General features: G+C 34.9%; 7 protein-coding genes across 8 annotated transcripts in view; 4 read left to right on the plus strand and 3 right to left on the minus strand.

The window, feature by feature from the left end:
• The window catches only part of LOC112805375 (beta-carotene isomerase D27, chloroplastic-like), a 14,267-nt gene extending 8,518 nt beyond the window's left edge, over positions 1-5,749 (minus strand). The window contains exons 1-4 of the mRNA XM_025847766.2: positions 5,505-5,749; positions 5,292-5,431; positions 4,770-4,859; positions 2,841-2,902 (exon numbers count right to left, since the gene is read on the minus strand). Coding sequence (XP_025703551.1) covers positions 2,841-2,902; positions 4,770-4,859; positions 5,292-5,431; positions 5,505-5,721 — 509 coding nt within the window. The 5' untranslated portion in view covers positions 5,722-5,749. The remainder of the gene's footprint in view (positions 1-2,840; positions 2,903-4,769; positions 4,860-5,291; positions 5,432-5,504) is intronic.
• A 3,478-nt stretch (positions 5,750-9,227) lies between these two features.
• LOC112696258 (uncharacterized) lies at positions 9,228-11,023 on the plus strand. Its single transcript, XM_025748916.3, has 3 exons — positions 9,228-9,815; positions 9,894-10,010; positions 10,825-11,023. Exons 1-3 carry the CDS (start codon positions 9,450-9,452, stop codon positions 10,900-10,902), a joined length of 561 nt encoding a protein of 186 aa, XP_025604701.1. The 5' UTR covers positions 9,228-9,449; the 3' UTR covers positions 10,903-11,023.
• Positions 11,024-24,022: 12,999 nt separating this feature from the next.
• Positions 24,023-24,791, minus strand: LOC140173622 (protein FAR1-RELATED SEQUENCE 5-like). The gene is made up of 2 exons (XM_072198117.1): positions 24,368-24,791; positions 24,023-24,243 (listed from the first exon to the last, which is right to left on the minus strand). Exons 1-2 carry the CDS (start codon positions 24,789-24,791, stop codon positions 24,023-24,025), a joined length of 645 nt encoding a protein of 214 aa, XP_072054218.1.
• A 6,419-nt stretch (positions 24,792-31,210) lies between these two features.
• Positions 31,211-33,633, plus strand: LOC112696259 (uncharacterized). Of its 2 annotated transcripts, XM_025748920.3 has the most exons (4): positions 31,386-31,610; positions 32,005-32,544; positions 32,655-32,850; positions 32,936-33,633. In XM_025748920.3, exons 2-4 carry the CDS (start codon positions 32,128-32,130, stop codon positions 33,409-33,411), a joined length of 1,089 nt encoding a protein of 362 aa, XP_025604705.1. In that variant the 5' UTR covers positions 31,386-31,610; positions 32,005-32,127; the 3' UTR covers positions 33,412-33,633. The 2 variants fall into 2 exon arrangements, with proteins under 2 accessions (XP_025604704.1, XP_025604705.1); XM_025748919.3 differs by having other exon boundaries at positions 31,211-32,544.
• A 4,718-nt stretch (positions 33,634-38,351) lies between these two features.
• On the minus strand, positions 38,352-45,859 carry LOC140173623 (uncharacterized). The gene is made up of 3 exons (XM_072198118.1): positions 45,776-45,859; positions 43,705-43,769; positions 38,352-43,626 (listed from the first exon to the last, which is right to left on the minus strand). Exons 1-3 carry the CDS (start codon positions 45,857-45,859, stop codon positions 38,352-38,354), a joined length of 5,424 nt encoding a protein of 1,807 aa, XP_072054219.1.
• A 1,157-nt stretch (positions 45,860-47,016) lies between these two features.
• LOC112696260 (uncharacterized) lies at positions 47,017-54,977 on the plus strand. The gene is made up of 17 exons (XM_025748921.3): positions 47,017-47,416; positions 48,446-48,548; positions 49,190-49,259; positions 49,364-49,402; positions 49,501-49,618; positions 49,711-49,768; positions 50,009-50,073; positions 50,256-50,262; positions 50,372-50,432; positions 50,639-50,698; positions 50,815-50,834; positions 50,932-50,997; positions 51,865-52,032; positions 52,880-53,137; positions 53,756-53,968; positions 54,059-54,330; positions 54,518-54,977. Exons 1-17 carry the CDS (start codon positions 47,334-47,336, stop codon positions 54,657-54,659), a joined length of 1,803 nt encoding a protein of 600 aa, XP_025604706.1. The 5' UTR covers positions 47,017-47,333; the 3' UTR covers positions 54,660-54,977.
• A 210-nt stretch (positions 54,978-55,187) lies between these two features.
• LOC112696261 (histone acetyltransferase GCN5) lies at positions 55,188-60,738 on the plus strand. Its single transcript, XM_025748923.3, has 13 exons — positions 55,188-56,062; positions 56,429-56,493; positions 56,694-56,774; positions 57,088-57,159; positions 57,455-57,623; positions 57,706-57,749; positions 58,081-58,180; positions 58,609-58,677; positions 58,917-58,971; positions 59,530-59,645; positions 60,066-60,159; positions 60,304-60,445; positions 60,557-60,738. The coding sequence occupies exons 1-13, from the start codon at positions 55,466-55,468 to the stop codon at positions 60,618-60,620; spliced, it is 1,668 nt and encodes a 555-aa protein (XP_025604708.1). The 5' UTR covers positions 55,188-55,465; the 3' UTR covers positions 60,621-60,738.
• Positions 60,739-60,948: the final 210 nt, after the last annotated feature.

A 60,948-nucleotide genomic window follows, 5' to 3' on the forward strand; every position in this document is an offset into this window, starting at 1 on the left:
ATTTCATGCAGAGGTGGGGAGTGGATACCACTGCTCCGAGACGATTAAGGGTAGTTCTGCCGATTAAGGCATTATAAGCTGACCCTTCATCAATGACTATGAAGTCTATACTTAGAATCTTTGATTTTTCCCCTTTTCCAAAAGTGGTGTGAAGGGGCAAAAATCCTAGTGGTTTTATTGGCGTGTCCCCTAATCCGTATAGGGTGTCGGGATAGGCTCTTAACTCTTTCTCGTCTAACCCTAGCTTGTCGAAAGCGGGCTTGAAAAGGATGTCCGCCGAGCTTCCTTGGTCTACTAGGGTTCTGTGGAGATGGGCATTGGCTAGGATCATAGTTATTACCACTGGATCGTCATGCCCAGGGATTATTCCTTGCCCATCTTCTTTTGTGAACGAAATAGTAGGAAGATCGGGTGACTCTTCCCCGACTTGGTAGACTCTTTTGATATGTCTTTTGTGAGAGGATTTAGTAAGCCCCCCTCCCGCAAATCCTCCTGAGATCATATGGATATGCCTCTCTGGAGTCTGCGGTAGTGGGTCTCTTCTATCCATGTCATCTCGCTTTCTCTTTCCATGACTGTCTGACCTTTCTATGAGATATCTATCAAGCCGACCTTCTCTAGCCAACTTTTCTATCACATTCTTGAGGTCGTAGCAGTCGTTTGTGGAGTGACCATATATTTTATGGTACTCGCAGTAATCGCTGCGGCTCCCCCCTTTTTTATTTTTAATGGGTCTAGGGGGTGGCAGTCTTTCAGTGTTGCAGATCTCTCTGTATACATCTACTATAGAAACTTTCAGGGGAGTATAAGAGTGATATTTCCTTGGCCTCTCGAGACCGAGTTCTTCCTTTTTCTTGGCTTCCCTTTCCCTCTCTTTAGTTGAGGGAGGGGGTCCAGGTCGCCAACTCAGGTCTCTTAACTTGGCGTTTTCTTCCATATTGATGTACTTTTCAGCTCTTTCTTGTACATCACTTAGAGAAACGGGGTGCCTTTTAGATATGGACTGTGAGAAGGGACCTTCTCTGAGCCCATTGACTAACCCCATTATGACTGCCTCTGTGGGCAGGTCTTGAATCTCCAAACATGCTTTGTTAAATCTTTTCATATAGGTTCGTAAAGATTCTCCGACCTCCTGTTTTATTCCCAGGAGGCTCGGTGCATGTTTCACCTTGTCTTTCTGGATTGAAAACCTCATCAAAAACTTCCTTGAGAGGTCTTCAAAGCTAGTAACCGACCTCGGGGGGAGGCTATCGAACCACTTCATCGCTGCTTTCGATAAAGTGGTCGGGAAGGCCTTGCATCGCGTGGCGTCGGAAGCATCAGCTAGATACATCCGACTTTTGAAATTGCTCAGATGATGCTTTGGATCCGTAGTTCCATCGTAGAGGTCTATATCAGGGCTTTTGAAGTTCCTCGGAACTTTAGCCCTCATTATGTCCTCGCTAAAGGGATCCTCCCCCCCAACGGTGGCTCTTCCTGTTCGTCACGGGAGTTGCGATTTTTGAGGGAGGATTCTAGCTTTAAGAGTTTTCTTTCTAACTCTTTTCGCCGTTCCATCTCCTCTTTTAGGTACTTTTTAGTTTCCTTTTTTCGCTCCCGCTCTTGTTCTAACTGTTCCAGGCGGCTGTGGACTAACCCCATGAGTTCAGTTACATGGGGTGGTCCTCCTTTTTCTGATTCGCGCCCTTCTGAGGAATTTACCTTCGGGTTCTTTACTCCGGAGGTGCCTTCTCTATGCTGATTGTCAATTTCCTGGTGGAGGGCGAGGTCCACATCGTTATTACCCATGTCCAGATTCTCTTGTTCAGAATCTGTTTCCACATGGCCTTCTTCGTGGGATCTGTCCGCCATCAATGGATGATCTCTCGGGTCCCCGGCAACGGCGCCAATGTTACGGTGGGTAACCGGAGATTGACTGAATGGATGGCGTTGGCTGGCCCAAATGTGTGAAGGAGGAGGTTTCCGTATGAGTATGCAGCTCGGGAGACTCCGTCCGACTTGTGTTCGTGAGTGAATGGGGGGTGGTACCTGCAAAGACACTCCGATGCCTAAGTTAGCAAGAGTGTGAGGAGGTCTAGAGAGTATTGGGCTTAGAGATACCTGAGGGATGTCAGTGTATTTATAGTGGTGAGCCAATAACTACCGTTGGAGTAGTGCCATATCTTTAGGGTGTTTAACCGCCCCATTATCTTAGGGAGGTTAAGATATGGCTTTATGAAGCGGTTAGAGAGATTTTAGGGGCGGTTACTCATTTGAATGAGTGTTTATCTGCCAGCTAATCTCATGTCCGACTTCTTTAGGGTAAGTCGTAGTTGTTACCGACTTCTTATGTGAAGGTCGGTGCTTGGCTAGGCTTAATCCTTCGGACTAGGCCTTTTATTTGAACCTGGGCCTTTGTCATTGGGCCAGGGTATGAACAGTAACTAATCATAATTTTGGTATTAAAAAGAACTTAATTAATGTGGTTATCATAATTATATATAGTAGTTAGAATTTCAATTTAATTTTTAATTTTTTTAAATTATGATTTTAAATGAATTTATCGATTTTATAAAATTTGTACTAAATCTGACGATTTTATAATTTAAATTTTGTTAAAATTTTATCTTTTACATTCTTAATTTACTGTTTCAATTTCATATAAAATTTCGATTTTTTATATCTTGATCATAACAATCACGATAGAAAATTAGAAATAGAGAATGGAACATATGGGAGGAACATAATTGCAACCATAGATTAATGTATCTTAAGTTGGTGGATTAAAGACCATTACCATGCATCTTTTTATTTGTTTATATATTTCTTGTGTTAATTAAAATATGAAAAAGTAAACTAACCTGCATTTTTTGAAGTAGACCACGCTTTTTTCTCTTTTTCCGTTGACCTCCGATTCTCTAACCTTCTCACCGTGAAAATAATGATGATAATGATAATCATTTCATATTCAATTTCTTAATATCATAACTTGAAAAAGTAAAAAGATGCCTCCATATCTATGGGTCAAATAGATTATCTATTTGTAGTTAACTTACTTTCTAAGTCAATATGCTTTATATATATATATATATATATATAAAGAGTGCTATACATTGTGAGGACTGAGGAGTTAAAATATTATTCTTTTTGGTCTAAAAGAAAGTGTTGAATATGCAAGATGGATTAATTTGGAATATGTTAAATAATCATGTAGATGCATGGTTAAAGAACATATATATAGGCAATAACATTAAAGAACATGATGATTTGTAATTTGTAAATTTTGAATATTAATAAGATTGCCAACATACCGAATGGAACATACAACTTGATCAACCTCATGTTGAGATTTTCCTCTATCATCATTGCCTATATATACGTTCTTAAGACATTTGCTATTTAAATTTTCGTAAGTTTTTTACCTTTTTTTTTATATAGAATTAGTATGTAAGAGGCAAAAATTAGAGATAAAATTGTTAAAGTTTCTCATATATATTATTTGTATGAGTATAATTCATAATACACAGAAGAGTATTATAGATTTATCTGTATATTTTGAAAAATTATAAATTTTAATACTTAATTATACTATTTTTATTATTATTATTATCTAAACTTATTTAATTTTGTTTATTTTTATCTAAACATTTTTTTATCTGGTCTTAAACTCATTTTTTCTTAAAATATATATAAAAAAATACTAAAAAATTTTGTAATGCTAAACAAAAAATTTAATATACTTATTTTTGTGTGTACACGTATTATTTTTTTCTAAACTTTTCTGGTTATATTATTTTTCAAACTGCAAAATTGGGTAACGATTTCCATTTTTTTTCATTATTGGAACTATTTCCTATAATGATGTATTCTGTGTCTAGAGTCTATTTAAGGCATTAAGTGGATTCCATTAATTAGGTCACTAAACTCATGAGTCATGGCGAAGATGCAGGGTAATTGTACATTCCATTTCCCAGTCTTTTCACCAGTGAAAGGCATAGTTCAACTGCATGTCTTTTTCTGGGAGCTAGCTGTTGGAAGTTTATTTTAATTTAAATTTTTGTTGTGGCCTTATTGTAAATATTTATAAATTATTAATAACTTAATTTTATCTGTTAATGCTAATATTTGATGAACGCATTAAATTTAAAAATAATAACACATATAAAGATGATCCTCTTTCTATTTTTAAACGTAATATTTTGTTTACAGTTTCTATTTACCAATAAAAAACAGTCATTCTAATGAACATTTAAAAAAAAAAGAAAAAAAAAAGAGAAATTTTAATCAATCTTAAAGTCTAACTTTACTATAACCAAAATTTACTATGATAAGCAATCTAAATATAAAAAATCGCAACTTTTAAGATCCTAACTAATAATGCTTCCGATTAAGTTTAGACTAGTAAACTTTGAGAATGCAGCATCCAATATTCAAATAGTTGAACTTGTAATAACAACCTATATACTAGTATAAGGCTATGTTAGGGTCTTAAAACTGAAAGATCTTTTGTTTGAATGTAACATACAGATATAATTAATTAATGAAAAATGTTAGGTAAATAATGACTAGTTTAAACAATATGAACAACTATCAATCAAATAAAGATACACTACATTTTAATTTAATGCTACTAATTTAAATTTACTCTTTTAATCTTATTAATTCATATTATTCACACATTGTTCAAAAATATTGTTGGTTACCTATACTTTTTCTTAATTAATATTGTTCGAGTTAGAAGAGTCATATTTTTGTTATGGATATCAAATAAAAGAGTATCTCTCATATACCTGAGAGGGGCCAATTAACCAGGCAAAGAACAAGGTGGTAAAAGCTGCAAATACTTGTCTTGTAAATTTCGATGGTGGTAACATTTTCGTCTGCCATTAGTCATAATAATAACAACAAACAATAATTATATATATAGAATTTTTTAAGAAAAGTATAGGGTACCAACATATTATCCGCCAACTTTTGCCAACTCTTATTTATATTTGTGTTTCATGGAAGTGTGTTCGTAGATGTGTCTAGTAATTAATATATTTTAAATACATATATAAAGAGACACATCCAGAAAATATATCTATAAAGACACTTCTATTAAACACAGTTATAAAAAAGACATTTTTATTAGACACATCCACTAACACATTTTCATGAAACACAATTATAAATAAGAGTTGACAGAAGTTGGCAGATAAGTTATTGGTAACGTAGCAGAACCGAATTTTTTAATATACATAAAAGTACTGATCCTTAAACTTTTTGATAGCAATAATATAGATAAGTATTATTAGCAAAGAAGTACTGACGAATGAAAATATGAAGTTTGGTAAGGTTGTGTGAAGAGCTTGAATGACAAGCTGTCGTTGCTGAATCGGATCGAATTTCTGGGAAGCCGCCGTAGCTGCCTCTACCAGGCTCTCATACCCGCTCTTACTGTTCCTCAATCCTGCATGTTTGTATGCCAAGATTATTGAATTATTCAATGAAGCTGTATGCATGTAATTAATTAATAATGTTACCTGTGGCATCTTGAACACATCTTGAAAGATGGTTTATGGCTAAGAGATCAAACCAATTATCTTTGTGGATCAAACTAGATTCATCTGAAGAGGAACGATGATGCCTTGTGTGCATCGCTACTATAACATCTGGTTTACGTTTCATCATCAAGTGTGGTTTTGATGAACACCGTGTACGTAGTAGTGTGTTGTTGTATGGAAAAAACTTTGCTTCCATCGTTTAATTTGTGATGATCACCGATGATGAGTGATAATTACTTAATTTGTTATATGTTTTGAGTTCCGTTTGTATTTATATATCAAACAAATGAAGATTAATTAGGTATGTATTAACAAGATTTACTAATATCCTACCACATAATAATACAGAGTAATTTATTTATGGATATCAAAACTATCAGATTATCCTAAAAATAAAATAGCTCTAATATATACTATAGGATTATGGAATTTTAAAATACTTAGAGTTTGTTTGGGCGTTATTATTAAAAAAAAAATTAATAATATTTTTTTAAAATATCTTTTATAAAAGTAAAAGTGATTTTATATTTGAATATTTTATGTAAAATTTTTTTATTTATTTATTATGTAAAAAATATATTTTTTAAGAAAAAAAATCTTTTAAAAAAATATAAATTATAATTTTTCAAAAAATATATATTTTTTTAGTGTTTTTACTTTTACTATTAGAAATTTGTCAAACATAATAAAAAATAAAAAAATTATCGATTTAATGACACACAAACAAGCACTTATTTCATTTGACAAAATTACCATCTATGTGAGAAAAAAAACTCTATAAAAGTGACAAAAATTATGCAGACTACATAGATAGTAGAAGAGTTATTAGTTTTAGGCCGAAAATTTTTTATAAAATTGCTAGAACTTGAGAAAGGGGGGTTGAATCAACTATCAAGTTGAAATTAGAGATGAACTTCTATAGTTTTGATTTTTGCGGAAATTAATTACGTAGAAGATTTTTTCGTTTTATCTCTAAAACCAGAAAAAAAAAAACAAAAAAGAGAAGAAGAGAATGAGGCCAGCATATATTTTTATTCGATTTTTAAATATTATGAAACTTATATCCAGTCTCCACTACAATTATGGTGGAATTTTCACTATAATCAATTAGATTACATATACCAATACCAATGATTAATTCATCTAATATCAAAGTCTAAGCTTATCCCAAAGCTAGCTACTACCAAGTGTTGTCCCAACTTGGTAAGGAGAATCCACAGATTCAATCTACCACAAAGTGCTATTTCAACTTGGTAAGAGAACTAAATCTTAGTTCAACAAAACTAAATTACACAGGAATATTTTACTCTTTTTCATGCATCTCTCTTACTTCTTCTCTCACAGATTTTTCAACTCATATTCATAAGTCTTTTTCTCAAATACAGAGAGATGACATTAGATAGTCAAAGCAAAGAAAATCTAAAATGAAGCACAAATTGAAGAAAAAAAAATCGTTCAAGTGTTTTGAGATGATATTCTTGTATCACTCTATTTTTCTTATTCTCAAATGATGTTGAGTAGACCACTTTATAGGATGATGCTTGCTCTTCAAATTTTAACACTGCCTCTTCCAATTCCTTTCTTGGTTCTGCCTGTCTTCATTGGTATGCAATGTTTTTTTTTATTTTGCTCCACTAATTCTGCTTGTTTGAAGAGCTACTCTACCATCTCTATTGTCTTTGGATTTGTTGTCTTCTTTAACATGCATAACATTTTCATTTAGAAAATTATAAGTAGACAATAAAATTATTAAACAACGTGAACAATAGGAATATTGGATATTTAATTCACTATGTGTGCGGATGGTTATTCTAATATTAAAATTTAGATGAGTAATTTGAAGTGTAGTGTGTTTTACTTGAATTAGGCCAATTTTAAAATTCTTTGTTTATATTGTTCAAAAAAATCATTGGTTACCTAACATAACTTTTTTCATTTTTGTGCCATTATAACTGCTGCTCATTACTCTTCATTTTTGTTTTGCTCTATCATACTTTGCTAGTAATTTTTTTAATATTATTTTACTGATAGCTTTGGTGTAATGGTATTTTCTTTATGTCTTTGTTATTTTTTAGAATCTAGCCATTCTATGATAATGGCAAATATCTTTTTGTCTTTTTTTTTTCTTTTTTGTTTCAACTATGAGCATTCAGAACTTTCTCTCTTGACTTATAGGTATTGATTTGTTGAGTTAAAATTTTAGAGTTGTGATATTTGAGATTGATGAAACAACATAAACTTAGGCTGAGGAGTGAACAAATGAACCTACATTATTATTATTATTATTATTATTTTGTTAAAATTATGCAATTTCATTGCTGAAAAATTGGTTCAATTTGGACTATAAGCAAGAATTGTAATAAAGAGAATAAGAAGTTCTAACTTTAATAAAAGACAACTATTTCAATGAAGATACCAAAAATATCTTTCAATGATAATCTTTGTTTAAAAAGTGTAACTTATTTATTTGGACACACTTTAAATAAAAATAATATTTTTATAACATATGAAAATCAAACCTTACAATTTATCATTCAATGATCAAAATGAAGTATTTTCATATGATGACAATGATAAAATCTTCATTGGACTAGCCATCTTAATAAAATACTTAAACATAAAAAAACTAAAAAGATAAAGTAAAAACTCAAGGGTCTTATCTTCTCTCATCCACACTTCTCCTGACCTTCTCTACCATAGTTATCGAAGGGGGTGGTTCTATCTTCAAATACCTAGACGTTTCTTGCTAACCAAATTTGCCATAAGAAGTTTGCTGCTGCTCTCTTTTCGTTCGAATTTTCCTTCATTCTCAGTTCTTCTTCCAGCCGAATCCACCACTTCCATGATTCACGAGCTTGAAGCAGCCATGACAGATTTGAACATTTCCAAACTTCAGTCACATCTGAGCACTCTTAGAAATAATGAAAAACACTTTCTTATGACCGATTGCATTTTAGATATCTTCGATGGATTGTATTCGAACGTTCAACCTTTCTTTCACATGGAGTCCTCCATACATAAGTTTTCAGAATAAATTTTTTATTTTCAGTTGACCATTAATTTTTCATATACTCCTCTATAAGTATTTTTTGGATTGTTCTGGCAGCAGGTATTCGGTTGACAATTATTCGACCTATATTATTAACACACACATTAAATCAACTTGAACTTTTAATCCAATAAATATTTGTCATCATTTATATAAATTTAAAATTAATCTTAACTCAACAAATATAAAACAAAAAAATATTTATTTAAAAATGAAATTGAATAAAATATTTATAAGAATTAATTATTAAAGTAGATAATAAAATGGAATACTTACTAATCTAATTTTGTACCTGAAATACTTATTACTTGTTTAGAATACTTAAAATATTTTATATATAGAGTACTTATTTAGTAATTCAATTTTCTCTGATATATTAAAAATATATTATTTTATTAAATGCATATTATTTGCCAAAATTTTTAAAATTTATAGGTTTTATATTTTTTATCCCATAATCCTAGTATATAGGTTTTATATTCTTTTAAAAATTTGTATTATGCTGACGATTTATATTAAAAACAGGAACACAAGATTATAACTATTTTATTTATAGAACAATTTGATAATTTTAGTATCTATATAGTTTAAAGAAATTATTCAATAATACATATATATATATATATATATATCAAATTATTTTTTCCGTTGGCATGGGTATAAATTTGTAGCACATTCTGTAAGTTCTGTGTAAGTTGATTGGGCCTTTTTTTTTATGCAAAAAATCGAATTGGGCTGAAAATTTGAACCTAAAGATAGGATAAGATTTCAGTAAGTAAGGATAGAATTTGGATGGCTGAGACTCTGGATTATTTTCTTGGGACTAAACTTTGCATTGTTCAGTTTTTAGTTCGTTCCGTCTTACAAAAACGAGGATGACCACCACTGCCACCGCTACTGGTACCTTCTTGTCACAGACGGTATGCGCTTTACAGAATCATCATTCATCAAAATACGCTCACTTAGTAGTATCTCCGCATCGCAATACATTTGGATTTCGATTTGGAAACACAAGATCACGGTCAACACCTTCGCATAGGCTTGTGGTGGTTGCGGTGACTCAAGGATCAGCAGAGTCCAACAAATCCGACGAAAATATTCCGTCGTGGGCAAAGCCAGATTCCGATGAGCCTCCGCCATGGGCGCGTGATGACGCTAGCGCATCTTCTTCTTTGCAGCAAGGATTTCAAGTTCCATTCTTCGTTTACTTGCTTGCATCTGCTATCACTGCTATCGCCGCTGTAATTAGCCTCTAATTAAATTCTTCCCCGTTTTAATTTGGAAGTTAGTTTGACAGTGGTTGTTGATTGAATTGACAGATAGGTTCAATTTTTGAGTACGTGAACCAAAGGCCGGTGTTCGGAGTCTTGGGATCAGATAGCGTGTTTTATGCTCCCTTGCTGGGTTTCTTTGCCTTCACTGGCATTCCTTCTTCGGTAACTTCATTTTCATTACAAGTTTATTTATACACTAATTAAGTTAAGTTAATGACTTAGTATGTATTTATTTGGCAACTAAATTTTGATAAAATAAATATTAGAATAAATGTCCTTTCCGGTCCTTAATCATTTGTTCGATGGACTTTTCACCTTTAAAAAATCTAAAAATTCAAATCGGTTCCTATCTACTTTGATATATGTACATTTCAGTTCCTGGTTAGGGATCGGAAAGCACATTACTAAGATCGAAAATGCATTTACTCAAAATTGATAGAGACTGGAATGTACATATTTCAAAGTAGATAGGGACCGATGAGTTTTTAGATTTCTTAGGGAGTGGAAAGTCCATCGGGCAAATGGTTAACGACCGAAAATAGCAATATTATTTGAATAATATTAATTAAAATATATTTAATATAATATTTAAATTATAATATTATTTTCTTAAATATATTTAATTTTGTTGATTTTTATTAATATTTTTTATATAATTTTTTTTAGTATTCTTAGTACTAATTTTAGTACGTTATAATTTATTATTAAGATTACTATTATTATTTAGGATTTTTTGTTTAATTTATTTTATTTAATGAGATTAATAAATTATATTATAAATAATAATAATAAATATAATACACAATTTATAATTATAAAAGTGGTTAAACATTAATTAGTGAACACAAAAATTATAATTTTTTATTTTTTTTACATGTTGAATTTAAGTATAAAATTATATCTATTTTAATATAAAAAAAATAGTCAAACAAAGAATTTTTTTTACTAACAACAACTTAATCTCTTATGGGTGCAGGCATTTCTATGGTACAAGTCTGTTCAAGCTGCTAACAAAGAAGCAGAAGAACAAGACAAGAGGGATGGGTTTTTTTAGCAAAGAAAGATATGCCGATGTTAAATACCAAAGTAAATGCAAGCATAAAACTTAATGCCACCGCCTTTAAACATATAAATTGTTTACATATTATTTGAGTGGTTCTTTGAGTTTGCATGAATGTTTTTTTATTTTTATAAAAGTATTAAGTGTTTAAGTCTTTTTTATAACTAAATTTAATTAAATTGTTTAAAAATAAAAATGCATATTATTTTTTTTCTTATTTAACAATGGTCGCGGCTTTTTCTTCTTATCTTTCTTCTTTTTTTTAATGTCGTTGTCGTTTTTCTCGTGGTTCACCGTGGTTAAGTTCTTCCTTTGGATGTTATTGTTGATATTGTTGTTAAATTTTTTTCTCATCATTCTCTCTTATTATTATTATCATTGTTTTCATTTTCTTTTTTTTTTTCTTTTATAAATGTTCAAAAAACTAGAACACAGAAATTTTGATGCATAATACATAATTTTAGATAAACAAATTTTAGTATATAACACAAAATTTTTTAAGGACTACATGTCCAAAACAATGACACCCAATTAATAAATTATGCATAACACATAAATTTGTGTGAATAACACAAAAATCTTGTTGTATAGTATAAAATTTTTTATATTCAGAATACAAATTTTGGAGGACTACATACTTAAAACATTAACTCATCCAACTAACAAAATACATTAATAACAAAAGTTTGTACTATGTGTAAAGATTTGTGTGTTATGTGCAAAAATATATATACTATACATAAAATATTTGTACTACATCAATAAATTTGTGTTATGTGTAAAATTTTGTGTTATGTTTTAATAATTTGTGTGTTATATCACTAGGTTTTTGTGGTTTTTAATAAAAATTTGTGTGTTGTAAAAAGTGCAAAAAGAGGGAATAGTGATGTATGCACACTTTTTTTTTTGCTGGTCTTTGCACAACTTAATTAAATTTGGTTATAAAAAATCTTGTACACTTAGTATCACTTTGTTTTTTTAATTTTTTTGGTTGGATAACAGGGCCTAAGCCCAGAAAAAAAAATAATATAAGGGTTACACAGGGGCAGATTTCCCCTTTACATCAACTACTAACAGGAGAACTAACTCCATTGGAGGTATATCTAGAAAACAAAAATCTGAATTAGATGCTAGTCTTTTTTGGCTAGATGATCCGCACTTGTATTTTCCCTTTACACAGGGGTAGCATCACTGAATTTTTAATGCTTCTTAGTTCTTCCATCACGTTTGGGTTTTCATCTCATTTTGGGCTTCTTTTGGGTTTTCATTTGTCGGGCTTCCTTTTCCTTATGTACAAAATTATATGGGCCAAATAAAAAATATGTTCCCTGTTTAAATCATGGGTGACTACTCTATTAGGTCTAATGTTGTACCCAAACGACTGGATATTTTTGTCTTTTTAAAATTTTATTAGTGACTAAAGTGAATTATTTTCCAAGTAGGATGAGTAAAGATATGGTTCATTTTTTTAGATATGGAATAAAAATTAGTGTAATTTTTTAATATTAGAAGTTAGAGTGTTTTGCAAAATTATAAGAGCCGTAAAATTCGCAAAAGGCGGATTGTCAGATTAAATTTTTTTTAATTTATAAATATAATATACAGATTGTCTATTGTATTGTTTTAATATTAAATTACAATATAGAGACTACATCTTATCTATGTAATACGTATTTTATTTATTATATTTGTACAGAACAAAAACCTCATTTTTTGTAACATTAAAGTAAACTCTATTCACTCTTTCATATTAAAATAAAAAATTCATGTGGGAGGAAAAGAATAGGAAACAAAAAGTGGAAATACATTGATATTTTGAACGATGGGAAGGCATGCAAATTAATCCTATTATAGCTTAAATAAGGTTTTGGTATCTGTAAATTTTTATCTTGATGTAACACGTCAAAAATTTAATGAAACAAACCAACAGTGGGGACTAAAACTAAAAATCAAATGTTTTATGGGGATAAAAAATTATTTAAACCTAATTTTATCAAGTAGATGCATGGGGCTTATTGCTAAAAAATTGGGGCTTACAATGCGTCGTTTTCTTCTATTTCTCACCTACCTAAGAGTTAAGAGACGAAAAAAGTTGGTCCGATAAGCTTTTTTAACTATATGTGTTTTTAAAATGTTATTTGTATACTAAAATTATTGCTAATGTATTTATGTATAAATACATATTTAATTTTATAAAAATATTATTTATACATTAAAATTAGTCACTAAAATCAATTACCAATATATTTGTGTATAAAATATATGTATGGTTAATTTAGGATAAAGTATATTTTTTGTCTTTAAAATTTGATAAAAATTTAAAAAATATTCCTAAATTTTATTTTATTTTAATTTTATTCTAAAAGTTTTCGATTTGCATCAAATACACTCCTGACGGCTAATTTTTCAAAAAAATTTAAAGTCAATTCAACAACAATTTCATAAGAACAACCCTCAACACAAACAAATCAAGTATAATTTTCATGCATTACTGTTAGATTGGTCTTAAATTTTTTGAAAATTTAGCTGTTGGGGTATATTTGATACAAATCGAAAACTTCTGCGACAAAATTAAAACAAAATAAAATTTAGGAGTATTTTTGAAACTTTTGCTAAACTTTAAGGACAAAAAATATATTTTACCCTTTAATTTATTTTTAATGTGTATTTATATTCCAAGATGTATTTTATACTGATGGCTGATTTTAGTGTACAAATAGCATAGTCGGTGATTTAATTTTTTTTCAATGTATATTTATATTTCAACATATATTTTATATTAGTAGTTGACTTTAATGACTAATTTTAATGTACACATAGTATAATTTATGTTTTTTTTTTTCGGTTTTGCAAGGAAATCAAGTTTTTTTAAAACCAAAATTAGTTAATAAAGTAGTTGATGAATAAAGGACTAAGAGAATAAATGAGAAATTTGAAAGGAAAAAGAATATTTGTTAATAGTTGACAAAAAGAAAAAAAAATTGGTTCCCAATCTTTTCTTTATTTTGTTCATTCTGCTTTGTTAAGTTTATTGTTCTTGCTTGTTCAATCAAACAAAGAAAAATAGTCTCTTCTATATTTCTTTCTTCAAATATCCTTTTTCCCCTCCTCCTCCTTTCAACTTCCACTACCAAACGAAGTCTTAAAGTGTGTGTCATGAGAAGAAAGTTTGTGTTAATCTGAAACTCACTAACATTGCTTTAAAGTCTAAGTAAGTTGTAGGTGATTAAGCATAGTTATTAGAAAAGTTACGTTGGTAAAGTTTCAAAGCACATGAAAGTTTACTCTTCCCGTGATCCATGTTTGGAAGGGTTTCTTTGCAATTTGATGATGAGAATAAAAGGGTTAAAGTCTAAGTAAGATGGAGCCTCCTTTTTTTTCACCCCCTAAAACAAGGAGTAGAGAATTTTCAAACAACCCCAAAAGAAAAAGAAGATAAGAATAATACACTATGATGAATTGAATTGATTGCATGAAAGCACCACGTGAAAAGTAAATTACTCATTAGAGAAAAACCCACAACCGTCATACAGTGGGTGGTTTTGACAATATTTGCATCCAGAAAGTGCGCAAAAATCAAAAGTTGTATGGCACAATAGTGTCTTTGGTTTTAGATCAATAATAAAGAGTCACGTGTAATTAATTTTATATAAAGTTAATAGCTGAAAGTCATTGAATAATAATTTAGTTAAATATATCAAAAAGAAAGTTTAAAAGATCAGCAGTTTTATTAAAATTTAACTAGTATTTAATTAGTAAAAAAATAAATAATTTTATATCATTAGATATAATTTTACACTATTAAAAATACTAATAATAACTAATTAATGATTACAAATTACAAAATTTACTGATCCTTAATACTTCTCTATATCAAATCATTTAAAAAATTTTAGTTATCAACTTTACATCAATTTAACTGTAACTAAATTTTTACCTATATCGATACACACTACAAATACGAAAAAATACAAATAAATAGTATGTTCGGAATATAAATTTTTTAATTTTTCCCCATAAATTTTTAAAAATCAAACGCATCCTTATGAATAGAGCAATGGAATTTTATACATATTATTGTGAAAACATTCGTGGTTTCTCGTTAAAGAAACCATCAAATTATATATGGTTGAAACAAAATGTTTGTTTCATGTCTAAACTCTATAGCATATGGTAAAAACAACATGCATGCTATATATGTTTGTATAGATTTTATTGTGTTGCAAAATGCAGAATAATTAATTAGGTCTAATATGTGGCAAGATGATAGAAGGGTGCACTTGGCTAAGAAGTAATAAGTAATAACACAACAAACACGTTAACGGAGATGTGTGAATGTGAGTGCGAGTGTGACAGTGCAAACTCGCCTAACTCTCTTTACCTAAAGTCATCAATACATGAAACTTGATGTGATGCTTTTTACTTTATTTGCTTTTCGAATTTTATTTCACTTGATCAACATCTTTTAGTTTTTGCTTAATTAACAAAGGCTGGACCTATTTCACTAAATTTAACTCGTGGCAGTTGGGCTACCACTCAATAACTATAACTGATTCGAATCCAATTAGAGAATGAGCTGATTAATTAATTACTTTTACCGATGCAATAATAATAATAATATGGAAAATGCTATGTGACAATGATTTTGTTGAACAATATGAACAACGGGTTCTAGAAATTAGCTCAATTAGATTACTAACATAGGTATACCCGTAAACACCCCTCTTCAGTAAATCCTAGTTTTAATTATCTTAATTACCACCATCATAATTATCCCATCCACTCCTCTCTTTTTTGACCCAACAATCAAAACCTTTTCCCTTTCCTATTTTTCAAACTGCGTTCAGTAAACATTAGCCTTCCCTCACCGCCATTTGAAACGGCATTGACAATGGAGGACCTTCCCACATTAGCTGCTTCTTGTCTACAGCAACCCGGCGTCCATCCTGCCACTCGCCGAACGGAGCATCCCCTGGCGCCTCCATTGTGAAGACGAGCAGCAGCAGGCAAACATCCCTGGCCCCGTCGCATAGAACTTGCCCAGAAATCACCGGCGTTGTCCTTTAAACGCAATCTCCCTAGGTTGTAACCGTTGCATGTTCGCGTCGCTTGGAGTCATCCTCGGATACAACAAGAGAAATCGTGGGGTGTGTTTCCCTTCCCAGATTGAAGGTCAGTAACATGATAACCGTTTATTCAAGGTTTAGATGTTCATAGGAACTTTTATGTTCTGTTTGCATAAAAGGGCTGATTGCAAAAATTTGTGGGCATGTTTGACTTCTCCAAGTGTTTGCAAACATAAAGAAGTTGAAATGAACAATGACCTTTACATGCTTTTGAGCATCCGGTTTTTCGCGTCTTGTTTTTTAATGATTTATTGTATTTGGGTTTGTGTTGCCTCCGGGTATTAGTAAGTCGGCAATTCGTGTGAAGTACGTGCCGTGAATATGTTGCTTTGTGAGTTGTTTAAGGAATCTAAGTCGGATGGTCATTTTTATTCATGAACGGATGGTTGAATTTGCAAGTTAATTGGTCCTTTTGATTTAATTAATACTTGGGCCGCAAAAAATTATACTAGCTGAATGTTTAAAGTTGGGCGTTGTGGCATGATATAAAGCATTTAGAAAGCAATTTTTATTGATACTAATATCTAAATCCTATAAAGCTGATTATATTATGACTTGTGTTGGTGACTTTCATAATCAGAAGTTCAATTTTGACTGCCACGCTTCCAGGGACCTTGTGTTACTTGTTTTTTTATTATCTGCGCACCACTGTTGGTGTTCTGCCGGTGATATTCATTTTTTTTGAAATTACAACAAAAATAGTAAAATCACATGATTAATGGGTGGTTTGACTAAAGCAAACGGGATGAAATTTGATGGAGTTTGGGCTTAATATTTTAGAAGTCTTTTCTTTATATGTTTCTGGTTCATGTGATTGAGTTTTAAATTCAAAGAATTAGGATATTCAATTTTGTAAGAAACAATTGATGAAAAAAAAGGAGGTGACTTTTAGTGGTGGCTTAACTAGATATAAGTTAAATTGGTTGTCAATGCTATACTTGCATAATGTTTGATGTCTACATATTTATGAATTTTTTATTTTCGATCTTGGATGTTGTCATGCTAAATTTTTTAAAATAATTCATAGTTACATAGAATATGAATAGTCCTTTTAACACAGCAAATCGAAATAAATAGTGTGTTGCCTTGACTTTGCAAGTTAATTGGTCCTTTTGATTTTATTAATACTTGCAGCGAAAAAAATTATACTAGATGAATGTTTAAAGTTTAGACTTGTGACATGATATAAAGCATTTAGGAAGCAATTTCTATTGTTACTAATATCTGGAGTCAATCAAGTTGATTATATTATGACTTGTGTTGGTGACGTTCATAATCAAAAGTTCAATTTTGATTGCTACGCTTCCAAGGACCTTGTTTTACTTGATTTTTGTTATCTGTGTACTCATTGCGCACGACTGTGCGTGTTCTACGGTTGATTTTCATATTTTTTTGAAATCACAGTAAAGATAGTAATATCATATGGTTCATGGATGCTTGGATTAAAGCGAAGGTATGAAATTTGATAGAGTTTGAGTTTCATATCTTAGAATTCTTTTCTTTATATGTTTTTTGTTCATGTGATTAACTTTTAATTTCTATGAATTACGGATGTTTAATTTTGTAAGAAACGATGGATGCAAAAAAGATATGGCTTTTAGTGGTGGCTTAACTAGATATGAGTTAAATTGGTTGTAAATACTATAGTTGCATAATGTTTGAGGTCTACATATTTATAACTTTATTATTTTTTATCATGGATGTTGTAAAGACTCGTGTTAAAATTTTAAGAATAATACATAGTTATATAGAAATAGTATTTTTTATGCGTGTAAAATTTTCTTTTCTAAATAATGCGAGCGGACTATTGATGAACCTGTGAGGAAGAACCAGAATAAGAGAAAGCAATAGATGTATCTAGAGCCCATTTGGGAAGTAGCAGCTACTTTTTTTTTTTTACTTTTAAATTATGAAAAGTCAAAATAAAAAAAACTAAAAAACAGCAACAAAATATACATTGACACACATTTTATATTCTTTTTTTATTTTCACCTACCATATCATGCACAATAAAACAACAAGTACTAACTATATAATAATTTCTTTTGCATTACCATCAAGATTATTATGAATTAGAATTTTAATATATATTCTCTTCTGTAAAAAAATTGTATTTTTTTCAGTTATTTATCCAAACACTACAACTTTAAAATAAGTACTTTTATAACTAAAAATCAACACAAAATAACTTATTTATAAGTTGCTATTAATAAAAGTCCTTCTACTTTAAGCTCTTTTTTCAAAAGAGCTTATTTAAGTTGTTAACCCAAATTGGACATTAGTTTTAAGACCACAAATTCCTTTTTCACATTGTTTACGTATTTTCGTGTTAAAATTTTGTTACAACAGAAAGGATAAATTTCCATGGTGAATAACATTTTTAGTTCTCTAACTACTTTGATTCTTTTTCAAGATATTAGCGAAGCGTAAAAGTTATTAGTTAAGAATAACCATCTAGTACCAACAAAAATAACCATCCGCTATCATATGGAATCGAACATCCAGCCTCTACTATTTGTTACTATTTACACACTACACCAAGACTCTTCTAAATAACGATTCGGGTGACAATAGAGATAACCATCTGTTAGCCTATAGAATTAAACATCCAACCTTTATTACTTGTAACTGATCACATACTCTACACCAAGACTATTACGAATAATCATCTGGGTACCAGTAAAAATAACCATCCGCTACCCTATTGAATCGAACATCCATATTAAAATACTTATAACTGATCACACACTACACCCAAATTATTCAAAATAACCATTTGGGTAACAAAAGAAATAACAATTCGCTTTCCTATTAAATTGAACATCCAGTTTATAATACGCAACGGGCAGATTTCAGAAGGTACTTCATCCTCGTGGTGCTAAAAATGTTCTTATGTCCAACGAGTCAACAAACCATCTCTCGGTGGCACATCCCTCCAATTCTAGATGTGACCAACCCCAGCAGATTTAATTGGGCTCATAAAACATTCAAGTGGTTAGGGCTAGCAATTGAGAAATTCCAATCTAAGAACCATGAAACCTGTGGTGGCTGCATGTTCGCCCTTTTGGTATATTGTAATGCTTAGTTCCTTTTTTTACTTGATTAGTTCTAGATGGTAGACCATAACATTTCTAAATTGGTTTTAAGCTATTATACTTCCAGCGATGGCAGCATGGTCTACTTGATCGCTGTCAAGAGCAAGAACCATGGGTCATTGCATGGACTGCTGCAGAACTTGAGAAGAAAGCCGCCAATGTGCTAGCTGAGGTACTATGCTGGTTAATTAATTCCTTCCAATATGCTAACCCAATACTAGGATTGTACATTATTGGTTTCTAAATACCATTGACGTGTCCATAATAGGGTTGCATCGGAGATAGAAAGAGAGGGAGCAAGGAATCAACCTCCACTAAACAAAGCAAACGGAGGGCACCCAAGAATAGCGAGACGGACAAGGTAATGTCTTTCGTGGAATTTTAGTTTAGTATATTGTGTTAATAATACTGGTGGTTATTGTCATGGTGATTTAATCTGTCATCTCAAAAGATATATGACATATACTTTTGTTTTCATTCCATAATGGTGTATCTATTCTATGTTTCAATTACTTACAGAGCTCGTTCACAAACCAGGAGGCCTGAACAGGCACTCGAAAAAAGTTGTCGATCATCACAGGCAGATCCCGCAACAAAAGCACAGCAGCTCATGAAGGCCCAAGTTGCAACAAGAGACATGTTGTACCTTCAAACTCCGACGAAGACGATGATGTGCCCATTGCTCAACGAAGGCGCCAACTTGTTGTTCCTTCAGACTCCGACGATGACGATCATGTACCTATTGCTCAAAGACAGCGCCGACTCTTCCAGTACAACTTAGACCCAAATGGGGAGAATGTAAATGAGCAAAATAGTGCTTTTCCTCCACATAATTCGGATCCAGTTATACCCTCTTCAGCAATTGTAGAAGTTCTTGATTACAATTTTGACAGGCAAGTTGTATACAAATTAAATTATTCGGTGCCCTCACTTATCTCTTTCCATTTCAATGTATTAACTAATCACGTTAAACCGTAGTAGTTAAAATTATATAGTTGTATCAAAATGAAACTAGACACACGTCTTCAGTTAGATGTAACATATTACACATAAATCACATTGATTATTTTCGGTAACCATGTGTTGTTGGTATCAAAATTGCATGTCTTAATTTTACTATGATATCGATGGTTTCTACACGTGTTTTGTAAGTATAGTTGCATTCATTGCAGAGAATTCGACGTGAACTTCATGCAGTGTCCAAAAGTTGAGGAATTATTGGAAAAGTTTGAACAAGGTGGGAACACAAGTCCAATTAACGTGGAACCCCTTCAAGTGGTCGTCGCTAACAAGTCACGCTATCACACCCCGAGTCCCGGAAGGCCTAGCTTTTCCCTTGGCTTGACACACCTAGAGAATCCACCGGCCACACCCCCTCATAATGGTCCACCCGAAGCTTAAGGGTGTGAGGTTAGGTGAGGAGAAGGAGGAAATGGTCCGACGCTGGATTCTGAACTCTCGCCTAGACAAAAACACACCAGTGGCAACCTATGAAGGTAGGTCGTATCTTAAACTAACAAGGTTAGATTTGTGGACTCTGAAAGCACGCGGTTGGGTCAATATCAATGTAAGTTATTGAAAAACATGCTGTATTTTCAATTAATTTGTTTCTTGTACACTGATTTTCATGCATAATTACCTTTTCTATGCAGATTATTCAATGGATGTGCAACACATTTAATGATGCTCCAGCGGCGCGCTTCAAACGTGACTTCTATTGCGTGTCTCCAGGAATATTGGTATGAATATTGTAATTTTTTTGAATTCTCCTAATAGCTATAGCATCACTGGACACTTCTTTGGCAAAAAGAAATGGTGATAACACAGCATAAGTTGGATGCATTCCAGAACGGGCCAGTTCCGGTGTATGATGGATTTGGTCCGAGTTTCGGAGACGACAAAAGATTTTTAGACAAAGTGGAGGCATCTAAAAGAAATTTGGTTAGACATTATTCTTTTTTTATGTAGCAGCTGGTTACCCTTTTTAGGATAATAACTTATTTGTCCGGTTCACTTATTCTTCGTAAATTGATGGAAGTTCTGAGAATTTTTAAAGCTTCTCTCATTTGTATTCTGCATGCACCTATTCATGCGTGCGTCCTATATGTGAAAGTTAAATTGCTAAGTCATTTAACCAATAATGGTAAAGAATGAACCAACCTGTGAAGTTTATGATATGTTAATCGTGCATCTTACTCCATGGATTTCATATTTGCATGATTTGTTATTTGTGCTTTCTTCTTGCAGTGGTTTATTCTATTGTGTTGGAAAGTACACTGGTGGCTGTATGTTTTTAATGTGGCGGGAAAACGGGTGTTGGTACTTGATAGTCTGAAACGTAAGGAAGCCACTGATAAGAGGAAGAAACTAGATGTATATGTGGTAAGTTAGGACCCCAATTGTGCGATTTTGTCAAATTCAACAATAAATAACTACAACAATTAACATAATATTTTTGAGTTTTTTACAGGGTTGATTGCTTGAAGACATGTCCAAAGTGGCTATCCCAACTTACGAGCATACGTTGAATGGCCCAACTATTGAATATGCGTCAGTCCCAGTGCAACCCAACGGGTAAGTATTAGTAATTACCACATCTAGCATCTTTATGCTTTAGCAATTGCTTCCACATTAATATCACACTGAATGTACCTTCGTTATTTACATAACTGGGATTGTGGTATATTTGTAATTAAATTCATGGAGTTATAGACTGAAGATTGTAGACTACATGAATGGGATGATGTAAGTTATTCTATCTATTATTCTCAGATTTTAAATTCCAGTTCATCTTTGTTGCAAAATTCAATCACCATCCTCATCATGTAAATACCCACAGGATATGCTTCTAGCTTTGAGAGGTCAGTTAATGCTGGACATTGTGATGGGAGCGCACAATGAGAGAATAGGACAGGTGCGAACCTTGTTGGAGGAAAATGAGAAATGTGCCCGCCGAAACCCTGGAAGAAACAAGAAAAAGGAGGTCAAATCACCATTCACAGCACCAAGTACAAGGACACTGATGAAACGGGTCGGGGAACAACCTATGAAAAAAAAACGGCAAACGGAGATCGCAATAGTTGAACTTATTCTTAAGAACATAGAAACCTTTATTACCTTATTCTCTTTTTGGCTTAGGTGTATATTGTCTTTTGCTGTTAGACTCTTGATATAAGATATGTGATGTACATGATTGGTTCTCTAAGTACTCTGAAAATAACCATTCAGTTAACAATACGGTTGAACATCCACTCTCATATTAAAATAAACATCCAGGTGAAAATTGCTCTGTGTAGAAATGTTAGTTCTAAAAAATAACCATTCAATTAACAGAAGGGTTGACCATCCGCGTTCCTATGAAAATGAACATCCAGAGCAAAAAACTGGTAAAACATTACACAATACGCCATGGAAATCTTATACTATTGTCTGCGTATAAGAAGTAACCATTCGCTGTCTTACATGTTCGAACATCCGGATAATGAATAACACTAAGATAACAACCAAAAATCACCCAACTAATACAGACTAACCATCCGGGAATACTAAAAATTATAAACATCTGAAATCCTATTGAATCGAACATCCAACGAAAAATGCCTGAAACTGATCTCACACGGGCACGTTACCTATTCCAAAACAAGTATATGCGGAAAGCCTAGAATAAACATGCGATTTCTGTATTAATTGGTACATCTAAGTTAACACACTAATTAAAAGTCATACAGAATACATGTTAAATTGGATTATTTGCAGCAATTGTGAATAGTATATTGCAATAAATCATGAATAGATTTTTGGAACAACTTCATTCAACCCTGTTAAATCGATATTCATAACATAATACCACCCACCTCATCTATTACCCATGCCACATGAATGCCATTCGAAATAATATGTACATCAAGATGAAAAATAAACACACGCACACCCATGTCTCGCATATTCTAACTTTTGTCAAAGGAGCTTAGCAAAGACATGAAGCTCCCCACTTGTTCGGGCACAGTCCGGGCAATAAGATCACCAGTACTTGTATCCTGATATGTATTTGAACGAACCACCTGCTAAACAACCCAAAAATTACAACATTGAACTCATGGCATAGTCTAATATCAAATTAATAATTCAAGTCATATTGACACAAGGATTGTACTGAGGAAGCGTTCTTGTTTTTTCTCTGACTAGATTTCTTGAAGGACTTCTCAAGGTTTGATCCGAGCCTCTTACTCTTTGGCCGGCCCTTTGTAGTGACCAACGATGGTGCTTGGATGTCGACAACATCAAGAACATTCGAATGTTGTGAGCCAATGCTGGTGTGGTTCTCCGCCACGCTCTCGGACCTCTTCTTAGCACGGTGCTCGCTCAACTTGGCCCTTGTTTCTTCTAAAGGAGCATGCAGCAAATTAGTTTCATCCTCGTCATTTATGAACTCTTGCGCAATGTTGTAAAAGTGTGCACATAATCCCTTGAATGCATTATGACTCAAATCTGACCGACTGACGTTGTGACTGCTCTTGATATAACTATGCTTGCGCTTTATATTCTTGCTCCAACGAGGGAGAACATAGCAGGAAGGTACTTTATACACTTTAAACAAATGAAAAACTTCAAGACAGTGACAACACAACACACCTGAACTCTCAAAAAGGTTGCACTCACAACGAACCTCTTGTGTGGAGCGGTCAAAGTGGACAACATACGAAACACAGATCATAGTATCATCTACTAATTTTTCCTCTTCCACCTTCATGCGTACCACTGGCCAGTCTTCAGTAACTACTGATGCTCTGCAATCATCCTTTTTCACAAACTCCACTTGAACATCCCTAAACATGCTAGTAGTGTACTCCTGCTGAGATTGTTTCTCCATAGGCGAGCTCGTTGCACAAGGTATTACCCCCTGGAGTCTACTGCATCATCCTCCAATTCCCTCTGCTCCTTGGCTCCAAGCACATTGTCATATTCGTGAACAAATTGGACCAAGCTAGTCTTGCTGTGTAAGATTCCACCATAAAATGCGTGCATGCTCTCACTCTTTTGTGTACTCCTCATGGCAGCCCAAAATTCCCCCTTGAAGAATAGAGGAACCCACATGCGTCGGTCATCATAAAGATCTATAGATAACACACAGTTTCTATATCAGAAACCTTTCACTGAACTCTTTATTTCAAAACCGATAAAGCCAGCTACCGCAGTATTATGAATTGGAAAGCATAACGTAATTGAACAACTACAAACCTGACAGCCATGTGTTGTCATGTAAATTGTACTCCTCCATAAATTCAAACCATTTTCTCTCAAATGCCTCCTCCGTTCGAGAGTTAAAAACAATGTTCCTGAGGTCGGGATACAACTCTCCGTACTGACGATAACCTCCAAGCTTCTGAGGAAACTTCTTCATGATGCGCCATATGCACCAACGGTGACGTGTATTGGGTAATGCCTTTCTAATTGCACCATACATGGATCTGCATTGATCAGTAATGATGCACTGTGGAGTTGTTCCCATGCACGTCAACCATTGTGTAAAAACCCACTCATAACTCGGAATTTTCTCGTTTCCCAACAGCGTACATCCAAGGAGGGTTGACTTACCATGGTGGTTGACACCGACGAACGACGCAAACGGTAACCCATGCCTACACACATAACCATATGCCATTATGAATACTCAGGCACAACCACATGGGAAAAAAATTACGTAAACCAAAAAAACCAACTACACCACCTGTTATCTGTTTGTACTGTAAGTGCTATCGAGTGACACAACGCCTCCGTAGTATTCATAGGAAGCCATGCACCTTGCATCAACCCAAACTGCACTCCTAAATCTACACTCATCGTCCAATTTCACTGCATAGAAAAAGTTTGGATTGATGTCTTTCATTCTCATGAAATAGTTCATCATCTCCCTAACATCCGCATTTGCATTGCTCGTTTGGAGTCTTGCTGTAATATAGTTTCTTAAATCCTTTTCTGAGAATCCTAGATTCGACGGGCCCCCAGCTTCATTGGCCAAAGATAGGAAGGTCTTGTTTGGTCGAATCCCAGCCTCGTCATTATTCTAAATCACATAATTCGCATGCATGCTCAGCTGCCTATACTCACGGTAGTGCACTACCTTCTTTGCCGAACATGGGTGCGTGTGCCTCAACTCAACCTTAAAGAAAGTCACTCTTGCTTCTCCTTATCAAATTTCACATATATTCTTGCCTTGCACCCTGCGGCTGAAATCGGATTTTTGCGCGTTGGTGCTTTGACACGAGACCCGTGGATGGGATCCTGATTACAGTGGATAGCCTGGTTAACGGGTTCCTTCGTGATCTTGTCAAATGTTGTCGTCCTTATCTTAGTTGCAAACCCAACTTTCTTGACGTAGCTAACATAAAAATCATGCGCTAGTTGCAACTTCGCAAACCGCATCCCAACACTTGGTATTTCATCTTCCTCCAGGGTACCATGATCAGGCAGCTACGTATCAAATAAAAAAAAAGCCATTAATTATGACATAAAAAATGCGAATCCAGACTGCACAAATTTAAACTAAAATCCAAACATCGTCACAAATATCCATCTCATCACTTCCATCATCAGTAACATCCAACATTTGCGTGGCCTGTACTTTTAACATAAACACACAAATTACAACAATAAAAAAAATAATTTTTATTCAACATCATGTACATGAAACCTCACTTACTAGCACAAAAAAATGCGAACTAAATTTATAGATCAACTCATCCACCCAAACAGTATAAGCTTTACACCAAAGACATCTAAATGCTACTCATGGTAATTGAATCAATGAATTCATTTGAAATATTATACAATTATTGTGACTACAACCTACTTTATTTCACGTTAACACTGCATAGCATACAACTGAACATGCATTAGGTACAAATCCTAAACACAGTTCCTTCCTCGATTTTTCAGTTATTGGTGCACATTTTTACTTTAAAGAGATGCTTTCTTTATGCATACATTGAGCATCATGGATAACTGTATACATATACTCATCTTCTAATACTAACATGCAGGAAGCAAATACATGAAAAGCATTAATATATAACTCCTGCATTCCTCCTTTTCATTTTCAACATATATTCCCGATCTTATTATACCATTGAGTACAACTCTAGTTCAATTAATATCTCTTTCACTAACATTGCCTACATGCCCCTGTATTTTATTTTTAAGTAATAGTATATTATTTTAATGGGTTTTCATATAAACTTCTTCAACATATAAATATTTTCTTCCAGAAACACATTTCACATACATAGAATAATACAATGATATGTAAAAAATTTCCTAAGTTTCGTTTAGTAAATCATGTTCTCGCATCTGAATACCAATTAACAACATACACTTAAACAAGCCACTTGCATTGACTCTAAACTATCCAGTCAAATAAAAATGACCATCCATTAAAAAGCGTTTCGTACGTAACGATGCTCATCTTAGTCATTTGCACAGGATCGACGACGAGAGGTTCAACTATATTTTCATTTGGATTGGATGAAATCTCATTTCCACCGAGAGATGGAACATAATCCACTGGTTCACCCACAACGCACTCCATTAATGAACTCCGGCAGGGTGACGGGGGTGGAAGAGCAACCACACTTGAAACCTCTTCTACTTGCGACGTCGACATCAACCACAAGAAACACACGCTCTCTCTTGCTGTGCACGTTGGATGTCCGCGTGGTTGCCGTTCCAACGCAAATCGAACAACAAACGTGCTGGTGTTGCTGGAAGAAGGCCTTTCCGGCCTATGACAGTGGTGGTAGTCGAATCCGACGGTGGTAAGTGACGCGTGGGAGAGTAGTTCTCGTTGAGACCTGCAGATGATGGAGACGATACGGTATTCATAAACTGCCGTTTACGTTGTGCTCCTATAACTTCTCCTATTCCTATTTTTTTCAAAATTTAAATTTGAATTAATTCAAAATTATTTAATTATCCATTAATTTAATTTTAATTTAAAATTAACCCCATTGTATGCATTGTACATCAAGCATATTGGCTCCCTAGACTTTTCCAAAAAGAAAAGGGTCCACTAAGAGAGGGAAGAGATAAAGTGTAAAAGGATAGGAAACGTGTAACTGTTTCCTACTAAAAAATCTGATATTTTAAATTTTGAAAAATGGTTATTATTATAATTAAATTAATTACATCATTAATTGAATTTACGAGTAATTTACGTTTATAACCCTATTGTTCATATTGTTCATTAAGATTATTCTTCACCTATACTTTTCCTAATAATATTATTTTCATAAAATCTCAGTAAACAAATTTGTGTATCACCATATTTTCGTACGAGAAATATTAGACTACCAATAAAATTTATTATGTTTTGGTCAGTAGGTTATTTAAAAGTGAGGATTAAAAATATATTATTAAATTATTAGATAAAAATATAAAAAAATTAAACTAAAATAATTGAAATAATAAATGTATAGTACCGAGAGATCTCGACCCAAATCGAGTCATATCTCGGCGTAACAGTTACTACAAAACAGTTCACACACCAAAATCTCAGAACCGGCTCACTCGCCAGAATATTGGGCCAATTTACTCATCAAAATCTCGGAAAATATTGACTGTTAAGCTACATACTGAATCTATAAAACCGAGTAAAAGAGTTGGGAGAAGATACAGGACGAACACATTTTTGCTTAAGAAAATTACTTCATCCCTAAGTTTACTCTGAAGTTATTTCTCTCCAAATCTTATACACCCTTTATTTGCTTATTTTATTCTCTTATTGACTTGAGCGTCGAAGTCTCTTTTATAAATATCACGTTCGAATTCGAATTCACAAGGACATTATCGACTCGGACGAATCTGCTGGACAGCCAGATCGACGTAGAGCCGACACATAGATCAGACGCAGTATCCTTGCAAGAACAATAACTAAAAGTACTAATTAAAAATACTAAATTATATTAAGTCCTTACTTTTGTTTTTCTTTTCCTATTCCAACCCAATCATATGGATTATACAAATACTAGGGATGGAGAAAATGCATACCGAGCTTGACGAAGCTATTAACTTGTTTACTGCTACTTGTTTTTTTTCATATGAAAAAAGGAAAAAAGTTTGTCTTTTTTTTCTGTTTAGAAAATAAAAATACAAATTAAATAGTTCTCAATTTAAAAATAATGTCTATAATAACTCAAGTTTTTTTGTTGTTTTGCTTTTTCTTTTTGGTAACATGGGATAGCTAGAATTCATCAACAGTTAAATGAGAATTCATGTTTGAAATGAATACTCTAGAGAAATCGAATAAGATAAAAAGCTTAATTAACAATGATATGTATATTTATATAAGTTTAACAGTAATGCAAGGGGACAAATGGACAATATCCAGACATAAATTTGAACAAGAAAAGTTGTGTCATTTTAGTTAGCAATTTAAAAGAAAAATGATCCTTTAGTATCTTTTCCTTTTCTCTTCTTTTTTATTCCTTTTCCATTGGTAATTAATATATCCCATCATCATAATAGATTATATTCCTAACATCTATATGTGGACTATCATTATAAAATCAAATTTGATGTAGACAACATAGTTGAAGTCATGACTAATGGCCCAACACTCTATCTTTGATAAAGTGGGGAAGAATAGGCTCCTAAGTCTTCTTGCTTTTGTTGCTATTGATGGGGTACAAAAAACGCGTCTCATATAATATTCTTCTGTTGCAATGACACGGGTAAAGCAAGTAGAAAATTGGTGCTACTAACAATTCACTGTCTATTCATGAATAGTAGTTTTTGGGTGGAATAAAGCTCTAGAGCCATTGAGGAGGAAGAGGAGAAGGGGAACAAAAAAGAAGTCACACTATTCATGATATTGCATCTTTGCTTATAGACTCATTCATTTGCCATTTCCCTATTCATTATACACTAAAAATATAATTTTTTTTATACGAATAATAATTTTAAAATGGTTCAAAACATAATTTAAAAAAAAAGTAAATTTTTTTTATAGGTATTGACTTATTTCATATGTTTTGTAGTAGTTAATAATTATATAAGAAAACAATTGGTCATCCATGATCATGAATAATATAGCCAACAGAATTACAAAACAAGGGTTTGTGAGTTATTATTGCCCGCTGAAAAGGAAACTTTTTTTTGTACCTTTGATAATGGCTTAAATAGAAACATTCATACCTACATGCACGTTGGAAAATGGAAAAATGAATGAACTCAAATATGTGATTTAAAAATAAAAAATACAGTGTATGATGAGTTCTATAATTTGACATATAGGAAATTCGGGCGAACCAGACATGCCGTCACCATGTTTCAATCAATGTTTCTTCTGTCTTTCAATCAATTTATGAGTGCATAAAAGTGCTAACTTATATTTTTAAGATACAAATGGTAGAAATTGAGGCGCTTTTTATTTTCTATACGTTGCATGCATTCATGAGTGAAATATGTGGGGAAAATGTTACTTATCTTTTAAATTTCAGTATTTAGTCAAATTTTTTATGAATTTATTATTATTTAATTAATTTAAATATTTATTTTTATGTATCAATTATTTAAAAAATTAAAAAATTAAAAAATTATTTATTTATTTTTCTTTTCTAAAAATTGAGTAAAGAACAATATTTAAAAGACACTTAATTATACTGTAATAATGCAATGGGGTGTTTTATGGAGATGTAACTGCACTCGAGAATTATCAATTTGTTTTTTTTTCTTTCAAATTAATACTTTTCAAAATTAATTTTCTCTTAGCGTATTTACTTTTCCAATTTATTCCGATGATTTGATTTTCTTTAAAATACCATTTGATATAAACGCATTTCATTTTTGAAAAATTTAAAATAAAATAAAATTACAACTATCTATTATTATTTATTGGATTTAGATTCTCTAAAAGTTTGAATTTTACTTTAGAGAGTAAAGTGTGATCTTTCACCATTGATTTCATAGGTGGGACTAATAATAAATATAAAAGATAAACTATTTAAAAATACAATATTACACTTTATTCTTTAAAGTAAAATTCACAACTTTAGAGGATCTAAATCCTTATTTATTAATGGAGTTCAGTTGTTTTTTTGTTTGGTAGGGAATGGACTTCAGTTATGATTTTAAGCTAAGTTGCACCAACCTAAAGTTCAATAGATTGGGTTAAATGTCACAGCCCAATAAGGACAAAAATTAAGGTTTGTGTGGATCAAATAATTGGGCCTTACTTTCCACTAGTTACAACTTACAACCTTGATAATCCAACGGCTGACAGAATATAATTGACACGTGACATAATCACATCCCTTAGTACTACTTAACATCCCCTGTCAACGTCAGATACAATTACACAAACCTTATCCGCTAAACTGCTCCGTTATTTACCAGTCACTTTTTCTTATTTTCATTTGTTTATTTATTTTTTTATTTTCTTTTATAAATGCTACCGTTGCTTTCCTGCAACAGTCCTCCATCTAATTATCACCCGTTTTCACCTCAACCATTCTTTTAATGTTCATCAAAATAATAAATAGCTACATGATTTAAAAATTTAACATTATTCACATATCTAGTTAGACACTTAATTAACATAAATTAATTCTTCTGGGTCAAGGATGATTTTAACTTTTTTTTAATTAAGTTTTCTTATTATATACTTATTTATATTTGTATTTTTTTACTATTTTGGCGACCCCCTCCCCTTTTTTATTTTTTGGGCGTAACACTTTTTGTGAACTTACAACTGTGACTGTACACTTTTCTGTGGTTCTGTTTATTTGTTCAATGCTCAACCTCACGCGACAAATCACAGGAACGGTAAGGAATTGTCAATGCAACTGCACAAAGCTTCATAAACACGATATTGACATCGAACCAACCCATATTAACTCTCTTGACACACGGGGGGTAATTCCGTCAATTTAACTAACACCTAACAACCGTTTCGAAATTTTCAGTTACACCTTTCTATCCTGCCATCTTCACCGTCACAGGATACGTCCTAGAATGACAAAACAACCCTCGTGCTTATTCTCCCCCCTGGACTCCCTATTAGTCTCCGTGAAAGCTTCCTTACTTATCACGTCAGGGGCATTATCATCATGAAAAATGTAAAGGGGTATTTTTGGAATTACGCTTTACCCGGAGACACAAACCCAAAGTCCGCACTGAAATCCGCCACGTAGGCATGCACGTGGCGATCATCCCCTTTCTCTGGTCGTTGCCTTTAAATAATTCAACACCTTCTGATCTTCACCTTATCCTCTTTCTCATTTCTGCACAAAATCCACCACCACACGCAAAAAAACGAAAAAGACAAACACAAAAACTCTGCCTCGCCGCCGGCGAAACACTCGCCGGAAAACCCGAACAAGTAGCCGTGAGATATGGAAGCTGTGTTGATGGCTCACGACCCCGATGTGTTGAGAAAGAGCCTGACGTTATCGTCGCGTTGCTTGTTGGGGAACCGCAATCGTATATGGTAGAAACCCTAAGCAAAAGCGATTTTACTTAGCAGAGTTTTCAAGTTATTCCATGCTTAATTCCGCAAACCCGAGTCAAATTACTTCTATATAATAATTCCCTTTACAAAACAATTAAAGGGACTTCTCCAATTTTGCCAGAACTGCATTTGCTATTAAACTATTATTATTATTATTATTATTATTATTATTTTCATTTCTCTCTTCTTTGTTTGAGGGGATAAGATTTGTGGTTTCAAGTCAAAGTACTACTGGATTGAAAAAGAAAAATATAAAAAGTAAAAAAAAAAGTAGAAAAGCTGTGTTGTTCTGGTTATGTGCAGAATTTTCAGAGATTGAATTTTGCTTTTTACGTTTGTTTTGTCTGCTGATCCCCCAATTTAAAAATCCTAGCTCGGAGTTCAGAAATCTAACTGTGAGGGAGTGTGATTCTGAGTTGAATCAATCGCCATCTACTCATTTTCGTTATCACTATCACCATTCATCTTCTTGTTCATCATCATCATCATCATCATCATGCCTTTTACAATGAAGATTCAGCCGATTGATTCTGACGTTTGTGAAGAGACGAGGAGGCTGGAGTTGGTGAAGCCGGTGGCCAAGTGGCGGTTGAAGCGGCTCTTCGAGCGCCAGTTCCCCGGCGTTCTGAGGAGCTCGGCGGCGGCGGTGGAGAAGACCGCCGGCGACGATGCGCATTTCGGCAAAGACGTAGCTGGTGCCGATTTGGAACCGAACTCTGTGTGTCTGGCGAGAATGGTGCAGAGTTTCATGGAAGATAATCACGATAATAAGCACTCGGTTTCCGTTAAGTGTTCCCGTAACCGCTGTAACTGCTTCAACGGCAACTGCGACGACAACTCCGACGGTGAATCGGACGCCGGTTTCGGAGAAACTAACCAGCCTTCCTCCAGCGAAGCTCTCGAAATCCTCAAGGTACTGCTGACGTCACAGAACATTAATCGATGATCTTAGAAGCTTATTATGGAATTGCAGTTTGAAAATTCAAAATTGAAACGAGTGTTGGTGGTTGTGGTTTTGGACAGGGTTTGGTGGCGTGTGGCAGCAAGAGCGAGAGGAATCTGTTAGCGGACACAGCGAAGATAGTTGAGAAGAACAAGATAATCTGCAAACGCAAAGACGGCGATTGCAGAAAGCTCGTCACGGAGGCTTTGTTAGCTCTTGGCTACGATGCTGCAATCTGCAAATCTCGCTGGGAGAAAACTCCTTTCTATCCCGCTGGTACTTTCTCTCTCCTTCTCCCAAACTATTTTAGATTCCAATTTGCGAATTGTTAGTATTTATTTCATTTTCATTCTATTTTTAGGGGAATACGAGTACATTGACGTGATAATTGGGAACGAGAGGGTGGTGGTTGACGTTGATTTCAGATCGGAGTTCGAGATTGCTCGCCCGACCAAGGCGTACAAGGCGATCCTTCAAACTGTTCCGTACATATTCGTTGGCAAGTGTGAGCGGTTGCAGAGTATGGTGGCGATTGTGTCCGAGGCGGCGAAGCAGAGCTTGAAGAAGAAGGGAATGCCGGTTCCGCCGTGGAGGAAGGTCGAATACGTCAGAGCGAAATGGCTCTCCCCTCACACGCGAGTTTTTCCCCCTTCCTCCTCGCAAGGGATCAAAAACAACGCGGAGGAAAACCAGGTTTTGGCCGGCGGCGCCGGCGAGTTTAAAGTGAGTCGTTGCGAGTCGGATGAGTCTAATATTGTGATCCAATCCAAACCACCGGAGATAAAGGCTAAGAGCTCGCTCTCTGCTTTGGCTGCTGTGTTAAATGAAACCCCATAAAAATTTTGTATTTTATTTTATTTTTATTTTTATTTTTTTGGAAGTCTTTAATTCTCTGCAGGGATGAGATGAGGATTAAAAATCTTGTATTGTAAAACTGTTAGGGAGCTCTATCCCCTTCTGGTTTTTGTATGTAAGGGATGATGAGTTTCATTTACTACTAATAATAACAACATAATATGAATAAAAATGATGATGGACTGAAGAGGTATTGTTAGAAAATTTTGAGATGATGATTCTTTACTCATAATTGATGCTATGAAACATGAATTGTCTTTTTTTTAGAAGTTTTATATTCCTTGTGTGACGGGTCAATTTGTTTTGATTCTTAATCGTCAGTTCGAATGATATTGGATATTAGATAGTTTGTAAACTACTCATTCTCGTATTTGAAGCTGATTCTTATTCTTTTATTGAAGAAGAAGAAATTTGGAGGTTAGACTAATAATCTGCGGGAGCAGTGCCTTGAAACATACTCTGAGAAAAGCAAAGAAAATGAATATAGGTTATTTGATAATTTTGAGATGATTTTGGAATAAATAAAAAAAGAAATGATTGATTTTGGTGATGGTGGTTTCTCAGTTCCGAGTTCTTACTATTCATCATCATGGTATGGCATGAGATTTCTTAGCCCAAACAAAATATAGTGGAAAATTCCATGCTGGACGTAGGTAACGAAATATAGACCATCGTTCCCTGAAAACTTTGGAAAAAGTTTAGTATATATTATTTTAATGAGAATAAATTCTATTATTTTTTCTAATAATTTAAAAAGTGCAACCTAGAAAACCAGAAACTAATGTTTGTATTAACTTTTACATCAGTAATTCGTAATTTAAAAATCTGACAAATAAACATTGATAACAAACTCTACATAATTTTGAGCACCCTGTGTTACTTGAGCTGCTGAGTGGTGGTTGCCTTGGATGCACAGAAAATAGTAACGGTGGTCATTGGAACTCTGAACTGTAACCTTCTTTTATATGTATATAAACTCTCCTTTCTCGTTTTCTCAGTTTTGGACAGACAGGCCTCTTTGCTGATGTGAACATTATTTTGTCGTTTTCAAGCGTCGTACGAAACCTTGTGGATCCACATACTGTCTCGGAAATTGCACTCTACTTTCCATTTTATTTTATGCATTTATTCTTTATTTGACTATTCAGGTGCTGACAATACTCTGCCATTCAACAAAATTTGTGCTAACTCCTAACTCTCACTAAAATATATTACCATACTTCTTTACTCAGAGTTTAATCAAAGCTTGATTTAATGATCGAGTATCTACATCTGAAGATGATTAAAGGATTAATGTCGTTAAGTTCGGTTAAATGTTGATTTTATTCAAGCCAGTAATTATAGGTCTAGGATTATAAAGGGTAATGTTGAAACTTCAAAGTTCAAACCAATATTCAGTGACCGGCAAACTAGGTAAATTAAATAAGATATTTAGATACTACAGTGCCTATCTCTCGTTGGTAGAGTGACCTTTAATTTAATACAGTGTTGGTTGCGTCCTTTGAGGATCTCAGCTTTAAGGGGAGGGTTAGAACTGTACATTCACAAAGTAATTACTTAGTAGGAAACTTTATTTTCAAGTGGTGCGCTGTTACTCGAGAAAGTTTGCAAAGTCCTCTTTTCTTTGGTTAGATACTTAGATGAGATGCCACTACCGTTTAAAGCGATATGGGTATATTGAGGGGGGATTTTTAGACTTTTAATTCATAATTCTCATATTTTCAAAGGTGGTAACTTGTGCTAGAATGAGCTTCTCCAATGTGTCTTTTCCATCTATTCCGGAAGCCAGAGGGCACGTCACGAATGTGAATATATATGTCTAGAAACACCACCGGATTGAATATCCAATTCTTAATATTTTCATTTTTTAAGACGTTATATAACTGTTCTGATCTGTTAATGCCGGATGTAACCTCGTCCTCCGGAATAGGTCGGACGAACTTTTTGTAGCCAAGCACAAAATGCGGTGATTGGAACCGAAGTGGTGGTGCAAAGGCACTCCGACGCTCAAGTCAGTAAGAGGGTTTTTCAAGTATACGCTTATTCTCAGATCGAAATGGCTTACCTTTTTGGCTTCTGTTTTCTGCTTCTTATATGGTCGGCGGCAAATGGTCGTTTTCCAGATAACGTCTGATCATTAATTCGTATATCCGGTGTTATGAGAATGAGGTAAATGCCGACTTAATTATAGCGATTAGCTATGATTATGAATATACGTTACCGAGCTATAATGATTAGGAATATGCGTTATTGAGCTATAACTCGTAACCGACTTTTTAGCCGTTCATACCACAGCCCCCAAGCTTGGCCTGATCTGAGGAGAACAGGTTGAGCTTTGTTTGGCGAGTAATAGCTCGGTACAGTCAGCCCCCAGGTCAACTTGTCTTATCAGATTTCCTGCTTGGCACACGAAAAGTTTTATTTTTTTTATTATAAATGAGTAACGGCTTGCTTTATGGGTGAGTGTGTTGATTTAATGCTTCATTTGGTTCAACTTCCAACGCTTATCTTGGACCGTTGGGGGAATTGTAGTATGTGTGGTTGGGATTAAATGTTGGAACTGAAAGGTTAATTAAATTTGCTCTTGAAGTTGAAGCTTTCATAAACGCTGTGTTTTAAGTTTTGAAGACAGCAGTTTTTAAGTGAAAAATGAGTAGAAGAGGTTAGTTCTGCTCTTTCTTCTTCCTTTATTTTCTGTAATTTGCTTTCTCATGTTTGTAAAAAATGAGTGAGAAGAAGAAAAATGTGCTACTGCTGACTGAAATTTCTGGGAAATACGATTGGGTTGACAAGGATGTTCACATACGTGCCTCGCTATTTTCTGATGTTGAGAGTGTGAGTAGGATAAACGTTGGTAGAGTGGTGAGGACTGGGTTTCGTATAGAGTTGCTGCCATGCAGCCGCTCAGACCGTGTTTTTCATAGATTGGATGATTTTGAATATTTTTATGTTTATAGCTGCCTGATTGAAGAACTGAAAGTTAAACTTCTGTTCTCTGATTTTGAGTGTAGGGTGATGAAACAGCTGAACTGTGCGCCATCCCAAATCCACCCGAATGGGTGGGCTTTTATCCGATGTTTTGAGGATTTGATGGATTTTCTCGAAATAAAACCTGATTTGGAACTGTTCTTCTCTCTGTTCCAAGCTAAAGGTGTTTGGAAAGGTTTATGGATCAATTTAAACAGTACCCCTGGTTTCTCTATTTTCAAACTGTATAAATCATCTTTCAAGGATTTCAAAGAAATGTTTTTGAAAGTTAAATCTGTAAATGAGGAGTTTCCTTTTTACCTAGACGAAAATTTGGGGGAAAAATTCCCGCTTTACTGGTGTTGCCATCCCCAGCATATTCTGGGTCCTGAATTTATCAATAATCGCAATGAGTGTATAATCTCATTTTTGATTGAGATGGTTGACAAAGGGGGATTAATTTCTGTTTCCGACCTTCTGTCATGGGAGGAAAATAAAGCTGTAGTAGTAGAGTATTTTGGTGAGGATTTTTAGCGGTTATCTTTTACGGCAGTTACTTATATCTTGTTTTAATTTTGTTAACTATTTTCCTTATGCATGTGTACAGCTGGTAACTTTCCTGGAGTGACTGCGTCTAGTTTGAGATCTCGGTTCAAAAGCAAGAATTTTGAAGGATCCTCGTCAAACGTTGAGAAAGCGGATGGTGGGGCGGAGGTGGATCAGCCTCCGAAGAAGAAGAGTATTGTTTTCAAGAAGAGGAAGTCGGATGCTGTTACAGAAAATGAGGGACCGGAAGAGGAAAGATTGCAACTTGATGATTTGCCAAATTTTGTTTCAAGGCAGGAGAAGTTGCATTCTTTTGATGAGGATGAAGAAAGTTCTTCTGTTTGGTGTAAGAAATTTCCTTTTACTGTTGTTGCCGATGAAGTTGTTCAATCTGAGATTGATAAGAATCGTGTGGAAGCGGTTGGGGATGTAGGTGTTGATCAGTACTTGCAGGTGCTGTGTCCTCTATTTTATATAGTTGTTTTTTTTTTGTCTGTGTAATGATGGTGTTTGTTGCTTTCAGGTTTTAGGGTTTCGACTGGCTAGTATTGGCCGTAGTCAAGAGAAGAAACACAGGAAGGGTTTGTCCGAAGCTTCAAAAATTTCTAAGCTGAAGGAGGAATTGGCTTTGAGTGAGTCTAATGCTAAAGACTTAAAGAAGAAATTGACTGACACCGAATCTGAACTTAAAGTTGAGAAAGAATGTCATGAAAGGATTTCTGTGTTATTAAAGGAAAAGGAAAATGACCTTTCAAGTGTGAATGAGCGGCTTACCGATTTGTCTTCGAAGATGAAAAAGCTTGAAGAGAACAAACAAGGTGACATTTTAGATGCCTTTGCTGAAGGCTTCGTGCGAGCTGTTAATCAAGCGAAGTTCCTTTTTCCGGATGGTGACTTTGGCGCCATGGATCCTGCTAAAGTAATTCGAGATGGTAAACTCGTGGATGACGAGGAAGTTTCTGAGAATGACAACCTTGCGGACTGATTTTAGTATTTTGTTGTTTGTTAAAAGTTTTATGTACTTATCTGGATTTGCATTGATGTTTTGATTTTGCGAACTGAAATAGCTTGGTAAAAACTGGTCGGTTAGGCTTTATTATTTTTGCCTAATTAGCTTTTTTGATGCGGCCGATTTTAAGGCTCGGGCGACTGTTATGTTTGCGCATTCGTATGATAATGCGACTTATTGTTTCCATCAGTTATTCCTTTTTAGATAGGAATGTTATATTTGATAAATGGCAAGTAAAAAGTATATATGAAAGAAGATTTGCATTAAAATGAATGATACCTGTACAAGTTTGTTTCAGGTTTAACCAGCCTCATTAAAACCCCCTATGAGCAAAAAACCCCTTTTTGGGGAAAAAATTCTCAAGGTGGGAAAAAGAGTACTGGCGAGATACTTTTGTTATTTAACTGAAATATTGTTTTAAAGAGTTGACGTTCCATGTGCTTGGAATCTGTGTGCCGTCCATTTGCTCTAGCCTATATGCTCCTCGGCCTAGTACCTCGGAAATTCGGTATGGGCCGTCCCAAGTGGCGGCGAGCTTTCCATGAGAAGGGGGTCGCCGAGCTTGTTCAGTTTTCCGAAGTACTAAGTCTCCGTTGTTGAATGTTCTTGGAACCACGTGCCGATCATATCGTCGGCCGACTTGTTGCTGTAGGGCTCTGTGCCGAACTGCTGCTGTTTCTCTAATTTCTTCAATTAGGTCGAGCTCTGCTTGCCTTGACTTGTCATGGTCTTCGGCTAATGTCCGTATAGAGCTTTGGGATATTTCGATTGGAATCATTGCTTCTGATCCATAGACGAGTCTGAACGGAGTTTCCTTAGTTGTTGAATGGATTGTTGTGTTATATGCCCATAAAACCTCAGGGATAAGTTCGGCCCATAGGCCTTTTGCGTTATCAAGCTTTTTCCTTAATGCTTGCAGGACGATCTTGTTTGCCGCTTCTGCCAGGCCGTTGGACTGCGGGTGTTCCACAGAGGAGAAGTGTTGCTTTATTTTTAAATTCTGTAAAAATTCTTTGAAAGTACTGTCAGTAAATTGCCGACCATTATCTGTGACGATATGGCCGGGTATACCAAATCTACAAATTATATGTTTCCATACGAAACTTATCATTTGTGATGAGGTGATTTTTGCAAGCGGCTGAGCCTCAATCCATTTAGAGAAGTAATCTATTGCAACTACCAAAAATTTTACCTGTCTTGGAGCGGTGGGGAAGGGGCCGAGTATATCTATTCCCCATCTGTTGAACGGCCAACTTACCTCTGAGTGGTGGAGATGTTCGGCAGGCATATTAATGATCGGTGAGTGTTTTTGACAATTGTCGCAGGTTCTGACCTTATGTTTACTGTCTTCCCATATTGTCGGCCAATAGAATCCTGCTCGTAGAGCCTTCTGTGCCAGGCTTCGAGCTCCTGAATGTATGCCGCAGATTCCTTCATGGGCTTCTGCTAGGAGAAGATCGGCCTCTGCTCTGTCTAAACATTTCAACAATGGTCGAGAATATCCTCGCCTATACAAAGTGTTATTAATCAATGTGAAAAAAGAGGCTTGCCTTCTGAATTTAGCCTTATTTTCAATGCCCTCTGGAATAGTTCCGTTAAGGAGGTATTGAATATAAGGTTGTTGCCAACCGTCTTTAGTCAGGGTGTTAAGAATCTGTTCTGACTCAATGCTCGGCTTATCTAAGGTTGATTGTAAAAGTGTGGCTGTGTGTGCTTGTGTTGTTGCTAGTTTTGATAGAACATCGGCCCTATGGTTCTGTTCTCTGGGTATGTGAGCTATTTCTATATGAGATAATTTGCTTAATAAACTGTGAACGATTTTTAAATACTGTGAGAGAACTGGATCTTTTGTTTGGAAAGTTTGATTTGTCTGCTGCACAACTAATAAAGAATCACAGTAAACCTTTAGCTCATAAATGTTTAAATCAGTGGCTAACCTGAGCCCAGCTATGAGGGCTTCGTATTCAGCTTGATTATTGCTGGCTTTAAATGAGAACCTGAGAGAGTGTTCGAGGATTATACCATCCGAGCTTTCTAGTAGTATTCCTGCTCCTGCCCCTTTAGGATTTGAGGCTCCATCGACGTATAATGTCCATAACTGACCTCTTTCTTCTGGTGGAGTAGTTGTAAACTCTGCCACAAAATCGGCTAGAGACTGTGACTTAATGGATCCCCTTGGTTGGAATTGTATGTCGAACTCAGAGAGTTCGATTGACCATTTAGTTAGTCGGCCCGCCAGCTCGGGCTTAGAGAGGATTTGCCTAAGCGGATACTCGGTTCGGACGATGACTGTATGACTTTGAAAATATGGTTGGAGGCGTCTTGCCGAGAATACAAGCGCTAGAACGAGCTTCTCAAGCTTTGGATATCTAAGCTCTGCATTCTGTAGTGTCTTGCTTACAAAATATATTGGTTGTTGGTCTTTTCCATCTTCTTTAACAAGGGCTGAACTCATAGTCAACTCGGTGACAGATAAGTAGAGGTATAAGGGTTCGCCGAGCTTTGGTTTCTGCAAAATGGGTAGCTTGGATAGGAAATTTTTCAGGTCCAGGAATGCTTCTTCGCATTTTTCGTCCCAGGAAAAGCTCTTTGTGTTTTTCTTTAGACACTGGAAGAAGTTGAAAGATTTGAAGGCCAAGCATGGTAGGAATCTCGACAATGCTGCTAACCTTCCTGTCAACCTTTGGACATCCTTTGCCGTCTTTGGACTGCACATGTCAAGTATTGCCTGACACTTTTCTGGGTTTGCTTCGATTCCCCGACTTGTTAGAATGAAACCGAGGAACTTTCCCCCTTTTACCCCGAAGGCACACTTTTCCGGGTTTAGCCGCATGTTATACCGCCTGATTTGAGCAAATATTTCTTCGAGGTCTTGAATGTGTGACTGGCCGACCTTGGTCTTGGCGACCATATCGTCGACGTACACCTCGATATTTCTGCCTATTTGTTTGTTGAAAATCCTGTTCATCAATCGTTGGTATGTTGCTCCTGCATTCTTTAAACCAAAAGGCATAACATTATAGCAATAATTTCCGTATTCAGTTATGAAAGCTGTTTTTTCTTGGTCAGATGGATGCATAAGGATTTGATTATAACCCGAAAATGCATCCATAAAACTTAAAGTGTCATATCCACAGGAATTATCTACTAATGTGTCTATGCATGGTAAAGGATAAGCATCTTTTGGGCATGCTTTATTTAAGTCAGTAAAGTCGACGCACATGCGCCATTTACCGTTATTCTTTTTTACCATAACTACGTTGGCAAGCCAGGTGGTGAATCTGATTTCGCGGATGAATCTTGCCTCGAGGAGCTTATTGACCTCAGCCATGGAAGCCGCTCGTTTCTCGGCACCGAGGTTTCTCTTCTTTTGGGAGATTGGTCGAGCGGCCGGACTAACAGCCAGTTTATGTGTTATCACTGATGGACTGATCCCCGGCATGTCCCCTGAAGTCCATGCGAAAAGGTCGGCGTTTGCACGTAGAAAATTTGTTATTTGCATCTTAGCCTCCTCCTTCATTGATGTTCCGATGAATGTGAATTTTGATGGATCGTCGGTTAAGGTGATCTTTTGAAGCTCTTCATTTGGCGTAGGGCGTTCAAGAAAATCGGCCCTTGGGTCTAATTCTGTCAAGATTGGTTGTTCAGATTGAATTGAGTTGATCCGAGCTTCAATGTTTCTTTTGATAGGCTTCAGGCTTATGTTATAGCATTGCCGAGCTTCCTGGAGGTCACCATGTATGGTTGCAATTCTATTATCCTGCGCAGGAAATTTAACACAGAGGTGATATGTTGAAACAATAGCAGCAAATTTGTTCAAAAATGGTCTCCCTAAAATAACGTTATAAGGGCTGAAACAGTCTACGACTAGGTACTGGATGTCCTGTGTTTTGGATAATGGTTGTTCACCCAGTGTGGTTTGTAACCATACCGAGCCCAGGACAGGGACTCGCTCTCCTGAGAATCCGACGAGATCTCCTGAATATGGCTGCAAAATGTTAGTGCTCAGTTTCATTTTTTGAAATGTTGCAAAGAAAAGTACATCGGCGCTACTCCCTGGATCGAGCAATGTTTTCCGAACAATGAGATCGCCTAATTGGATAGAGACGACTACAGGGTCGTCGTAGTTGGTGTGTCTGGAGTTGAAGTCTGTAGGGCGAAATGTCAGCTCTGGAACATCCGGAATTAGTTCCGAGTTTTGATCAGCGCCTTCTACCATTAACATAGCTCGGTACGCTCGCTTTCTGGCCGAACTTGAACTTCCACCACTGGCATAACCTCCGGAAATACAGTTTATGACCCCTCGTGGTTGAGCTGGGGCCTTATCTTTTTCTTTTGATGATTGGCCTGCCGAGGGTTGTTCGGAACGGGACGCTGTTCTTTTTTCCATATGACCTGTGATAAATTTATCGAGATGGCCTTGGCGAGCTAATCTTTCGAGGAGATCTTTGGCAATGACACACTCATCGGTTGTGTGTCCATGCTTCTGGTGAAAGGTGCAGTACTTTGACTTGTCAATGTTTTTGGGCTCGGGGTAATGTCCTGCCTTGCGGGGCGGTTTAATCAGTTTAGAATTCAGAATCTCTTTAATGATGTCGTCCCTCTTGGTGTTAAACTGAGTGTATGATTCGTATCGGGGGACCGGTTTGAAACCCTTCTTGGTATCCCGAGCTTTTTCGTCGTCTTTAAAGATGGGCTTCTCTGACTTACGTGCCTGGCAAAGTTCTTCGATATCTATCTGCCCCTTGGCTTTTTCGCGGAACTCTGCTAAAGTCTTCGGTTTAGATACCGCAATAGTTTCTTGGAATTTTCCTGGTCGGAGGCCGCTTTTAATGGCGTGAAGATGCACTTCGGGATGGAGATCCGGAATACTCATGGCAACCTTGGTGAATCGAGTTATATAATCCTTTAAGCTCTCCTGCGGGCCTTGCTTGATGGTTGTTAAATAGTCTGAGTCGTGGAGGTATATGGCCGAGGCTGCAAAATGATCCTCGAATTGTTTGGCTAGCTCCTGAAAGCGTGAGATGGAATCTGCAGGCAAAGAACAAAACCAGTCAAGTGCAGGACCATCTAGAAAAGAAGGAAAACATCGGCATAAAATAGGATCGGAGGCACCGTTGACGATCATGATTGATTGGAATTTTTTAACATGCTGTTTAGGGTCTCCTAGCCCGTCGTATGGAGTTAATGTGGTCGGCAGGGTGAACTGTCTTGGTAGCTGGAAATTCATTATCTCGGCCGTGAATGGTCCTACAGAGTTGTCGGGGTTTTCCCCTTCATCTTCGGGGTCTTCATTCTGTGGCTCTTCGTCATCTCCATGCTGTGGGGTGTCAGAGACGTGGGTTGGTAATGATCGCCGCTCGTCATTCCCGTGTTCGCGGTTATCATTATTATGCTCCAAGCGAGCTCGTTCCAATTGTGCGATTTGATTTTGCATACGCTGGTTTTCCTCCGCCATTCGCTGATTTGCTTGTTGAAGCTCAGTCACCATCCTCAGAAGTTCGGATGGGGTAGGGGGAGGAACATCAGCCATATGGAAATCAGAAGGCCCTCCTTCTAGCGCCAAATGTTCTGACCTGTTAATGCCGGATGTAACCTCGTCCTCCGGAATAGGTCGGACGAACTTCTTGTAGCCAAGCACAAAATGCGGTGATTGGAACCGAGGTGGTGGGTACCTGCAAAGGCACTCCGACGCTCAAGTCAGTAAGAGGGTTTTTCAAGTATACGCTTATTCTCAGATCGAAATGGCTTACCTTTTTGGCTTCTGTTTTCTGCTTCTTATATGGTCGGCGGCAAATGGCCGTTTTCCAGATAACGTCTGATCATTAATTCGTATATCCGGTGTTATGAGAATGAGGTAAATGCCGACTTAATTATAGCGATTAGCTATGATTATGAATATACGTTACCGAGCTATAATGATTAGGAATATGCGTTACTGAGCTATAACTCGTAACCGACTTTTTAGCCGTTCATACCAATAACTATGTATAAATTTTATGATTGAGATTAATAGTTAAAATTATTTAAGCACCTAAAACAATAAAAGACTTTGAAATGCTCTTGAATGATCCAAGCTCTTGAGTGCATTCACTCAGCTACTATACTATAGTGATGTATTTTCAATTTTCACACCCCATAGGCATAGAGTATATCGCGGTGAAAGGCTTTTGTATATGTACTTTCTCTATTTCTTTTTGGTCTATCACGTGAAAATTATATCACAGTGAACTTCAGAACCAGTGACTTATATTTTCTTTTTCTTTTTTTTTTTTCATTTTTGGTATAGACACGGACACAGTGATAATAATTTAACAAAATTATGCTGTTTTTCTTTTGGTCAAAACAAAATTGATGTTTAAGTTATGAGATTCAGGCTGATCCAAAAACATAAAATTGGCAATGAGACATGTTGGGCTAATCCCTGTTGTTGGGCCCAGACCAAAAACAGAAGGACATTGTTCATTGTACTAAGCTCTTTCAAGACCAAAAAACACATTCGCATCCAAAAAAAAAAGACCAAAAACATTGTACGGAGCTCTTTTGTTTTTTTATTCTATAAACTTTAAATAAAGGGTTAACTACAAAAAAATGTCTCGAATTATTCAACCGCTAACAAAAATGCATCTAAATTTTATTATCGATAAAAATGTCTTTAAATAATTTAAAAATACAACAAAAATATCTAACAGTAAATATGTATTTTTAAAAAATACCTTAGAGATTAAATTTTGATGCAATTTTTTTCAAGCATGAGCAGAAAAATGAGATATTATTATTCTTAAAATTTGGTAATTTTTTGCTGAATATATATATTTTTTGTGAGTTTTTAAAAGTATTATTGGTTGTTAACAAAAAAATTACAAAAAATTATATACTTAACAAAAAATCACCAAATTTTAAGGATAATAATATCTCATTTTTCTAATTATGCTTACAAAAAATCGCATCAAAATTCAATATCTAATGTATTTTTTGAGAAATACATATTTAATGTTAGATAATCTTACAAAAAAAACTAACATTAAATATGTATTTCTCAAAAAATATATTAGAAATTGAATTTTGATGCTATTTTTTACAAACATGATTAGAAAAATGAGATATTATTATTCTTAAAATTTGGTAATTTTTTGTTAAGTATATATATTTTTTGTGATTTTTTAAAAGTATTATTGGTTGTTAACAAAAAAATTATAAAAAATAATATACTTAACGAAAAATCACCAAATTTTAAGAATAATAATATCTCAATTTTATAATTATTCTTGAAGAAAATTGCATCAAAATTCAATCTCTAAGGTATTTTTTAAAAATATATATTTACTGTTGGGTATTTTTGTTGTGTTTTTAAATTATTTAAAGATATTTTTGTTGATAGTAAAATTCGGGTGTATTTTTGTCAGCGTTTAAATAATTCGGAGACGTTTTTGGTGGTTTACCCTTAAATAAAATTCTGATCCGTAATAAATTCGTCATTGATCTGTCCGCCAAAACTAGGAGATACTGTAAAAAAAAAGGAAAAACAACCATTTGTACCCATGAACTTTACGAACACGGACAAAAGTACCCATTAAAGAAGGAAACTAATGTTGTATCTATCAAAGATGGATTCTGTACGACAAAAGTACCCGAATCCTAAATTTATGTTAACTTTTTAATAAAATTCCAGAATTACCTCCACTATTATCTTCAACCCTTCATTTCTTCTTTTCCAAATCTCAAACACCTCCATTGTCTAAAAACCCTAATCTCAATCCCTAAAAACCCCAAATTACCATTTTCCTAACCCTAACCTCAATACCCCTTTCAGCAAATTTCAACCATCTCTTTATTCTTTTCATCAATTTTACCATCTCTTTCACCAACACCATCATTACCGCCACCATTACCAACCGTCAGCCTCATCTTCCTACTTCCTCCTTTTCCACTATCACACAATAAACAAAAACAACTTCACTCTAACTTTTAATTTTACTTATCATCATCACTTTTCCAATCTCAAATCCTATCAACACTCTATTACCACCATTACCATCACCACCATTCCTCCATCACTTACAATGTCAGAAGGAGAAGCACCTTTGGATGCTAAAAATTGAAACTTTGGCAAGATCGCTTTGGTGGGGTCGCATGTGAGTAACATAAGAATCTTGCACATGATGGTGGTGATTTGGGAGAGTGAGAAAGTTCAATTTCGTTAATTATATAATAAATTTGTAATTTGTACTGTTGTAAATATAATACCTTTTTCCGTGGAGTCCATGAACTTGAAGTGGATATAGGAGGAGTTGAATCGCACCACAGGATCTTGCGCTGGATTTCGGTTCAGTTTCACTTTTGGAGCTTCTCTATCTAGCGTTGCATGGGAACGAATGGATTGCCTGGTTGTCTTGTTGTTGTCTTTGTCATCATCAGCGTGAAAAAAAGGCGGCAGTGGTGGTTAGTAGAGTAGTAGAGAATAGAAGGTGGTTAAAGTAGTGGCATTGGAGGTGTTTGAAATTTTGGAAAGAAGAGAGGAGGGGTTGAAGATAAAGGATGTGGGTAATTCTGAAATTTTATTAAAAAGTCAACATAAATTTAAGATTTGGATACTTTTGTCGTACGAAATCCATATTTGATGGATACAACGTTAGTTTCCTTTTTTATTGGGTACTTTTGTCCGCGTTCATAAAGTTTATGGGTATAAATGGTTGTTTTTCCCAAAAAAAAAAGTAGCTGCCGGTATCAATTTTTTTTCTTTTTTACTTTGCCTTTATAAAATATATGATTTTCCTATTCTATGTCTATTGCCTAATATTGGAGATTTTAAATTTGAGATAAGTGATTAATTAGGAAAAAAATAGGTTGTGAAATCACTAATAGAGTAATAGTTATATAAAAGTTCATTTAAGGACAATAACAAGTTCAATTATAAATCTAAGTACTAAAATAAATGTCAAGATTAAAGTGGATACAAACAAAAAATACAAAGAATTCAAAACTTATTTACTCACAAAGGTTGATTTGTATATACTATAAACCATAAACATTATTTAAAACAAGAAGAAATAGTGTGACCAATTGAGGCACAATGAACAGGACACGGTTGGCTCCTAAGTCGGAGCATAGTTATAGCAGTGGTCGGTCATGAGAAGACACGACATGACTAAGATCAAAATCCAAAGAGCGAGTCTGAGTCTTCTTCAAATTACCACTTCCTCCTTTCAGATCCCACTTCCCTATTCTTGCCGTTACCTTCAAGTTTCAACGCCACCCCTTTCAATTTTCAACCCCATCCCAATGTTTCTCTCTCTCCTCATTCTTCCTTCTTCCACCACATTTGCCGCATAACAAACCCCAAGCTACTCTCTTTCTCCCATTTTCATCTCTCTACTCCTTCATGGACACCCTTCTCTCATCTCTTCTATTCTTTCTCTCCCTCTTTTCAATTGGGTCCTCGCAGATTCAGAATTTTCAACAGGCGTAAGTCTTTCTTTCTCTCTAACTTTCTAATGGCATGTTTAGTTTCGAGATCTGGTGGCTATTGCCTCTTGAAAAGATACAAAAAGCTTTGATCTTTATGCTTCTTGTTTTGCAAAAGCTCAACTTTGTGATGCTTTGGATCCTATCAATGCGTTTTATTCCCTGATTTCGTTATTGGGTGATGTTGGCATTCACCTTCATTTCGTCTATGCTAACTGGTCTGAACCATGCTTCTATAATACATATCTACTTAGGTGGTTGTACTTGGACATAGTTTGAGCCAATATATCAGACTTAGTTGCTGCAGTTGGGAGTGAATGTGACTTCTAATGCATTGGTTTCAGCAATGACCGTGGGTGAAAATTTCTAAAGAATTATTTTACATAATTTCTTTTTAGTTTTTCGTTACTTCTGGATTATTGATTGTGCTGTTTAGGTTGTTTAGACATTCAAATCTTGTTACTTATAGATTTTTCTTATATGGATTGAAATTTTTTTCTCTGTCAATTGGGAAGTTTCATTTTGGTATGTCGAGAAAAAGATAAGTTGTGAATTTTTTGGACACAAGAAGCTTGTTTTTGCGAGCAATACACATAGGGTTAGTTATTATTCTTGAACTCTTGATGACACTATCCTGAATAGTTCAAAATTGGCAATATGAATAAATAGGGAGACACTATAGACTTATGGCCACAAGAATGATAGAAATGTCAAAGCCATACTTTATCTTGGTCATATGTATACTTAGTATGGAATTGTCTTTACCTTGAGAGTGGTGCCAAAATGTATCTTTTATTTGTTTGAAGGCTGAGCTTATGTAATCAACTCATTTTGGGACTAAGATGCTTTTATTGCCATAACAACAAACAACCCTGTTCCTTTTCTCCTGTTGTATTCATTGTTGTTTTGTTCTCCTTCTAGTGGCTATTGTATGACTGAGTTTCTTCTGTTTGTTATGAAGAACATTTCACCTTAATAATCTCCTGATGTTGTAAGCTACCCTTATTCTTACCCAATATTTGTGTACAGGTTTCCCATTGTGGAGCCTGATCCTGGTCATACAAAACTTAGACTTTCAAGAGAAGGTTTGGAGGCTATTGAGAGAATAACAAACCCCATTGCATCAGTGGCAGTAAGCTTGTGTTTGTTAAATGAACTAGTGAAGGTTTTCGTGTTGTTTGGGTTGATAATGATATGGATTGGTTTTAGGCGTAGTGATTGGCTAATATCATGTTGATTATCATTTTCCATGCTGACCAATCATCTTTCCCTGACTTTATTTCTGATTGATATTCGAGAAATTGCTAGTTACAAGGTTCAAAAACATATTTTGAATAAATTTGTCTTCTGTAAATATTGTCATGTGATGTGTTTTCAGGATTTGGAACATATAAGTCCACCAATACAAAGTATTCTGTTCTACCCCTAAGGACAAGACAGGAAAACCTCATAAAAGAGAGGAGTTGGATTTTTTGAAAATTTGGGACTTAAAAAAAAACCAGAGTTGATTGCTCTTTTTGTTTTTCCTATAATTTTGCATCTGGATTTGCTTTCTCAAATGTTGTCATTTTCTTCACTTTCCCTTTAAAAGGATTTCTGGATAGTTTCGACTTTCGAAGTTGGAGATAAGTGTTTGTCTAAGTTCAGGAACAAAGTCTTATTATTTGGAAATTGGTACTTCGTTCATGATCTAATGAAGGAAGCTTGCACATTACTGTATAAGTGGTGTTAGTTCCCTGTGGGTTTTATATTAGTTTATGGTTGTTTTGTCAGGTGATTGGACCATATCGCTCTGGAAAATCTTTCTTGCTTAATCAACTTCTTTCTCTTTCTTGTTATGAAGGTGCATCTTTTATTGCTGCTAGAATTTTATTCCTCATTATTTACATTTTAGGAATTCGACAGCTTCTAAGAATGTAATATTAACTGTTTTGATTGTTTTGTTAGGTTTTGGTGTTGGGCACATGCGTGATACCAAGACAAAAGGTGAATGGGGATTGATATTTTTTCACATGGTTATCCTTAATTGGATTTAGATACGATCTTTCTCAAATATTTATTCTCTTTTGGCCCATGCTATACAGGAATATGGATTTGGGGAACCCCAATAGAGTTGGATATTGATGGAGTAAAAACTTCCGTATTTTACCTTGATACAGAAGGATTTGAAAGTGTTGGAAAATCAAATGTATATGATGATCGGTAACTCCTGTTTGATCATAAGCACTGCAATTTATGTTGGTAGTCGTATGTTATTTTTTCAGTTGGCCTTTTCTTATGTCTTCCTTTTGCAGGATATTTGCTCTGGCAACTGTCATGAGTTCCGTGCTTATCTATAATCTGCCTGAGACGGTTAGTTATCATTCTCCCCTCCCTGTCAGTGAAAATTGAAAGTTAATATTATTGCTTTTAGAAAATGGCAATATCCTTTTAAAGCAACTTGATTGCATGTGCTTGTTTAATGGTATCAACTTTCTATTACTAGCTATAGGCTGAACAAACTTGATGCCTTCAACCACTAATGTTTCATTTTGTTTGTTTGTTCATTTTTCCTGATACCTTGCTAAAATGTTTTCATTTTTATGCATTAAGATACGCGAAGCTGACATTTCTCGGCTCTCTTTTGCGGTTGAGCTTGCTGAAGAATTTTATGGGAGGTTAGCAACCTAATGCCCTTTTCTTCTCTACTATATCATTTGGATTATCAATTTCTCTCTTGCTATCCTTTTTAATACTGCTTTATGGCCTTTTCCTGTGACTATTGCAGTTACTAACTTGTTTTTCTTTTTATTTGAAATTTCAACATATTATAATCGGCAATGTCCATGTGTTGGAACAGAGTGAAGGTGCTCCAATTACATTATTACTCTCCCCATTTTGCGACGTCACTTTCGTTTATGAACTTTCTCGTTGCTATTTTTTTTAATTTTTTTTAAATGGTTTATTGTTTTGTAGGGCCAAGATGTTGCATTTGAACCTGCGAAGCTCTTGTGGCTTATACAACGTGATTTTTTGCGTAAGTTAAATACTAGCTATGTTCGTACCTACAACTTGTCCGCTCCCTTTCCTATCCTGAGGTCTGCTCTTTTGTTTAGTCTACTGCCTATGATCAGAATAAAATTGTTTTTGGTCACTGAGGATTCTAGGCACTGCTGCTCTGCAACTACCTTTGTCCATCATGCACTCTCAATCCTATACTAATATTTTCCTTACTTAATGCAGAAGGGAAGTCAGTGCAACAAATGGTGGAAGAAGCTCTTCGAAGAGTCCCCAATGTCAATGGTTAGTACTATTGGTTGTACCTGTGACTAAAATTAACTTTATTCACTGTATAACTTTTACATTTTCTTAAGGAGGATTTTCTGATGGTTAGCTATTTGCTTGTTATTAAATTGCAGGGGACAAAAATATTGATATGGTATCTTTCTCATCTGGCCTTGAATTTCAATGTATCAAATATCATGAGATGTTACTAATCTGGAACTGAATGTTTAAACAAAAATTCACATCATCAGGTCAATCAGATACGGGACTCATTGGCTATAATGGGTGACAATAGTACTGCCTTTAGCTTACCACAAGTATGTATCTTGGCTTACTTTTTAAATACTTGTTTTTTAATACCATATGAACCTTTTTATTATATGGATTTCTATCCTGAATTAAATTATGTGGAATTTTGGGTGTATGGAGCTGTGTTATTTCGGAAATCATGTCAAAATGTAACTACTGTCTTGATTTCTGCGTTTTTAGATGAGTTTTAATGATGTCAATGTGACAATGTATGTAGCAAAGCCTATTCTTAGAGTCATATGAATACAATGGAAGAGAGAAATACTTCTCGTGTTATACAAATTGCTATGTTGTCTGATTTCATGATTCTTCTTTTCAAGCTGGATTTCATGATATTGCCATACTGGATGGACCATTTCTTCACAACAGAAGCCTTTTATCTTCTTCTGGAGGAAGAAATATTGAACTTTTCAGTTCCGTTGTCAAACTTTGGGATTTTGAGGGAACCCTCATCCTTTTTATGCTGCACCTGACCTGTATTAGTTATTATAACTAATCTATCACAAATTAAAATTGGCCAGTGTTAGTAATAGGTACATGCCCATTTTTCTTCTCCATTGTTTCACATTATGTCACCTTCTGTTATTTGTATCTTTGGTTATTTGGCATCCATCTTGATTTCATGAAGAATGTGATCGAGTCTTTGGACTACTTTGTCTTATGCAAGAACTACAGTTTTAATGAATTCAATCTTTATTTCAAGCAAGAGTTATCTGTGTTTGTTTTTCTTACATCTCTAATCGACCTGCCTGTCACCTATGTATGCAATATGCATTACTTGATGAAAACTTTTGCTATGTTAAAATGTAATTGATGTTTGTCGTAAACACTGCATTGGTTGGCGTTGCTGATTATCTAAATTGGACTTTAAACAGCCGCATCTCCAGCGGACAAAGCTCTGTGATATGAAGGATGGGGACCTTGAACCATTATATGTAAAAAGAAGGGAGCAACTCAAAGAGCTTGTTGCTAGCATAATCCGTCCAAAGATTGTTCAAGGAAAATCTCTAAATGGGAAAGAGTTTGTTTCCTTCCTGGAGCAGGTACTCGGTTGCCTACATGAATGATTCATTGTACTTATATGCAAGCTATTCAGTCATATATTGTCCTGTTTTCCGTATATCTGGTTAAAGTTTCTTGAGAGATTAAAAATATCTTTTGAAAAAATATTGGAACTTTCTATGAAGTTCTACTTTTTGAGATTAATCAGGCAGCATGTATTGATTAGAAAAACACAAGTAGAACCAAATGAGTTTATGCTCTTCAAAGTTACTATAAATGGAAAGTAGGGAAAATGTTATTACTTCATTTCTTAGTAATTCTTTGATCTTGAAGTTTAGTTAAAGTGCATATTATTTTACTGTTTTGCCAAAACTAGTAAATATTTAGGTAAAGCAGTTTTCTCTCCTGTAATAAATTTGGTACCTCTATCTGCTTAAACTTTTGGATTAAAGTAGTTTCATGACATATAGTACAAGAATTTCTATGACCAAAAGGTTTCAAGTTTAATCTTTGTTGACTCCCAACATAATGAATTCAACATAAGGCAAATAAAAATAGAGAAAAAAGGGCTATACAAAAATTCATGCAAACCAAAAGAGGTTCTTGCGTGAGGGAGCGTGTAAGATATATCCATTCATATACTTCTTCTACAGTTTCTACCTATAAGCTTAAGCTTTTAAGATAAGTGGTTTCATGATACATACTTTCTATTTTGTCCTTCTGCCTTTTCTCCCTTCTTCTGTAACAAATATTCTTATATCATCTCTAATATAGTCAGAATGAGGGTAATAATGACACAACTATAATAACATAATAACTTATTGAATTTTGTGAATTTGTTATGTCTATCTCCATTAAACTGCAATGATTTTTGAGTTTCAAATTTAGATACTTGAAGCCTTGAACAAAGGAGAGATCCCATCGACTGGTTCTCTTGTGGAGATTTTCAACAAGGATATTCTTGAAAGATGTCTTAAATTATACAGTGAAAGGATGGGAAAATTGCAACTACCTCTTCCAGAGGGATCTCTGCAACAGTCCCATGATAACTCCAGAGGTGAAGCCATGCGATCCTTTGATCAGCAACATTTTGGTCGTCACCATGCTAAGAAATCAGTGACACAACTGGATGAAGAAATACAGAAGGTATTTCTTGAATATTTATAGTATATTTGAAAAATGAAATTGGCTTATTGGAATTTTTTTAGATAAAAGAATAATTTTCTGAACAAGAGAAGAGAATGGAGGACAAGAGATCCTCATGTAAAAGGAAACCAATGAAAGAAGACATTAAAGAGCAAAACTTTCCAATTTCTTGTCCTGTTCGAGGGTGAAATTCCCTCTAAAAATGTCACGTGCTTTGAATAAAAATAGTATGACTTAACTAGCAGGTAAAAATCGTAGCCAAAGATAGTAGAACTATTCCTCTTTTAAGGTTTTTGTTTTGAGGCATTCTGGTTCAAAAGTCAGTAAGTAGCAAGAATGAAAAGCGTCTATTATGTTGGATTTATGTCTACAAAGCTTCAAACTTAAAGCATCAATACTTTTGCAACTTCTTTTGTTATCTTATGAAAAAGTTTTGCCAAGCTGGTAGGTTTCTCTTTACTGCAGTGACTGTTAAAAAAAAAACGAAGGAGATTCCCTTGATTTGTTAATAAATGGTTATTTGCTCTCTTTATCTAGTTTCATCTTGGATTTTAATCTGATAATTTCAAGCACATATTTACTCTGAACAATTAATACTTATGAAGGACAATTCTGCAGGTATATAGGAATGTCATTTTAAAAAATGAATACCAATCTTCAAAGCTATGCGAGGCATTGTACACCAATTGCGAGGACATGATGGATCAGCTTCAGGTTCTCAGACTACCTTCCATGGCAAAGTTTAATGCGGGATTGCAGAAATGCAATCATAGTTTTGAGCACGAGTGTGTCGGACCGTCGAAAACAAACTACGAGCAGCGCATGATGAAGGTCTGTTATCATAATTGCATTTTTCTGTCAACTTGTATTCTACCATATCATGGGGCATAATCTTTATAATTTCTTTTTCAATTTTTGCAGATGTTGGGGAAATCTAAGTCTCAATTTATAAAGGATTATAACCAAAGGCTTTTTAATTGGTTGGTGGCCTTCTCCCTCGTCATGGTCGTGATTGGCCGCTTTATTGTAAAGTTCATTTTGATCGAAATGGGAGCATGGTTACTTTTTATATTTCTCGAGACCTACACAAGGATGTTTTGGTCAGCAGAGTCACTGTACTATAATCCAGTTTGGCATTTTATAGTTGCAACATGGGAAACTCTTGTTTATAGCCCAGTTCTTGATCTTGACAGGTAATTCAACTGTTTTGCATATTGATGCATCTGATATAAGTTGAAAGCTTTTAATGTTGCTGGTTTTGACATATAATAAGAACCAATAGACTTAAGGCTCAGTTCTGTTTTATTCTTTTTCTCATTCAAGATTTCTTAATATAAAGTATTGACCGATGATGCATGATCATTTTGTTGATTGAAACAGATGGGCTATTCCCCTTGGTGTAATTGTGTCCTTATTCGTTCTTTATTGGCGTTGTTATGGGAAAAGGAAACATGGATCACGGTGGATACTACCTTTATATAGCAACAACAAGAACGGCCGGAGTCGACCAAGATCAGATTAGAAGCTATGGTAATTGCAGTTGCAGCCGAGCTTCGAGAATTCGGTATGCTTCTCGTTGCGAGCTTTTCTCTTTTTGAAACATGGAGCCCGCACACGATGAGAAGTTCTTTTGCAAAGTGTAAAGTAAAAAAAGATGATCCCAGGTTGATTGATCTCTGCAGCAGCTTCTGTAATGGCACGTTCAAAAGAGTTGTTATTTGCTGCAACAGCATGTTAATTATTTATTTCAGATTATAGTAGAGTAAATTGGATTTGTGGCACCAATCATGTATTAAACTGTAAAATTAAAGCAAGAGAGGAAATACAAGTTGATTCTTTATTCTTTTTGTTGGTGACTGGTGAGATATATGACTGAAGAAATTACCTTCCTGGTATCCATGAATTTTTGCATAGTTGATTGAACTTACCAATTATGGATATTCCCATTTTAAAAAATATATGCATTTACTTGAACATCGAATTTTAAGTCGAAGTGAAATGTGCAAGAAAACAACTACTAAACCCTCAGTATTAAGAAAAACTAGATATTAAAATAAGAGAGGATAAGATTAGATTAAATTAAGATATAAACATGCCTGACATTGATGGAAGACTAGTTACTAGTACGACGATTATAACTATCTCGGACAAAAACCTACGGTGTTCTCCTCCTCGTCGTTAATCTCTCTCCGACCACCTGGAAAAAGGAAAAGAAAAAAAAAACCGCGAAACACAGGGAGCTCTCGTTCCCCTAAATTCAAAACCCTAAAACTTCGATCTCAATCAATTTTCGCAATTGATCGCCAAAAGAGAAAACACAAAAAGGGAATGGACACCCACTCCTCTCACGGCGCTGGGCCCCTCCGTTCCCGGAGCTCGCAGTCCCCTTCTCCCTCTCACTCGGCCTCCGCCTCCGCCACCTCTTCCATCCACAAGCGCAAGCTCGCGTCTGAAGACCACGCGCCACCCTTTCCCCCTTCCTCCTTCTCCGCCGAGACCCGCGACGGCGCTCTCACTTCCAACGACGACCTCGAGAGCATCTCCGCCCGCGGCGCAGACTCGGATTCCGACGCTGACGACTCCGAGGACGCAGTCGTCGACGACGACGAGGACGACTACGACAATGACTCCTCCATGCGCAACTTCACCGCCGCCAGGCTTGACGGAAGCGCTGGTGCCGGTGGAGCCTCCGCACCGCGCAACACCAAGCTCAAGACCGAAAACTCAGTCACCGTGAAGATTGAGAGCTCCGACGGTGTCAACAAGGACGCTGGCGTAGCTGGAAATTCCGCCGCCGTGGGCACAGTTGCCACCGCCGGATCCGTCCCAGGTATCGTGGTGAAGGAAGATGTTAGCAAGATATTTACGGATAATTTGCAGACCAGTGGAGCTTACAGTGCGAGAGAAGAGAGTCTGAAGAAAGAGGTAAAGCAAATTCAACTTGTTAAAGAAATTCATACAAAAGAGAAACACAGTTTGACATTGATTATGTATATTGTGTTTGAATTTCAGAATTGTTCTTGAAATTCATACAATATTTAAATAGTGCATTGTTAGGAATGGTTACTGAAAGTGAATAGTACTAGTATGAACTGCTTTGCTTCAAGGTAATATGAGAGTTTTACATTTTCTTATTATTTGTTCTCGTTTTCTTCTGCCCTTATATATATATATATATATATATATTTTTTTTTTTACTCTTCCTTCCCTGCTATGAAGTGACATAGATGAATCGTTACACACTAACTTGAGGTTAGTGGTTGTGTGATATAATCATTTGAAATCTTTCAGGAGGAAGCGGGAAGGCTCAAATTTGTGTGCTACTCAAATGACGGTGTTGATGAGCATATGGTTTGGTACTGCTTCTAAGACATTTTTCTGCGTTGTTCTTATATGTTAGTATATGGTAGCTTACTGTTTACCACTTATAACTTATGCATTACCATAGCAACTATCTGATGAGTTTCAATTCAGAGTTTTTTATCCCCTTTCTCTAATGAGCAAAGTAATGGTTAATGATGCTGAGTTTGGCCCTTGCTTTTGTTATGTTCTTTAGGTTAATAGGATTGAAGAATATATTTGCTAGGCAACTTCCCAATATGCCAAAGGAGTACATTGTCCGACTTGTTATGGATAGGTAATGCCAATCAGTAATTTTTGGTACCTTCAATACTTACTTTCTCACGGGGAGCTTACATCAGCCTTCTTGTGTTTGTGTTTGTTCGGAGTTTTGTGAAAAATTACTTGTTTGCGCCTCTGCAACCCAAACAATAATGAACAAGGACATGAAGAGCATGAATCCTACATCTAATTGTATCTGAGATTTCTCTTTGCACAGAAGTTCTTATAAATAAATCTCCCTAGGCTATTAAAAAAAAAAAAAACTCCCCATGTTATCTTTGAATGTCTCTCTTTATGTTGTTTACAATCTGTTTATGTTGGGTTTGCAGGAGCCATAAGTCTGTAATGGTTATAAGGCGGAATCATGTTGTTGGAGGCATTACATATCGGCCATATGTAAGGTAATCATTTTCTCGATATCTTTTATTCATTATTTATTATTTTCCCCCTATTTCATATTCTAGCTTTCTATTATTTTATTTTGTAGGTCTCAGAAATTTTCAATATTTGCTTCATTATTTTGTTATTGTTATTTTTGTTTTATCACGCTGAAAAATGAAGGTTTACAAAACCTATGATCAAAGGTTACATATGCCATCTAGTATGTTTTTTACATTGGATTGGTTGATGTATTAAATAGATATTTTAAAATACTTCTTCATTGCCTTTTTTTTAAATATGCTCTATGGATGACAGCCAGAAGTTTGGTGAGATAGCCTTTTGTGCAATTACAGCTGATGAGCAAGTAAAAGGTTATGGTACTAGATTGATGAATCACTTAAAACAGCATGCACGTGATGTAGATGGGCTGACACATTTTTTAACTTATGCTGACAACAATGCTGTTGGATACTTTATCAAACAGGTCTGGTTATCCACATTTAAGATCTGCATCGTCGGTATCTGTTGCTTCTTATGTACGGATGTTTGTTTGTGCATGTTTTCAGGGATTTACGAAGGAGATTCACTTGGAGAAAGATAGATGGCAAGGGTATGGTTATGCTCAATCTTAATTCTTTTGTCCTAAATCTATGAGCAGCTCTTACCACTAGTCCCTCAATTTCATTTTTTAGGAAAATGAAAAAGAAAAAAGGTATTTTCCGGAAGAATGAGAAACTGTATTTATATAATGTTACATATGTGTTTGGTTGTTAGGAGTGTTGGACTACAAAGCTCCAATTATGGAGACTTGAAATGACTTTTAATTCTGATTTTTTTAAAACCTCATTGAATAGTATTTTCATATTTCATTACTTATTTAATTTGTTGTATTCTTGTATACTATCTATGAGAATTCTCAACAGTAATTAATGTGATTTCAGGTATATAAAAGACTATGATGGAGGAATTCTCATGGAATGCAAGATTGATCCAAAGCTCCCTTATATCGATCTATCAACAATGATTCGTCGTCAACGACAGGTAGTTTTTAATTTTTTGAAGGAACTTATTATATAAGGTGTTCTACTTTGTTAATTGCATTCCTAACAGACTTCATACACAGTAAAAAGTGGTTTTAAACTTTGACAAGGGATATTTTATCTAATTGTCATGTTCTCTTAATTCACAAAGTGAGGTAAGGGTGGATCCACCCTTACCTGTTCACTTTATATACAAGCTCCATTTAGAGGAGCATAAAATGAGGCCTCAATTGTGCAAACACTAGATTTTTTACTCCGACCCTTACTTAGTGACCATGCATGCTGTGTTTCTGTCAATTATTTTTTCTTTTATCATCTTTGTATCTATCTAATGAGTAACTTCTGGAGGAGTTGGTTATTTTTAATTATTTTTCATTCATTTTTAACATTTTAGTCTTCCTCAGCTCATGATATGTTCTAAAATGGCAGGCTATTGATGAAAAGATCAGAGAGTTGTCAAATTGTCACATTGTTTATGCTGGCATTGATTTTCAGAAGGTATAAGACACTATCAATTTTCCATGTACCCTCATTCTTTTATGGTGTTCTAAGTTTTCTCCAGTTGTAAATTCTGTTAACGGGAGAGTATTATCAGTTCAATCATGATTGCATTTTGACGTAATTTATGCATGCATTGCTATTCATTGTGCCTGTATACCAAGGAATTGGGCAGATAATCATTTTTCCTATGTACCCTCATTCTTTTTTGCAACTATTCTGACCAACACAACATGCAGAAAGAAGCTGGAATTCCTAAAAAAATTGTCAAAGTTGAGGACATCCCTGGATTGAGTAAGTGCTTAATTTCAATATATATATACTGTTGTGGACTTGTGGTATATCCTATCTTCAAAGGCAGGATGGTGTAGGGTTAACTTTTCTTCATATAATGAGATGTCCACCTCTATGTTGACTGCTAAAGGCACTGAACTATTTTACTTTGTTTCTTTGTCTCGTGTTAGCCAGTGGTCAAAATGTTAGTTATAGGTTCAACTTATCAAGTTTCCTAATTAAGGAAAGGAAAGAAACTCTCTTCCGTGGCCTGGGAATTAAAAGTTAAAGGAGGTTATTTCCGTCTGTTTACTTAAGCAACGTATACCCTGTTATCCCAAAAGTCAATGAGGAAGAATGGAAACAGTTCCCTTTCATTTCTTGTTTTCCCCCATCTTAAATCATCAAACAAACTTTTCATTCTTCCTTGCTCATCTTTGCCTCCCATCTAAGCTGAGCATATTGTGAAAATTTGACCAGGATGTTGTTATGACTTATGAGTGAAATACTTTATTTTCGCATGATTTGTCTTTAATTTTCTGATTGATATTTATGGTCAATTCTTGAATGCAATAACAGGAGAGGCTGGTTGGACCCCTGATCAGTGGGGTCATTCAAGATTCAGACTAAGCAACGCTACAGACAATGCTACAAATATGAAGCATTTGACAGCGTATATGCGTTCCCTTCTGAAGGCAAGCTGCTTGGATATCCTTCAGATTTGATTTTAGTTTTCATTCATTTTCATTTCGATTTCAGTATGAACTGAAAATGCAGCAGATATTTCCTAAATGGTTTCATACATGATATCATAGTTTCTACCACCAAAAGGTCTATAGTTTGATTCTTATTACCTAAAAGAAATTAGTTCAGCATAAGGCAAACTAAAAAGAAGGAAGGCCTATGCAAAATCACACTTTAGTCTAAAAGAGGCTCTTGCTTGAGAGGTTTGTTAGAGATATGATTATTTGTGTGTTTCTGTCTATCAGTTTAAACTTTTGGAATAAGTGATTTCATAACATTGGCTATAATGACATGTGAAGGCAATGCATGATAGTAGAAATAGTACATTGATGAGAATCCAATTCTTGTATAACCTGATTTCTTTGGTACAGTCAATGCATGATCATACTGATGCTTGGCCATTCAAGGAACCAGTTGATGCACGAGATGTTCCTGATTATTATGACATAATTAAAGATCCAATAGGTAAGAAGGATCTGTATATTTCATGTTAAATTCGTCTAGAATCAAGATTACTGCTTAAATTAATTTAGTTAGAGAACTCATAGCAATCTGCCATTCTGAAAAGTCTTGTTGTCTTACTATGTTGGCAATGTAATGTGAGTGCAGATCTGAAGACAATGACTAAGAGGGTGGAATCAGAACAATATTATGTGACATTTGAGATGTTTGTTGCTGATGTGAAGAGAATGTTTCAGAATGCACGCACATATAACTCTCCTGAAACCATATATTACAAATGTGCTACAAGGCATGCTACTTTAACCACCACCTATTGCTGTGTTTTTCACCTAAGAAATGTGTGATTTTACTTTCTTTTTTCTTTTTTAGCCTTAGATTAACAGGTAGATTTCTTATGCAGGTTAGAATTACATTTTCAGAGTAAAGTGACATCTGGTGTCCAATCTGGTACCAAAATTCAGTAGGGATGCAGTATGCACATACAAAAATTGGATAAAATCATATCCCTTATTCTATGATGTAATCATGTTTATTAAGAGTAATTCTCCATATCCAAGCAATTTTACATTTAAGTTCATCCAAGTGATTTGAGTTACGCGTTTCTTTTTTCCGTTTTCTTCCCCTCTTGTGCTTCTTCTCTTCCTCCTCCTTTTTTATTATTTTTCAATTTCGTTATCGTCATCACCAACAACACCTCTTCTTCCTCCTTTTTCTCCTATTAGAATTTCGTCTCTTTCTTTTTCATCCTTCTCCTCTATCATCATCATCATCATTATAATCATCATCGTTATG

This window comes from Arachis hypogaea, chromosome 6 (genome assembly GCF_003086295.3).
Source record: "Arachis hypogaea cultivar Tifrunner chromosome 6, arahy.Tifrunner.gnm2.J5K5, whole genome shotgun sequence".
NCBI classification, from domain to species: Eukaryota; Viridiplantae; Streptophyta; class Magnoliopsida; order Fabales; family Fabaceae; genus Arachis; species Arachis hypogaea.

Excerpts from the sequence above, each read along its gene's own strand:
- LOC112696258 (XM_025748916.3), top strand. The coding sequence starts at position 9,450 with ATGACCACCACTGCCACCGCTACTGGTACCTTCTTGTCACAGACGGTA. Across the intron at positions 9,816-9,893 it reads CTATCACTGCTATCGCCGCT|ATAGGTTCAATTTTTGAGTA; the intron begins GTAATTAGCCTC and ends TTGAATTGACAG. Across the intron at positions 10,011-10,824 it reads TCACTGGCATTCCTTCTTCG|GCATTTCTATGGTACAAGTC; the intron begins GTAACTTCATTT and ends TTATGGGTGCAG.
- LOC140173622 (XM_072198117.1), bottom strand. The coding sequence starts at position 24,791 with ATGGCATATGGTTATGTGTGTAGGCATGGGTTACCGTTTGCGTCGTTC. Across the intron at positions 24,244-24,367 it reads TGACAACACATGGCTGTCAG|ATCTTTATGATGACCGACGC; the intron begins GTTTGTAGTTGT and ends TGTTATCTATAG.
- LOC112696259 (XM_025748919.3), top strand. The coding sequence starts at position 32,128 with ATGCCTTTTACAATGAAGATTCAGCCGATTGATTCTGACGTTTGTGAA. Across the intron at positions 32,545-32,654 it reads AAGCTCTCGAAATCCTCAAG|GGTTTGGTGGCGTGTGGCAG; the intron begins GTACTGCTGACG and ends GGTTTTGGACAG. Across the intron at positions 32,851-32,935 it reads AACTCCTTTCTATCCCGCTG|GGGAATACGAGTACATTGAC; the intron begins GTACTTTCTCTC and ends TTCTATTTTTAG.
- LOC140173623 (XM_072198118.1), bottom strand. The coding sequence starts at position 45,859 with ATGAGGCTGACGGTTGGTAATGGTGGCGGTAATGATGGTGTTGGTGAA. Across the intron at positions 43,770-45,775 it reads ATGAAAAGAATAAAGAGATG|ACGTTATCTGGAAAACGGCC; the intron begins GTTGAAATTTGC and ends ATTAATGATCAG. Across the intron at positions 43,627-43,704 it reads AGAAAACAGAAGCCAAAAAG|GTACCCACCACCTCGGTTCC; the intron begins GTAAGCCATTTC and ends GTGCCTTTGCAG.
- LOC112696260 (XM_025748921.3), top strand. The coding sequence starts at position 47,334 with ATGGACACCCTTCTCTCATCTCTTCTATTCTTTCTCTCCCTCTTTTCA. Across the intron at positions 48,549-49,189 it reads ACCCCATTGCATCAGTGGCA|GTGATTGGACCATATCGCTC; the intron begins GTAAGCTTGTGT and ends TTGTTTTGTCAG. Across the intron at positions 53,138-53,755 it reads TGGATGAAGAAATACAGAAG|GTATATAGGAATGTCATTTT; the intron begins GTATTTCTTGAA and ends ACAATTCTGCAG.
- LOC112696261 (XM_025748923.3), top strand. The coding sequence starts at position 55,466 with ATGGACACCCACTCCTCTCACGGCGCTGGGCCCCTCCGTTCCCGGAGC. Across the intron at positions 56,063-56,428 it reads AAGAGAGTCTGAAGAAAGAG|GAGGAAGCGGGAAGGCTCAA; the intron begins GTAAAGCAAATT and ends GAAATCTTTCAG. Across the intron at positions 60,446-60,556 it reads TATTACAAATGTGCTACAAG|GTTAGAATTACATTTTCAGA; the intron begins GCATGCTACTTT and ends TTTCTTATGCAG.